Source organism: Amia ocellicauda, chromosome 12 (genome assembly GCF_036373705.1).
Source record: "Amia ocellicauda isolate fAmiCal2 chromosome 12, fAmiCal2.hap1, whole genome shotgun sequence".
Lineage (NCBI taxonomy): Eukaryota > Metazoa > Chordata > Actinopteri > Amiiformes > Amiidae > Amia > Amia ocellicauda.
In genome coordinates, this window is record NC_089861.1 from 26688422 (window position 1) to 26750000 (window position 61579).

At 39.3% G+C, this 61579-nt stretch overlaps 3 protein-coding genes across 4 annotated transcripts in view; 2 read left to right on the top strand and 1 right to left on the bottom strand.

The window, feature by feature from the left end:
- LOC136764796 (sialic acid-binding Ig-like lectin 5) overlaps positions 1-11549 on the top strand; it is a 14589-nt gene extending 3040 nt beyond the window's left edge. Inside the window, exons 1-9 of one of the 2 annotated variants that reach the window (XM_066719118.1) lie at positions 1400-1488; positions 2148-2278; positions 3159-3527; positions 3981-4286; positions 4423-4698; positions 5332-5616; positions 8082-8181; positions 9647-9728; positions 11054-11549. In XM_066719118.1, the coding sequence (XP_066575215.1) occupies positions 3200-3527; positions 3981-4286; positions 4423-4698; positions 5332-5616; positions 8082-8181; positions 9647-9728; positions 11054-11518 (1842 nt within the window). In that variant the 5' untranslated portion in view covers positions 1400-1488; positions 2148-2278; positions 3159-3199 and the 3' untranslated portion in view covers positions 11519-11549. Of the gene's footprint in view, positions 1-1399; positions 1489-2147; positions 2279-3158; positions 3528-3980; positions 4287-4422; positions 4699-5331; positions 5617-8081; positions 8182-9646; positions 9729-11053 lie in introns of those variants that run through there. The other variant, XM_066719117.1, reaches the window with a different exon arrangement.
- Positions 11550-18106: 6557 nt separating this feature from the next.
- On the bottom strand, positions 18107-53682 carry LOC136764795 (B-cell receptor CD22). Its single transcript, XM_066719116.1, has 19 exons — positions 53575-53682; positions 40442-40514; positions 39333-39704; positions 38006-38290; positions 36554-36817; positions 36104-36373; positions 35162-35422; positions 34631-34894; positions 33974-34246; positions 33479-33730; positions 32363-32629; positions 31863-32123; positions 25665-25749; positions 24686-24758; positions 24081-24220; positions 23196-23253; positions 22478-22593; positions 21709-21787; positions 18107-19499 (listed from the first exon to the last, which is right to left on the bottom strand). The coding sequence occupies exons 2-19, from the start codon at positions 40512-40514 to the stop codon at positions 19299-19301; spliced, it is 3594 nt and encodes a 1197-aa protein (XP_066575213.1). The 5' UTR covers positions 53575-53682; the 3' UTR covers positions 18107-19298.
- A 4637-nt stretch (positions 53683-58319) lies between these two features.
- LOC136764123 (zona pellucida sperm-binding protein 3) lies at positions 58320-60639 on the top strand. The gene is made up of 7 exons (XM_066717945.1): positions 58320-58829; positions 59077-59210; positions 59288-59462; positions 59544-59658; positions 59793-59890; positions 59962-60026; positions 60160-60639. The coding sequence occupies exons 3-7, from the start codon at positions 59338-59340 to the stop codon at positions 60384-60386; spliced, it is 630 nt and encodes a 209-aa protein (XP_066574042.1). The 5' UTR covers positions 58320-58829; positions 59077-59210; positions 59288-59337; the 3' UTR covers positions 60387-60639.
- The last annotated feature ends 940 nt before the right edge of the window (positions 60640-61579 follow it).

Genomic DNA, 61579 nt, shown 5'->3' on the forward strand with positions numbered 1-61579 from the left:
AACTGTTGTCACCTTCTCACCAAGCTGCTTGGTGATGGTCTTGTAGCTCATTCCAGCCTTGTGTAGGTCTACAATCTTGTCCCTGACATCCTTGGACAGCTCTTTGGTCTTGGCCATGGTGGAGAGTTTGGAATCTGATTGATTGATTGCTTCTGTGGACAGGTGTCTTTTATACAGGTAACGAGCTGAGATTAGGAGCACTCCCTTTAAGAGAGTGCTCCTAATCTCAGCTCGTTACCTGTATAAAAGACACCTGGGAGCCAGAAATCTTGCTGATTGATAGGGGATCAAATACTTATTTCCCTCATTAACATGCAAATCAATTTATAACTTTTTTGAAATGCGTTTTTCTGGATTTTTTTGCTGTTATTCTGTCTCTCACTGTTAAAATACACCTACCATTAAAATTATAGACTGATCATTTCTTTGTCAGTGGGCAAATGTACAAAATCAGCAGGGGATCAAATACTTTTTCCCCTCACTTTGTATATAAAGCTGCTCACCATTATAAAATACAAACAAATGAAGTATTTTACAATTAATTTACAGCAGATTGATCAACCAGTGAACAGGTTGCAGAATTGTATGTTTTTAATATCACAATATAATATTTAATTATAATATTATTGTAATTTTAAACGTACACTTTCTATGAAGTCTGTGAGTGGTTAACATAACAAACATCATCAAATCTAGAAATATAAATAAACATACCAAAACAAACCTTTTTTTCTATTCTTATAGAAAAGAATAGACTAGCTGATGAAATCTTCAGTCTAGATACCTATACAAATAAAATGACAGGGAGTTTCTTACACGGCTACTTTCTTGTGCAATTCAACCATGTTTTTTTAATTATGCTTTTTTTTCAATAACATGTCAAGTCTTAGCAAAAGTATTTCTGTCACATGGACGTTGCCCGATTAAAGAGTAGTGAAATTAATAAATTCTATTTCATCTGTACGTGTGACTCCTACTTTGGTGTTCAGTCATGGATCGTTTGGAAAGCAATAGTCACTGTTCATTTGGCCACTGCTGGCAAAGGTTTGGCAGCACCAAATACCCATTAGGACGACAGTGGTCTCCCTTGCTGGGAACCCCGAGTTAATGCCTAGACTGGGATTCCTGAAATCACAGCAAAGAGGAATTCAGTAAAGGGTAGCTCTGCTGTTTTTCAACGGTAAAAATTGAGCTACTGGGGTACTTTTGGTGCCAGAAAAAAAGTGAATGTAGCTATTGTCACAGAAGAAAAGTTAATTAATTGATTAAACTCTGTATTTTGTTAGTGTGACAGTTCTGTATAATTACTGGTACTCAATCTACATAAATAATAATATGTTAACTTAATGCATCTCTCCTCGGCTCTGCCCGCTTTTCTAATGGCAGTGTTCCTCTGCAGGTGAGCTCTTCTCAGTGCCTCTGCGCTTCAGCGACACCGGGACATGGCTGTGACACAGCGCTTCATTCTCATTGGCTGCCTGCTGCGAGGTGGGTGTCTGTCAGCGAGAACACAATGAGCTTATCTGTTAGGCACACAAGGAGTCTCTGAGATTATTGTATCAAATCAATTCATCCTCTCCGCCCATTATTGCTGGTGGAATTGAGTAAAGACACTATTAAGACACTATTAAATTCATGCTTTGCATGCTTCCATTAAACATCTCTCGTGGCTGCAACAGCTGAAGGTGAGAATTGGCTGATATGTCACTGATTTAAAGAATAAAGTCATCAATACATTAATAATAGATATTTATAGAACATGGCTAAAGACATTCAGGGGAAAATGTACAACAATCCCCATGTATTCTACAGTAACCATAACTGTAGTATTGTAAGCCTTGGTAACCATAACATAATATGGTGTGGAAGGTAAGTTTGAAATTTCTTTTTTCTCTCTTGTATAGTTAAGAAAGATAAGGTCAAGCTAGAAGGTCAGGCCAGAAGGTAGTTTGATTTCTGTTTGTTATTTATGATGAGAATCCTGGAGACAATGTCAAACAGTATGATTGAAGTGCCTGCTCCCTAATCCATGTGTTGATCTATGAACTCTGTCCTATAATGATATATATTCTGTTTAGCTAACTTTTAAGATAACATAGTAATGACTTTCTGAATATAACCAGATCTTTGATTTTTGTGTATAAAAGCCTCTGACTGTCAAAATGAAGGCAGAGCACTTTGGGATCTTCTTGATTCACTGTTCTCTCCACATCACGTGTAATAAAGGCATTGCAATGAACGTTCCAACCTGATTGAAGACTGAGTTTCTTCCACAATGGTAAATACTGTGGTAGTGTTGTATTTTACCTTTTTGGTAGATGAAATGGTGCAATACAATGTGCTGCTTTTAATATAGTTTATTATGGTAATGTGATCTACATAAAATGCTTATTCTCTTAAAATACAGACCATAATATACTACAGTGTTATTAGTCAGTTCTGAATCATTCATCCAGCAATTGTGTGTGCTATGGTGAATATCAGACTGTCAGTATTGTATGGCGTTGAATGATGTTTACAAAGTGTTTGCTACACAAATCTGTGCTAATTGAAACCTCAAATACCATTATACTCTTTTCCATTACAAAATGTTAATACCACTCTAGCACTGTAAATACATATCACTCATGGCAGAACTGTAGAAAATATAATGGCCTTTGAGGCATATTACATGACAACATGGTAATGCTTACAATAGAGATTAACTATGATGATTACCATAGTATACAATGTGATGTATAATACTGTCGTAAACTACAGTTTGTTGTGATGACCATACTAATCTATTATAATATTATGGTATACCCTCTTTTACTTCTCTAAATTCCATAATTTACTTAAATACTCGGATGTTTTATCACAGTATTTATCAGGGTATTTTTGTAACTTCATCTAATGAAACCCACATGTCTTGGATCGTTTGTTCAATTGTCCGCTGGCACATTCGAGTCTGATCCACTCCTAACCTGCGCTGTTCTGCTCTCCCCTGCAGTGCTGTCTTTACACAGGAGTAAGACTTGCAAACATACTGCAGGCTGTTTGTCTAATGGGCTTCAGATTTCCGATGCAGACACTGAAATGAAGTGTAGTGAAATCTTTGTCCTTCGTTAGTATTTATTTTCCAGTTTTATTTATGATCTGTTTGAATTTCATTTTAGGGGTTATTTGTAGTGAAGAATATACTGGATTTTCAATCTCAATGCCTCCCAGTATAGCCACCCTGCGTGGCTCCTGTGTGCTGATCCCCTGCCAGTTTGAGGTTGGTTATTACTACAGAAGCAAGGTGAAGAATCTGGAAACTGTATCCTGGATAAAGGGTTCACCAACACGATACACTGTGTTGGAATCCAATGGATATGAATCTGATGAATACAGTGTACGTGGGAATGTCACTGGGAACTTTAGAGTCCAGAATTGCACCACCATCCTGATGAATCTACAGAAAGATTATGAGGACAATTATCATTTCAGACTAGGTGCACCCATCCATTACACCTATAGAACACCAGTTAAAATCAGTGTTTCAGGTAAATATGTTTGGTTTCCTTATTAATTGTCATTCAAGAAATAGGATATTTAATATCACACTTTACAGGGCTTCTGATATACATTTAAAATTGAGTATGCTATTTGTGAATAAATGACCTGATCAGCTACAAACTGGAATCCAATGTAATGTGTCCCTGTGTGTGTCTGTACATGCCTGCCTGCCTGTACGCGTGCTTGGCCTGGCTCTGACACTGAGAAAAGTCCTGCTCCACTTTGATATGAGCCTGTGTATTCTGTCATTGCTAAAGGTATCTGGTATCTACATGTTGCCAGCATTGGTTTTTCTGTCTGTATATTCCTGATGGTCTGCGTCCCTCTCTGACGATGTGCTGCACTTTCAGATTCTGCACGGTTCTGACAAAGACATGAGAACAATGATTGAGTCTGCACATCTCTAATGTCTGTTCATTTCTGTGAACTGTGTCTCCTAGAAAGTCCCCCCAACCCCCAGGTAACCCCACCAGCAGCTGTGAAGGAGGGCAGCCCTGTGAGTTTCACCTGCTCTGCTGCAGCCCCCTGCCCCACACTCCCCCCAGCCCTGACATGGACTCAGGGGGTTAATGGGAGTGTGGATCAACAGGAGGTCGAGAATCAAGATAAAACCCAGTCTGTGTCTTCTGTGCTGACCTTCACGCCTTCTCATCTCCACCATGGGCACACGATCACCTGCACCGCGCTCTATTCACTGCAACCGCAGAACAAAATGGCCGAAGAGACCGCGACTCTTGATGTTCTGTGTAAGATATCTGGTCATATGATACTAATACACTCATTTTTATTATTGCATGTCAACTAAACTAAATACACAGTAGTCCAACAGATGTGAACATCTGTTTAAATCAAATAAATTAAATGTACAGTTTACTCTTTCAGATTCCCCTAAAAACACTTCAGCCTCAGTCAGTCCCTCTGGCTCAGTATTAGAAGGCAGTTCTGTGACTCTGACCTGCAGCAGTAATGCCAACCCACCAGTGAGCAACTACACCTGGTTTAAGGTGACTGGAGATCAGGCGACACAGAGAGGGTCTGGACAGAACCTCACCTTCAATGTAACTGAGCCCAGTGACAGTGGACAGTACTACTGTGAAGCGCAGAATGAACATGGGGCTGAGACCTCAACACAAGTGACTGTGACCGTGACCGTGAAATGTAAGTGAGAGTATTAGAAGGGACTGAAGGGACTGGAATTGTATGTGTCATATTTCTCAGTAGACACCCTTGTTCAGGACAACTTACAAAATCACATTATTTTTACTTACAATTACCCATTTATACAGCTGTTTTTACTGGAGTAATGTAATACAGAGCTAGTACAGTACTTTGCTCAAGGGTACAACAGCAGTGTCCCCCACCTGGGACTGAACCCACAACCCTCCACAAGGAGGTCCAGAGTCCTACAGATTAAAACAGCAGGTATATTTCAGTCATGTCAAATCAAAATTATGTTCACTCCAGTTCAGTAGTTAGAAGTTATCGAATAAGGGGCACAGGTGAGGAGGTAAATGTTCAATAAAATACAGTGTGCTTGTTTGGCAATATGCAAGCCTCTTGCATTTGCCATAAAAATATAATGTTGAGATTATAATTTTTTTAAACATTCTAATACTGTCAAACTGATTGTAATTATTATCACACAAGATTTGTTACCTCTACTATTAATTATGGTAAATTATTGTTGAGTAAAGAAACCTTTATTTTGATTTGCAAATCAAATAATCTTGTCTTTAAATGTGTTGTTGTTGATATGCTTTCCTAATGAGTTGAATATGTTCTTTGCTACAGACATGCCAAGGATATTGAACACTTTGAGGTGCATCAAGACTACAGCAGACATCACCTGCCAGTGTGAAGTCCAGGGAGATCCCTCACCCACCGTGGAGTGGCTGCTCTCTGGACAAAGACTGCGCAATGATTCTGTTGAGGGTGTCATTAAAGAAGAGCTTCTGGGAAACGGGGCCCTGAGGAGCAGCCTCACTCTGAGGATGCTGGGGGAGACGGACATTATTGAGTGCCTGAGCCAGAACTCAGCTGGATCTTCCAGAATCCTGTTTCATATTTTCTCTTCAGGTACACCAAAAAAATATTCCTCATTATTAATATTTTAATTTTCTATTTTTACAATCAAAATGTATTAATTACGTTTTAGAACAGTTCAACACATTTCTGTGTTGCTGTCTCATTTGCCTCGGGGGCTCGGGAACAGGGGACCCAAGTGCAGTGCTGGATCGCGGGATGTTCGGACAGGCGTGGGTTGGGTACTGGCAGACCAGGGCAATGGAGGCTAGACTGAGACGTGGTTGTGGTCTGTGGGGACTGACAAAACTTCACCCCAACTGAGGGAAGTGAGGGGATTATAAAGGGGAGCAGGAACCAGGCTTGGGAGGTGCAGGGCGAATGGAAACAGAGGGTGGAAGCAAGAGTGCACACGGTTGACCGGAATGTTAATAGACTGATTGATGAGAACAGGGAGAAGGCAGGGAAATGGTGGCCACTAGTGGGGATAGAAGGGGAGCGCTAGGGGACTATGACAGTTGCTCAAGTGTTGTGATTAAAACACCATTACAAAAACATTTAGAACAGAGCTGCAATAAACACATACACATAGACACAAAAGGATATAAAAGTCAAATAAATGTTCATATATTTGTGTAATAACCCCATATTTTATGTTTGATGTATGATTATATTTAAATATGAATTTCCAGGTTCGAAGTCTTACTACAGTAACATCATACAATACATATTTTCATTTAAGAATGATTCAAAGACTGGAAACCAAACTAATTGAACTGAAACTGCAAAAAACATTAGCTTTTTATATCTTGAGTTTAAAATAAAGTTGAGAGAAATATGTTTGATCGAAATGTGTGAGATCATTTTATTTTCTTGAGATGTCTGTCTTTTGACATGTTTTAATCTTAATTTATTTTAAACATAGTTTCATGTTGCAGTTGCATGCACTCATTTAGATCCTATAATTTAATATTTAAAATGTGCATATTACATTTTATTTATACACAACTTCACCACCATAATATTAAGCACTTTGGATTTTGGCTGTTACTTTTTTCACATTTCATTTTTTAACTGTTTGATCCCATTTCACGCTGGAAATTGAAACATCATTTAATCATACCTGTCAAATAATTTGTGTATCTAAAGAAAGTTAAATAAATTAAATAATAAAATAATAAAAACTTTTACCTTCCCACTAATCACAATGTACAAATCTGTACCGTATCATGGTTAAATCTGTGGTTGAAAGTCACTTTATTACTATTTATACAACTACTACAATACAACTATTTATACACTACTATTATTACAACTTCATAGTTTGCAATTCATGGGTGGGTCAAAGTTTTGATTTGATCTGGCTCATTGATTCATTATTGATGCAAAGTACCTTTTTATCCGCACAGTAATCTCTTGCAGTTTAAACTCTGATTAACGAGATGCCTTTGCCTTAATTTACTCATGTTAGCTGCATCTTATGAAAACACATTGAAATATCCCTTTTGGTGAAGGAATACAGCATTCCCAGGCCTTTGTTTCTTCAGTAATGCATAAGACTTACTCTTGCTAACAAGTAACATTTATAGAAAATTACCAACTGAAAGAATGAATTTCACATTTACATTATAATGCATAGCAAATAATAAACCTATTAGAGAACTGAACTAGTAATTTACCTTTCAAGTTGACAATACCACCCAAAGGGGGAGGGGTGCCTATGTCATTACTATTGAACTATTAGACGTTACTATTGGACAACACTGACCGTGGGCAGAACCACTGCTTCTGCATGCCACTGTTTGGTTCACCTCCGCGCCTACTCTGTCAGTACTGCAATTTATATATATACACTACCATTCAAGTTTGGGGTCACTTAGACTTGTCTTTGTTTTTGAAAGAAAAGCATTTTTTTTCCATTAAAATAACATCAAATTGATCAGAAATACAGTGTAGACATTGTTAATGTTTTAAATCACTATTGTAGCTGGAAACAGCTGATTTGTAATGGAATATCTACATAGGCGTACAGAGGCCCATTATCAGCAACCATCAGTCTTGTGTTCATAATTGATCATTGGAAAACCCTTTTATAGTTATGTTAGCACAGCTGAAAACTGTTGTGCTGAGTAAAGAAGCAATAAAACTGGCCTTCTTTAGACTACTTGAGTATCTGGAGCATCAGCAATTGTGGGTTAGATTACAGGCTCAAAATGGCCAGAAACAAAGAACTTTCTTCTGAAACTCATCTGTCTATTCTTGTTCTGAGAAATTAAGGCTATTCCATGCGAGAAATTGCCAAGATACTGAATGAATACTAAATGAATATTTCCAGAATATCGGTCCATCTCCTCTCTCAAATCCACATGCTTTTCCATGTCCATCCCAAGGCTACAACGCTCTTTCCGGCATTTCTATTTTATGTGTATCTCACACCACTTTGCAGGCAAGTCAGTGTGAATTCTGTCTGCTTTTTGCTGGTATGTTAGTGTAAAAGGGACTCTTGTGTTTGTCTATAGGTCCAAAGGATGCCTTCAGTACTATAGCACTGCTGATAGGAAGTGCAATTGGGGCCGTGCTGATGTCACTCCTGTGCTGCCTGATCCAGTTCATTAAAAAGTAAGTTATTCAAACCTTGACTGAGCATTTAGGATCTGATCAGGTGGCACTTGTTTTAAAATGGTTCTCCAGCCACTGAATCAGATCATGTCTGGAAGCTCACTCTTTCTTACTTACTTAATATTGCCGATACACTGAATCCAGGTTATCTTCTAGCAGCAATCAAAAATCAAACACTATCTATATAACATCAGCCAGGGAGAAACTATCCAATGGTAAATTAACTTGGTGTACATTTACATTTCATCAACAGCTTAGCTGTTCACATTGTAACTGTTCAGCCTGTGGCCTATATTAAATAAGATTAGTAACCTACCTATGAAATCACAAATTACACACTCCTATTCTGCTCCATTATTATTAATCAGAAAAACAACGTGGCTCCTGACAATAAATGAAACCACAACATGGTACAGGTTTGTAATATGTGATTCGGTGGATTTTATTGCACACACTGATCCCAAGAGTTCAACAACTTCACCATCAGGATCCCCAATATCCCAGCACTACCCCCAAACAACAAAACCAAGAAGTTAATTATTTAATACATTCTGAATAAAATAGTTTAAATCAGCGTGAAGAACCGATATAAGTGTTTTGTAGCAACTGTCTAATGTTTTATATTAATACTAGCATTAGAAATAATAGCATGTATACAGACTGCAAATTGGATCTATCAGGCTATCGAAAGTCTGTTAGAAATTTCTGTCTATGATAAAAGGATCACAGTGAATAGGTAGCCTGAAGCTGCTCACTTATTTAGAGTCTGTTTGTGGACTTAAGTGTCTTTCCAAAGGAGGCCAGAGAAGTCACATCATAATGATTGATTGACAGTTAATGATGACCATAGAACCGGACTTCTCAGAGTACATCAAAGGAAGCCACCTGGTTTCTGCATCCCACGCCTCCCCCCAGGAAGACAACTACAAACATTCCACCACGTCATGCTTTCTATCAATGCTGTTACATTTTGTTGTTCAGAGATACTCCGTTGAGGTTGGGGAGCTTCCATGTCAGGGAATTCCAGGAATAAATATATTATTCTCTGTACTTCAAGTGTGCTTTTTAAAAGAAGGGTTCAAAACAGCATTTTTATCAAGCCTCTATTTTACGGAGTTTTTTCTTTTAAGAATGCTTTTAGTTCTTTATTTATTTATTTTTTATCCTATGATGTGTCATTATTGTCTATGGTTTCTCGTGATATGTTATCAAAGTTCTTCTTCCCCTTTTTCAACTGAAAATCTGGAAAACCTACCATGAGTTTAGATTTTTAGAATGAATATCACTGATATCTGATTCATACACCTTTTGTATTCTGATATAATATCCATTTAATTAAATTATTTATTTATTCCATTTTTCCTTTGTTAATCCCATTGCATGTTCTCATCAGTGATACTAATTAAATAACATTTGCTCCTAGGAAACAAGGCTGTGACTGATGTTATTTTCCTTATTCCTCTAGCAGGCGAAAAAACAAACCATCAGTAGAGCGCACCAAGGAGGAGGACACAGCTGAACTGATGCAGATAAATGTGGAACAGCTGGTATGAGTCCAGTACACACTTGCATTAAACTCTTGTGTTTTTATTCTTCAGTGTGCAGGCAAAGTTAGTTGGCATAACATAGAGTTCTCTTTGGAGCAGTGTCATTTTCCACAATAAATGGGACCATTGGGAATGTACGTTCTGGTAATATATTGATCTCTTGAACACTAAGGTCACTTTCAGCTGTCCTTTTGTGTGTACGGTCACTGTCCATTGGGATGTGTTCTCCATGCTTCTGTTTGTATGTGGACCAATTTTCATTACTCTGGGGAGAATAGTTTTGATTCAACAGATTTATGAATATGCTAACTAACCCTGCATAACTCGCAGTGTGGTGACAAGTGTGGTGCTTGTATTTTATCTTTATTGTACAGTTTAATGCAGACTTGAGTACAGACGTTTGTATCTCTCTTGATTTCATAATAGACACACCATAGTTTGACCGACGAAACCCACACCTTACACAGTGTAATTATAGGGCAATAAGGAAGTTGCTTTCACAAGAAGGTGTTCAAATATATTCTTAAAGATGCATTAAGACATTGCTAGTGTACTGTTTATTCAGGCTTATAGACAGTTTTAATTAACCGACTTGCCTTGGATAATTGAAATCAACTTCCTGTGCTAATGTTAGTCAAACCTGTATCATATTGGTTTCTAGAGTGTGAAACAGCTTCTTTTTAAACCTTCCCCCGTTACCACATCGGGCTAATGGTCACCAGTCAAAGGAAACACTTGCATTTCTCCTGTTTCATTAAAAATAGGATATCCTGTGGCTTGGTTACTGCCAGCTATTTGTACAGATCTAACTGACTACACTTTAAGAGGTACGCCATCTTGAGCAGTTGAAAACAATTAACCCTATAGATCTCAGAGCACCTGTGCATAATCTAGCAGACCCAAAATTAATTTTACATTACAAATACATGTGATTGTTAGAACTGCATTGAACTTCTCCTGATTCACATTGTGAAAGAAAACTGTAATGGAATTACACACCAAATCAATGTCAGTACATTATTATATGTTACGAACAAGGTATTATATTATCGACGTAGTCATTGACCAGCTTTTTTGTTTTTTGTTCTGTTGTTATTTTTTTTTACAGCTGCCAAGATATATTATTATTTTGAGGAAATATGTATTTTTACACAATATTATGTATAATTAATATAAAATGCTGTAGCACAGATATTGTATGGTTAACCTTCAAATAACATTTGGAAAGTTGGGTAGGAGTCAGAGTCAGAAAATATAGTTACAACAGATTAATTGTTTATGGGGTATCCTCTGGTGTGTAACAACAATTTGTGTTGGTTATGCAGAGCCCCCTACAGGAAGAGGACATCTACGCCAACAATACCATGCTGTCGGAGAAGAGAAGGGAGGAGCCGAGGGAACTTCAATATGAACTTCACTATGCCTCCTTGGATTTCTCCAAACCGCAGCATGAAGAGGGCATGAGCGAGACCGAAGGCACAGCAATCCGGGGCTCCTCAGAAAACCACACGGATTACGCTGAGGTCAAATGTAAACCAAAAAATCAGGGGGAAGAGCCTGCCATCCCATCTCAGTCAGAGGAGGGTGAATACACAGTTGTCCACTGTCCCATAGCGAAGAGGCTGAATACAGACATAAGTCATTCTCCTAATGCCTCAAGTGAGGAAGACGGGCCAGATGGCAATGAACAGGAGCTCCCTCCTGAAGAAAATCAGTATGGGTCCATTAAACAGTTGTCAGCTGGGAAGAAGGAAATGGAGACTGCCCAATATTGTCAACCAGTGGAATAAAATACAGCCTTTTGGTATTTTATAAATGCGAGATCTTTCTGAATCAGTTTTACTACAATTTGAGTAGAACTAAAATGCCAGAATATAGTGCTGTTGTAGAGATTACACATACATCTGCCATCTGTGGTGACTGAGCCTTGCTTGACTCCAGCTGTGTTTCTGTATTTACTTAAAATCATGCATTTGTAAATACTGACAGCCTCTCTTTACTGATTACGGATCAGCTCATGACATTTGCAGTGCTTGATTTAAATTATTTTTGACTCCAAGCTTGTCGTGAGTATCCTGCTGTACCTCCTCTACTGAGGAGTCTTTGTGTCACCAGTATTATTATTTTTTTATTATTTTTATTTCTTGGCCCTTATCCAGGGCGACTTACAACATAAGTGAAAACAAAGTGCAAAAATACAGAAGTACAAGGCATCAATCAATACAAATTAAACTAGATAAAACATCGCAATTCAAGATAATACATTTTACAAATTCCAATTTATAATTTACACAAGTACAGTAAGAGACTTCCTACATCCTGGATGGTGAAAGCTAAGTGCTGTCAAGATGTAGGGTTACAGACGAGGGCTATGGTAAAGGGAGCAAAGGAAAACAATCAAGAATGTGAGAAGCATAATAAAGCTGAAGTGCTATCTAGCAGGGATAGAGGACTAATGTTACAAGTGCTGTTGGAAGAGATGTGTCTTGAGTAAGCGCCGGAATGAGGTCAAGGACTCTTGACTTTGGTAGGAAGGTCGTTCCACCACTTAGGGTTCAGGGATGAGAAGGAGCGGCTCTGGAGGAAGGAGAGTGGAGAGGAGGCAGAGTTAGTCTTCTGGCACTGGAGGAGCGCAGTGGTCTGGAGGGGATGTATGGAGAGACGAGTGTCTGAAGGTAGCTTGGTGCAGTGTGGTCAAGACAGCAGTAGGTGAGGGTCAAAGTCTTGAACTGGATGCATGCCGCTATCGGGAACAAGTGGAGGGAGCGGAGCAGTGGAGTAGCGTGTGCGAATCGGGGCAGAGAGAATACCAGATGAGACGCAGAGTTCTGGATGAGCTGGAGCGGCGGGTAGTAGATGCAGGCAGGCCGGCCAGGAGGGAGTTGCAGTAGTCCAGGCGGGAGAGGACCAGTGACTGGACGAGTAGCTGAGTTGAGTAGTCGGTGAGAAAGGGACGGATCTGGCGTATGTTGCTCAGGAAGAATCTGCAGGTGCGCGTCAGCGTGGTGATGTGCTGGGAGCAGGAGAGCGCAGGATCGAGGGTGACTCCTAGATTTTTAGTGGAAGAAGAAGGAGAGAGTGTGGTGGATTCCAAGGGGATCGAGATGGGGAGGTCAGCAGAAGGTGAGGAAGAGTGGGGGGAAAAAGAGGAGATCTGATTTGGAGAGGTTGAGCTTGAGGTGGTGCAAGTGCATCCAGGCGGAAATGGCAGACAAGCAGGAGGAGATGCGTGAGGGGATGAGATGGTCAGAAGAGGGAAAAGACAGGAAGATCTGGGAATCATCAGCATAGAAGTGGTAGGAAAAAACATAGGAAGCGATGAGGGGGCCCAGGGAGCGAGTTTAGAGAGAGAACAGGAGCGGGCCCAGGACGGAGCCTTGGGGAACGCCTGTGAGGAGAGGTTGGGGGGTGGATGAGGAGCCTCGCCATGTCACTTGGTAGGACTGGTCACTGAGGTAGGAGGAGAACCAGGTGAGAGCAGTCCCAGAGATTCCAACGTCAGCGAGGCAAGAGAGGAAGATGGAGTGATCAATGGTGTCAAATGCTGCAGAGAGGTCAAGGAGGATGAGGACTGAGGAGAGGGAGGCCGCCCGAGCACAGCTGAGGGAATCAGTGACTGCCAGAAGAGCTGTCTCAGTGGAGTGAGCTGTGCGGAAGCCGGATTGCAGAGGATCAAGGAGTGAGTGTTAGGACAGAAAGACCGAGAGCTGACGGTGGACCGCCCGCTCGAGAGTCTTGGAGAGGAAGGGAAGTAGGGAGACAGGGCAGTAGAGGAGAGGTGGCATCAAGGGTTGATTTCTTGAGCAGTGGAATTACAGCAGCTTGTTTAAATGCAGAGGGGAAACAGCCAGAGAGGAGTGAGGAGTTGAGGAGGGAGGAGATGAAGGGGAGAAGATCAGGAGCGGTTGCTTGGAAGAGACGAGAAGGGAGAGGGTCCAGCACAGTTGACAGATAGATTTGAAAAACAGTCAATGGAAGGCAAGAGAGTGAGGGCAGTGGAGGCAAGGGTGGAGGGGGAGACAGAGCAGAGATTACGACGTAAGGTGACAGAGGGAGTGGGAGGAGAGGGGAGGGAGGGGAGGGAAAGGGAGAAGGAAAGAAGTGGTGGTCTGAGATGTCCATAGCTGTCACAGAAAGTGTTGAAGAGGAGCAGCCTCGTGAGAAGATGAGGTCTAGCTGGTGGCCAGCCCTGTGAGTTGGGGGAGATGGGGAGAGAGAGAAGTTAAAGGAGTGAAGGAGAGGAAGAAAACCGGCAGAGTGGGAAGGGTTGGAGAGGTGGTAACAGTGAAGGACAGTCCTGCGTATACAAATCAACTCCATTTCCATAGTTACCCCAAGAGATTACTGTAGATCAAGACAGTGACATGGGTTATTTAATGTAACATATCTACAATGCATCTACAATGTATCTAATTAAGCTTTTAATTATGAAAAAGATGGTTAAAGAAAAGCCAATCCATGTACAGGGCTGCTGTCCCTGTAGGGGTCTGCCCCCCAGAGAGGCCAAGCTTTGTTACATTCTGCGCCGGGTGAAGCCACTTCTGTATTTTCATCACAGGAGCTCTTCATGGGCAGGTGAAATTGACTGCTAAATGTTTTTTTTTCCAAATGTTAGCCTTTTCGCATAAAATATACACTCACCTAAAGGATTATTAGGAACACCTGTTCAATTTCTCATTAATGCAATTATCTAACCAACCAATCACATGGCAGTTGCTTCAATGCATTTAGGGGTGTGGTCCTGGTCAAGACAATCTCCTGAACTCCAAACTGAATGTCTGAATGGGAAAGAAAGGTGATTTAAGCAATTTTGAGCGTGGCATGGTTGTTGGTGCCAGACGGGCCGGTCTGAGTATTTCACAATCTGCTCAGTTACTGGGATTTTCACGCACAACCATTTCTAGGGTGTGAAAAGGGAAAAACATCCAGTATGCGGCAGTCCTGTGGGCGAAAATGGCTTGTTGATGCTAGAGGTCAGAGGAGAATGGGCCGACTGATTCAAGCTGATAGAAGAGCAACTTTGACTGAAATAACCACTCGTTACAACCCAGGTATGCAGCAAAGCATTTGTGAAGCCACAACACGTACAACCTTGAAGCGGATGGGCTACAACAGCAGAAGACCCCACCAGGTACCACTCATCTCCACTACAAATAGGAAAAAGAGGCTACAATTTGCACAAGCTCACCAAAATTGGACAGTTGAAGACTGGAAAAATGTTGCCTGGTCTGATGAGTCTCGATTTCTGTTGAGACATTCAGATGGTAGAGTCAGAATTTGGCGTAAACAGAATGAGAACATGGATCCATCATGCCTTGTTACCACTGTGCAGGCTGGTGGTGGTGGTGTAATGGTGTGGGGGATGTTTTCTTGGCACACTTTAGGCCCCTTAGTGCCAATTGGGCATCGTTTAAATGCCATGGCCTACCTGAGCATTGTTTCTGACCATGTCCATCCCTTTATGACCACCATGTACCCATCCTCTGATGGCTACTTCCAGCAGGATAATGCACCATGTCACAAAGGTCGAGGGGGGTCAAACACAGTATTAGTATGGTGTTCCTAATAATCCTTTAGGTGAGTGTACATTACAAGTCTTCCTTGTTATTTTGTCTTATATTGATTATACATTAGTATTATAAAATTGTAGTAGTAGTGGTTATAGAGCTGTGTATATAAAATTATTGTAAACATAAGATGCAGCTATGCATATTATATTATTTTAAATGGTGCTGTAAAGGCACTTCCAATTGAAGAAGAACAAAGCTTCACCTTTGTTTAGGTTGAAGTCAGTCAAGACATTTTATTATTACAAGCATTTTTATGGAGAGAAATACTAAAGCAGTCCCACACTTTGTTAGTGCAGATAAAGGTTAATTTAATTTGCATGAACTGAGAGAATGAAAACTAAGACACTGAGGAAAAGTTTAATATTTTATAGGACTGTGGCTGAAAGAGGGCTGCCTATTGAAGTGAATGTAAAGATTCTTTACATTTAATTGCTCTATGAAGGATATTTTATACACCTTATTTTGAATTAGTTTTTTCTAGGGGAGGAAATTCAGGTTGAAAAACTGTATTTTGGTCCGGATTTTCTGTTCACATATTTTACATTAATATTCTGGTTATGAGCAAACACCCACCTCTGGTACTGGAGAGCCTCCGTCCAACTGATTTTAAGGTCACTCTAAAAACATCTTTAGTTTCTGGAACATGTTAGTCATTAATCGATTAAGCATGTACAGTCACATGTTAAATAAGGGAACTCAAGCACTGAAAGTTATTCAGGTGTTTGTTCAAAATGACCTCTAAATGAATGAATTTATCTAACCATCTGCTAAACAGAATAAGTTGTAGAAGTCTATATAATAATTGAAAGCTGGTCTATAAGCTTGTTGAACTGGGGCCAATGTGGGGCCAGATGCATTTGCAATGTTCTTCCAGTACTTTTAAGGTTGTGTCCGTCCGTCCATCCGCCCCTCTGTTCATCCAGATGAGTCTTTCTAATCACCACTCTGCCAATTCAGTCAGATCCTACTCCTTTTTTCTTGATCTTAACTCCCCATGAAGGAGACAGTTCTGAAGTGATTGAGAAGACCATGAAGAGGTGAATCTGAACTGAGTGAACAGATCTCACTTTGATGAAAATCATCTTAAAATAGTTTGAAAAGAATTTCAAATGCATTTGGCCCGAAGTCTGTTTGGGGTTCCCTGAGAGCAGGATTGGAAAGCATCACCAACAAACCAGTTTTTTGCATTTTTATTCCTTTAAGGTAAAGGCTACACACAACAGTGTCCGGTCCAAAATTAAGAAAAGCTTAAAATAAAAGCTGACAGACAGAATACATTCAAATGTCTCCTTTTGCTTTAAATAAAAACACTGCTCAACAAGGTTAATTTTCCATTAAAATCTCTAAATATCACCTTAGAAAGTGTACATAATTTTAAACTGTGACAGAACAAAATATGAAAAAAGTTTAAGGGGGTGTAGACTTTTTGTATATATACAGTTAGGTCCATAAATATTTGGACAGTGACACAATTGTCATAATTTTGTCTCTGTATGCCACCACAATGGATTTGAAAGGAAACAATCAAGATTTAACTGTAGTCTTTCATTTTTAAATTGAGCGTAGTTTGGGTGAATGGTGTAGGATTTAAACCCATTTTGATATGTTCCCCAATTTTAGGGGCTCAGAAGTATTTGGACAAACTAACATAATCATGAATTAAATTGTGAGTTTCAATACTTGGTTGCAAATCCTTTGCAGTCAATGACTGCCTGAAGTCTGGAATCCAGAGCCAAAATTATGACAATTGTGTCACTGTCCAAATATTTATGGACCTAACTGTATGAGAGAAAAAGAGAGCGTGGGTGTATGTTAAAATGGCAATGGGCTGAAACAGATCAAAGCTATTGAATAGATCCCAAGAGATGAAAAAAGACCAAGACAACCAGATAGAAGATGGGAGATTAAATAATAAACTTTCCAGATGTAACTGGGAATAGGAAGCTGTAGGAAACATGTCAGGGAGGCCAGAAGAAGATCATAATGGGCTGATGATGACAGTTATCCACTAATATATTCCCTGCAGTCCCACCTCACTGACTCTTTAGCTACTGCTGCTCCTAGGGATCCTACATTCAAATGCGTGTCATTGAAATGAGTGCCTTCGATTTTATAATACAATCAATGGAGATGCAAATGGAGATGCAAATGGAGATATGCATTTATATAAGTATGACAATTATTGTTGCATGCTGGGAAAAAGTCGTGACAGTAGAGATAGTGTCATTACATATTTTAAGGTGGTCCTACTAGATTACAGTTCTTGAATGTTTGGGTTAACACTGTATTAACTTAGCAATGCCTTCTTAGGACCCTTATGTTTTTTGTGTATATTGTATTTATTTATTTTCAAATATTAAAACTGTATTCAAAACTATTTTGAAACTGTACCCATAATCGCTATAAATATATTTGACATGACCACGAAGGTCATGATGTACCGACCAGCACAAGCTGTGCAAGCAGTCAGTAAAATTAACACAATGAGTTGAGTATGATAGGTGGTTACTTTTCAGCCCTTTGAAGGATGTTTTCAGTTAGATGTTGGCTGTCCTAATAGAAATGTACAAAAACAAAGACAAAAAATGTTTTATCTGTAACAGTACTATTTTCAAAAAGATCTGTTTTTATATTCCTGTGTGTTTTCAGCTGCATATTTCATAATTCGTTTCGAATTTTCTAATTAATCAAAGTTTTGATGTTGAATTCCTAAGTGTTTTTTTTTTTAATATAAGTTTGTCCTGATTGGCTACAGTGATGCCTGGAGGATAACAATTGGAATAGTTTACCAAACACAAGATGAGAAAAATGAAACCCTCTACCTAAAACATTGTAGGTGCATGATTTAATTAACTTTCAGAAAACATACAAAAACATTATGTAACAGTAATAGCAATTTGGCATTGATTTGGGTTCTGTATTAAAAAAGAAATAGAAAGCAATGAAAAAAATGAATTAAACATGATGTGTTCCTGAAATCTCAAATGTCAATCATAAGCAAACCTCCAGGTTGCATCTGTGAATGGCACTTAACTATGACATCATCTGAGCTGACTAATTCAGTAGAAAGACTATGACAGGTTCCTAAAGACATTTTCTCTCTGTTACATAGACTTGCACTTTGTATAGCCTGCCTTTAACAAATCTCTTAATGTAATCAGATTTAGGCCGGGGATCTTATGAAAAAGCTGACACAATGAATGCTTTGACATGATTGCATAACTAGTTCACATTTTGCTGCTATTAGAAACAAGCAAGATTCAGTTCCGAGCAATTTTATGAAATCATGTTTTACATAATGTGTTGGTAAGCTAAAGCCAAAAACAACTAAGCTGGACAATTGTTTTTTAGCTCTTAAACAGATTTGTAGAGGATAATGGGGCTGGAATGGACCAGCAGACACAGGGGCCTCTGGGACCATTGTTGGTACTACAATGTCACAAGGAATGGGACAACAAAGGTACAGACTCTGAGAAGGCTTATTTTTGGCACACTACTTCATTACTATATAACAATATCAAATTATTTAACTCTGTTTTAAAATCTTAGCCATCATAGCCATTTCCATAAAGATTTTAACAGCATACTTATGTTATGTTCAATGTACAAGTTGATAAAACTCTAATTTACTTAGATTAGCGGCCTCAAAGATTTATTCTACATTCCCCAGTCCTTTTTTAGTTACCCTGAATGATCAGGGTTTCATTGTAAATTCACAGAGTGATCGTCAGGGTTGATTATACTCGACAGCACAATCCTGCCCAAGATGGCCTACGCCCATCGCTCACCCTGGGGACACTCCAGCATGGTATGTCAAAGCACTTTACTCCCAATATCCCCCTTTTAGACTTGGGAATTGAGTTCCACATGTTCAGCGAGAGGAACAGATAGATAATTACAGAGGGTGAAATGAAAACCAGAGATCCTCTATGGCTGTAAAATAAAAATATATATAAAAAAGAGCAGAGCGACCCTGGCATGTCCAAACCTTGGGCCAAGCTTAGGTCTTGACTTTGGAGTATTGTGTGGTGTAGTCCTCCTCATCAGAGTCAGGCTCTGATTCCCACTCCAGACTGCTGCTGGGAAGAGTCTTGGGCAGGACAATGGAGGAGTAGTGGATCCCTTCAATCTCATCTTCCTCCTCTGACTCTTTCCTCTTGGCAACCTTACCACCTTGCATGTTTTCATAATCCCCTTTCCCCTGTTGCGCACACAAGAGAGAGAGAAGACAACCTTACTGTCAAAGTCCCTTATTTGGGAAGCATTCAGAATCGGTCACCCTAAATAAAGTCACCTGCATCACTGTTTTGTTGAACAAGAATGGGTGGCCATCAAAATGCATTACAATGTTGAGGAATGTATCGTAGGAGACTTTGAAAAGCAGCTACACAAGATCTTTAGATTCATAAATATCTACTGGGACCTGCTTATGATCTCACTCCACCACAAACACCACATTTTACCACATCAGATATCTGATCTCTTGTGCCTGTTCTTTCTCCTGCCTTGCCCCAAGGTGGTGGGATTAGCTCTCCACTCGTCCATCACCTCCTCAAAATGTCTTATTCTGACAGACCTCATCTCAGTGCACTGCTGTTCCTATCCCATTTCACTGCAGATGTATTTCACTCTCAGTTGACTGTATTGCTGCATTGTGGTATCTGTGTATCTTACCACACTGCTATTACAGGAACATTGCATTGCCTTGTTGTAATGCTTGTAGGACACTTGAGATAAACAAAATGTTCTAGGAAAACAAGAACATTACTGTTTGAGGAAGTTGTTTCTTGTCTGGTTTGTGGAAAGCCACTTAACATGTTTTTGGTTTAATTTAGTAAAAATCCTTTTAGTAAAATGAAATAAAATACATTTTAAATGTTGCCATTTTCCATTCTAATCTTGATGCAAGATTAAGATTCCCCAGAGTTTTGTAAAAGCCCCACTGTCACTTACTGACACATCTTGCAAAATTCAATTGGGAAGTTAACCAATAGCAAACTGTATCCTGTAACTTTTGTAAAGCTTATGTGAACTGTACGTCACTCTGGATAAGGGTGTCTGCCAATAAATAACTAAATAATAATAATAATAATAATAATAATAATAATAATAATAATAACAACAACAACAACAATAACAATAACAATAACAACACAGGAAATTAAATCAAGTTCTTCAGAGCTTCAGCTGGGTTTTGTACTGAATTGGATTAGAATAAGTTGTCCCACAGTTGTGCCGATGACACTAGGTCCACTGTGCCCAGTTCAATAATGAATTATTGGAAGTGTGTAATGGTGGGGATTGCTAATAGTTAAGTTCTCATCACAACATCTATTTCAGTAGTTTCACAACACCGATTTGCATTGGGTGATTTATTTGATTTTGGCTTATTCTTTTGGCTACTGGAATGACGGTCAGGAGCCGGTCAAACCCCCCTTACAAGGACTGAGCCAAGGAACTGCTGCAGAGGCAGTCGGTGACAGGGGAAATGGTGGTGAGGGGGTGTGTGTTGACGACGGGGTATTTGTACTCTTTGAGCGGAAGTGAGTGTGATGACATCGTAGTTGTTTACTCCTATGTTAATTTATAAATTCCACTTTTTGTAGTTTTTTTGTTGTTGCTTTTATTGCTAGGTAAGTGACTTTTGCATTTCCATATCTGTCATATCAGATATTATGTAAAAAAACAAAAAAACACGTACATTTTAAAACAAAATGTTCAATTACAGTGCTACAATTCATGTGGTTTTGGTGGCCTAGTGGATTAGATACTTGAAGCTACATCAAAGGAAGTGAGTAAGTGGCAAATTCTTACTTTAATCCACTGGATCAATCTAATTTCTCTTCTCCTTTTAAATGATTACTGAACCGTAGTTTAAACAACTTGCACCATACCTGAAAATCCAAGGCATGGATTTTGCAACTTGTTTTTTTCAGTTGTAATACACCACAATGATTGACATGTTGTTCCTCTTTTCCAGTTTAAAGTTTTCTGATTTGTGTTTTCCTGTTTGTCATTTTGTTTTCCTTTTTGTTATTCTGTTATCTTTGTTTTCATATTTGTAATTTTTCCTTTTTGTTATTTTGGTTTTCTTTTTGTACTTGTATCTTCTGATTTGTTGTTGTGTTTTGCATCACAGGGCCACTGTAATTTACATATTCTTACAAATAATATTGAATAAGACATATGAGTAATAAAGGGATGCATGTCCCTTTAAATGAATGTCTGTAGCTGCTGCCGCTTAATCAACGGGTCTATTCGACTTAATGCAGAAGACTAATTGAGATGATTATAGTAATTGTGAGATTATTAATCAATATGCAGTTTAATTAAGCAGACTACATGGCAGAATAACTATAGTACACTATAATTAAAACAAATCCAGCAAAGAAGAACAATCAAACTAATACCTGTTTTTTCTGACTAGTCCGGTTTACTTTAGCATATATAGCACCATCGCCTTCCCTCAAATTGAAGTTGTCTTCTTTCCTAAAAAAAACACACAAATATACAAAAATAACCAACAATATTAAAATTACTGGAATATTAGAAATCACGTGTATGTCACATACTTTGCCTTCTTATGTGCAGTGTGGTTGCTATCCAGAATATTGTGCAGTACTTTTAAAGATATTTACATATTTAGCTTAATGCTAATTTAATTTAGTGTTGAAAAAGACTGTCCCTATGTTGTGCATGTATGTCGATCAATAATACTTTGGTCTGTTTGTATCATTAAACATTTATATCTGTAACATTTCAATCAGGCATTTCACCACTACTAACTCAGTATCACATTTTTTGTTATCTATACTGTGTTTTCCATTATTACATCACATTAAGTTTATTAATACATTAAGTTAATCTCTTTCCTGTTTTCTGCACTAGGTAATTTGGCACCAAAATTATGTATAGGCTAATATTTCATTTACATGTTAACTGATTTCTGTTTAACTCCCTTCTTGTCTCGGAGTCCCCCAGTGACAGTCGAGTTATATTCAATTTACCACCTGCCTCACTAATCTCAGGATACCATCTGAATACTGTATTTGTCATCATATGGCACTGATGCGTATCCTTATAAAGTCAGGGAAACCAATGCTGAAATGTTCGTTATTAACTAGCATACTGTTTGTTTCAATTATTTGTATTTATTACATTAAATCTCACAGTACAAACCCGTTAGGTTGATGTTTTCCATGGAAATCGAGATAAGCGTAGTTCAGGGTCTCCTCACACCCAGTCTGACCAGCATCTCCGTTCAGACACTCCCTCTTCCCTCCCTCATCCAGGCCCTGCAGTACAGTTACTTGTAACAACAAGAGCGCTACTTCTAACCTAATGGCTGCAATTCATTTAATAAAGACAGGAATTACAACAGGATTTAAACAATAGGCACTTCCTGCGAGTTCTGAGGGTCACATTATTCTTTATTACTTTTAATTAATGTAGCCTAATGGTGTGTTTTTTTAAGTTTATTCAGTATTTTGTGTGATTTTCTGATGATCTTAAAACGTTGTTAATGGAAACTATAATTACTATAAAGGAGTAAGACCATGGTGCTATATCATGGTTGTCTTGATCATGATTGACTGGGGAAGTCAAATATGGGGCAGCACATTCTGATGAGTGTTTATGTCCTTAGGCCTTAAGTCATGGACCCCCAGAGATACATTTTGTCAGAACACTCTCATTTTGTAGGAGTTTTTGTTAATCTCTTTTCCTAATGGTTTACTTTTACATGTTATCACATGCAAAATACTAATACAATTTGATTGATTGATTACTATTTCTGATTATTTCTAAATATCCAAAAGCTGGTATGAGAAGGCTAGTCTTCATAGTATTTCAAATCGTTCAGTAAATGTTTCATGCAACACTTTTCTGTCTCACTTACCTTCTGTGCGACAGCTGTTTTCACTGTGCTGTAGATGGTAGTCACTTCAGAGCAACGTCTTCCGGTTAGCAAAGGTCATGAAACAAGCAGAAGCAAAATATGTTATATGTTTGTATGTGATTTGCAATGTCAGTAATAGTGTGAACATAAACCTGTTTTATACCCCGGATGAATTTAGTTATCTGTTCTTCCAAACTTCATTTTTCACAGTATATTAACTATTTTTTTTTTTTTACTATTTCGTATTTCTGGTCACGCCCTGGAGGCAGTTGGATAAGCTGGTTTAAAATAGTTGGGTACTAGAATCTTCTTTTCATTAGTTATGTAATAAAACATCTTATTTACAGGGAATTAGGAATGAGTGAACCTTTCAGACATCATGCGTACCTTTACGGCTACCATTACGGGTACCTGAAGACATCTAGCCCATTACGTTGGAGGGTGAAACTCAAGAAATAAGTCACAGAATTGTGTTACATCACCCAAACACATTCAAATAAATGAAGTGAAACAATTAAATATTCAAACATGCACAGTGAAATGCTGAAAATCAAGTTCATATTCTTAAAATGACAATGAAACAGACAGTACTTTATTGCAAATATATTATCATACTTTTTTTCATTCATTTCTTAAAATACAATTTAATTTAGTGTTTTCAATTTTGATTTTGTTTACCAAAACACTGATGTAATGGCAGTTCAGTCATATAAATGGATGTCTGGATGCCCATTCTCTTCCAAGGGCAAGAGATGGAGCTCCCGATCTCACCCCTTACTCAATGTCATCACATTGGAAAATAACCATGTGTTGACACCACGCTGCAGCGGAAATGTGTGTGCATTGGTGATCATTTCGGTGGACATGTTGCCGTCTGGCACTCACCCTGGTCGAGGTAAGTTAGGGACATGGCTGTGGAGGGCGAACTGAGGGTTGTGGATTCCTTCGGTCAGGTCTTCACGGCTCCTCTGAGATTCACTCATCCCCTCAAGCACGAGATTCTCTCGGGTATTGTTTCGGGCACCCTTGGCACCAACAAACAAAAACACATGGGATTCATTGACCATTTTCCTCAGTTTACTAAAACCAACTTTAAGTTTTAATGGACACCAAACAAGCACGATGGGTCAAATGGATCCTCTTGTTTGTAAACTTTCTTAAGTCTCCTAGCTAAAAGGCTGTAAATGTCAATGATTTTATAACCAATATATTATCTTGATGAATATGAATCTATTTAAATTCAGCAGCCATTTTAAAGAGTAGTCAGCTAACTCCCAATGTAGGGTGGGACCTGCTTAGTAAATTCAATTTCCCAGTAAACTACCTCAGCAGGTTATTCATGGTTCAGGTCAAGTGAAAAGTAAACCCTTTGGTTTCAGTAACAGTACAAGTACTGTGGAACATACTAAGACATTTAAGAAACTGAAAAAGTAAAAATACTAATACATCATAAAAATAGAAACCAAAGGGAATAAAAGAGAAAACCGTACCACATAGCCTAGTAATTTCAGGCACATGTCCTTGTCTCTGACACCTCCTTGTGTTGCTTTTCTCTTTCGTCTTCTGTGGAACAAAACAGCACATGTGTGAATCCTATGCTTGGTTTTACAATCAATAGGGTTCAGGGGAGCAGAGTACTGAAGAGATACTGATGGGGACTGAATTAATTCCTTTAGCTGCAGAGATGTTTAACTTGTGCTCAATGCTCCCCCTTGTGGAGAGGAACTGGGAGAAGCTGCACTGGTAAATAGATGAATAAAGTAATTGCTTCCCATAAACTAATACTTGTTTAGTGACTTAGGGAGGTAACAACCATTCTGGGTTGGGCTTTAAGATAGGTCTAAGAGTTTTTCAGGTAACACCTATTTATAATAATAATGGTCCATAAGCAAAATTAGAGCATAAATGAGGAGAAAAGCTTTACTTCAGATCATTTCCATCCCATTGCTGGAATAGTGTTAAAATATGTCATGTTCCTTGATCTTCATGGGACCTTGATCCCATGGAACCAACATTGGGATGAATAGGAACAGCTAATAAGGACGAGGCAGTTTTTAAACCAATACCATGACAGGATGGGGGTTCACAGATCCAAGGCATAGCCTGAGACTTTACAGGGAGACAACACAGTGAACAGCAGAGCAAATGCATCATTTGGAGGACTGAACTCACTTTGAGAAACCTGAAAGTTGCCAGGAGTCTGTGGAGAACTGTGGAGAGCTTGTAACCCACACAAACTAGGGAACAGTTTGCCATCAGTGAATCCAATTGGTGAATCCTGGTCACAAACTTAGAATTACAAGGCAAAGATCCAGATCATTCATCTCTGGACTCTAAACTTTAGAGAGGAGATATTTGATCCCCTTGTATCTTGTACCAGTGATTAATTCTGCATTCATTTTGAATACACAAAGCAGGGACTGCTGTTCTTGTCTTATATAGTTACACACAAGCAAAACAATGACTAACCTGTGGATGAGGCAGAAGGTCAAAAGAATGATAAGGATCAGAGACAAAATCACAAGCAAAATGATGTTCATCTGAGAAAGACCACCTGAAATTAGAGCACAAGAGACATACTTTATGATCTGAAAAGTGGAGGAGGGTTGATTCATATATTTGTGTATTGTCCATAAGTGACTAATAGCAGTAGCAGACTGGCCATCTGGAGCACTGAGTGAAATCCTAGAGGGCTGGTCGATATGTGGGCCGGGGGGGGCAATTTAATTTTTTTCTTTTCAAACAAAAAAAACATTTCCTGGCAGTCAAATGCTTCTTTTTTGTTAATTGGTGGGCCAGCCCACTCAATCAATATTACATTGGGCTGGCCCAGTACCGGTATTACCCCCGAGAGATCATCCGGGGCTTCAATTGGCTTATGTGAATTTCGGCAAAGTCAGTGCTGTGGTCGAAGCGTTGGCAATGTGGGGGCTGGGGCAGGGAGGGAGACAGATAACACATCATCAATATTGTGCTGCTAATAGGGATGTTACTAGTTTACATTTTAAACGTTAACAAAGTGATCAACATTTATTTTCTCTTCATTCTGATGTCGAATTGGGTGGATCCGCCCAAAATTGGGGCATCTATTACTAAGTGTTACAGGGTTCCCACGGAAATCAGATTTTTTTTCCATGATCATTTTCTGATTTTCCATGACTAAATTAGGTATTTGTTTACAACAAAAATGCTGGAAAGTTGGAAATGCACACATAAAATAATGAGGATATTGATAAATACAATAGGAAAGAACCACATAATCAGCTTTTGTCATGATGGCCTCCTCCTCCCCTTACAGCCATCCAATTCACCTACTTTAATAAAAGATGCTACCATCAACTAATAAAGAGTACACAAAGATGTAAATGCAAAATTAAACCTTGTACTGTCGGATCAATGTATACAGTGAGGGAAAATAGTTTTTGATCCCCTGCTGATTTTGTACGTTTGCCCACTGACAAAGAAATGATCAGTCTATAATTTTAATGGTAGGTGTATTTTAACAGTGAGAGACAGAATAACAACAAAAAAATCCAGAAAAACGCATTTCAAAAAAGTTATACATTGATTTTTATGTTAATGAGGGAAATAAGTATTTGATCCCCTATCAATCAGCAAGATTTCTGGCTCCCAGGTGTCTTTTATACAGGTAACGAACTGAGATTAGGAGCACTCCTAATCTCAGCTCATTACCTGTATAAAAGACACCGGGGAGCCAGAAGCAATCAATCAATCAGATTACAAACTCTCCACCATGGCCAAGACCAAAGAGCTGTCCAAGGATGTCAGGGACAAGATTGTAGACCTACACAAGGCTGGAATGGGCTACAAGACCATCGCCAAGCAGCTTGGTGAGAAGGTGACAACAGTTGGTGCGATTATTCGCAAATGGAAGGAACACAAAATAACTGTCAGTCTCCCTTGGTCTGGGGCTCCATGCAAGATCTCACCTCGTGGAGTTTCAATGATCATGAGAATGGTGAGGAATCAGCCCAGAACTACACGGGAGGATCTTGTTAATGATCTCAAGGCAGCTGGGACCATAGTCACCAAGAAAACAATTGGTAACACACTATGCCGTGAAGGACTGAAATCCTGCAGCGCCCGCAAGGCCCCCCTGCTCAAGAAAGCACATGTACAGACCCGTCTGAAGTTTGCCAACATCTGAATGATTCAGAGGAGAACTGGGTGAAAGTGCTGTGGTCATATGAGACCAAAATGGAGCTCTTTGGCATCAACTCAACTCGCCGTGTTTGGAGGAGGAGGAATGACCCCAAGAACACCATCCTCACTGTCAAACATGGAGGTGGAAACATTATGTTTTGGGGGTGTTTTTCTGCTAAGGGGACGGACAACTGCACCGCATCAAAGGGACGATGGACAGGGCCATGTACCGTCAAATCTTGGGTGAGAACCTCCTTCCCTCAGCCAGGACATTGAAAATGGGTCATGGATGGGTATTCCAGCATGACAATGACCCAAAACACACAGCCAAGGCAACAAAGGAGTGACTCAAGAAGAAGCACATTAAGGTCCTGGAGTGTCCTAGCCAGCCTCCAGACCTTAATCCCATAGAAAATCTGTGGAGGGAGCTGAAGGTTCGAGTTGCCAAACGTCAGCCTCGAAACCTTAATGACTTGGAGAGGATCTGCAAAGAGGAGTGGGACAAAATCCCTCCTGAGATGTGTGCAAACCTGGTGGCCAACTACAAGAAACGTCTGACCTCTGTGATTGCCAACAAGGGTTTTGCCACCAAGTACTAAGTCGAAGGGGTCAAATACTTATTTCCCCATTAACATGCAAATCAATTTATAACTTTTTTGAAATGCGTTTTTCTGGATTTTTTTGTTGTTATTCTGTCTCTCACTGCTAAAATACACCTACCATTAAAATTATAGACTGATCATTTCTTTGTCAGTGGGCAAATGTACAAAATCAGCAGGGGATCAAATACTTTTTTCCCTCACTGTATGTCTTATAAATGTTAATTACAGTAGAAACTATACAAAACCAAATTAACAATCTGTTTTTAATAGTTTTAGCAGTAATTCTGAATTGCATTGAATATAAACTACTATAAATCAGCTAAATTAATTAATAAAAACATACATTCAAACATTATGATATACAAATGGTCTGTTCAGTAGGGGCCTACAGTAATCCTTTCCCATATGCTGCTTTTAGATGACTGCTTTGTTTTAAACTTTAAGGCTTTTGATTATTTTTAATTTCTTTAAAAAATATATAAATTATGATTTTCAACAATAAATTACCAGATTTTTGTGTTTGAGGAGTTAGGATTTTACTGATTTATACCCATTTTAAAACACACTCAATATTATTTTCAGTTTCTCATCGGTAATTATTTTTTATGAAATACTACTTCACAAGCTTGTTTGATATTACAATATTATCTTGTCAACACTCTCATCGAAGCTGTTCACACAGATGCTTGCTGTTTAATATCGCGCACTATGATTGGCTCACATATGGAGGTTGGTCAGCATTGTGGCATTGAGGACAGTGCCCACGCTGACAGAATAAAGCAGCACGTAGAAAGCAAACGGCACAAGAAACTCAGCAAAAGTGAGCTTTGGGATAAACAGTGTATATTGATAACTTTTGTAGAACTTGTTTGTGGTTTTGAAATTCAATTTGTTGAATAGAACAATATGTAGTTATTATTTACTTGATTTTAAATAAATATGCATATCATACATTTGGCTACTTAATTTAAATGCAATGGACACTTCACAAAGTTTGAGCATTTAATGTAGGCAGGGGTTCTCAACACTGGTCCAATTTACACTTTAAACAGGATTTAATACAATTTTATTATGTGCCATGAAACTGTTACTTTGTATCAGAGTGTTCATTTTATCCCATGTACTGTATGTTGTAAATGGGTTTGACTGTGTATATGTGATTTTCCATGACTTTTCCATGACTTTTCATGACCATTTTTCTTCCCATGAATTTTCCAGGATTTTCCATGACCTTGGGAAACCTGGTATTAATTCATAAGGAAATTATTTGTGATGTTTTTGAACTGTGTATTTGAGATTTGGCTGAAAAGAACCACATGCGGTTTGTTTTGATTTTGTTGATGAGAGAGAGAGAGAGAGGATGGAGGATGGAGGCCTGTTTATATTTGGGGGCTGTGTAAGGTGAGAGGGGATATATATATATATATACATATACACTCACCTAAAGGATTATTAGGAACACCATACTAATACTGTGTTTGACCCCCTTTCGCCTTCAGAACTGCCTTAATTCTACGTGGCATTGATTCAACAAGGTGCTGAAAGCATTCTTTAGAAATGTTGGCCCATATTGATAGGATAGCATCTTGCAGTTGATGGAGATTTGTGGGATGCACATCCAGGGAACGAAGCTCCCGTTCCACCACATCCCAAAGATGCTCTATTGGGTTGAGATCTGGTGACTGTGGGGGCCAGTTTAGTACAGTGAACTCATTGTCATGTTCAAGAAACCAATTTGATTCAAATGATTCGACCTTTGTGACATGGTGCATTATCCTGCTGGAAGTAGCCATCAGAGGATGGGTACATGGTGGTCATAAAGGGATGGACATGGTCTGGCACCAACAACCATGCCACGCTCAAAATTGCTTAAATCACCTTTCTTTCCCATTCAGACATTCAGTTTGGAGTTCAGGAGATTGTCTTGACCAGGACCACACCCCTAAATGCATTGAAGCAACTGCCATGTGATTGGTTGGTTAGATAATTGCATTAATGAGAAATTGAACAAGTGTTCCTAATAATCCTTTAGGTGAGTGTGTGTATATATATATATATATATATATATATATATATATATATATATATATATATATTGAAGACTCTGTATAGGAAGTTGAAGAAAGTGTTTTGTGATAATTATTTAATGTTTTGTATTGGTACTAGCATTGGTACCAGATTCGATTTAGCAGGACAAGTAAAGGGTCAACAAGGTCGATTTGTTAGAAACTCCCGTCAGTAATGAAAGATTACACAGTGCCGAAATAGCCTACAGATGTCTGCTGTGAATTTGTTTATGGCTTAATCGTTTCTCCAGATTAGGCAGGAATGTTTCTGTTAATGAGCGATTGACACTAGGTAAATGACCACCGTGGGATCGCATCTTCCTAGTGCACATCAAAGACGGACATCTGCTTTTTGTATCCATCACCTCTTCGCGGGAGGACAGATCGTAAAACAGACCCGGACCTGTATCTTCTGATTGGATGAACGGCCATAAGATGTTATGTCATTTTCCCTATAAAAGTTGTACTCATGTCTGTAAACATTAAGCCTCACTGAAGGAATTATTTCTGACAGTGGAGCTTCCGAGCCGGCCCGATTAAAGTTCTGTTTGCTTTGTCTCCGTGACTTCTCCACTTATTTCCGAGACGGTTCTACATATACATATACAGTTAGGTCCAAAAACATTTGGACAGTGACACGATTGTCATCATTTTGGCTCTGTACGCCACAACAATGGATTTGAAAGGAAACAATGAAAGCAAAATGCCCCAAGAACAAGCAGGAACTAAAGACAGCTGCAGTACAGGCCTGGCAGAGCATCACCAGGGAAGAAACCCAGCATCTGGTGATGTCTATGGGTTCCAGACTTCAGGCAATCATTGACTGCAAAGGATTTGCAACCAAGTACTGAAACTCATAATTTAATTCAAGATTATGTTAGTTTGTCCAAATACTTTTGAGCCCCTAAAACTGGGGGGACAAACATATAAAAATGGGTGTAATTCCTACATCATTCACCCACTACACTTAAAGCACATCTTGATTGTTTCCTTTCAGATCCATTGTGGTGGCATACAGAGCCAAAATGATGACAAATGTGTTTTTATGGACCTAACTGTACATCACTATATTATATATATATATAAATACATTTCAGTGAAGATGAATTATTTTATTCAAACCTTAACCTTAAGAAAATAATTGTCCAGTCAAATGTTTGTCTGTTCTTGACTACAGCAACATTGATATCAATTCAGCAGAAAGGACTTTAAAACCCTTACAAGGAGTTTACCATACTACACTCAAATTAAAGATGAAAGTCTGTATTTAAAGCCCATCTTGATTGTTTCAGGAGACACTTCTTCACACAGAGAGTTGTCACAATCTGGAACAAACTCCCCAGCGATGTGGTAGAAGCTGAGAATTTGGGAACATTTAAAAATAGACTGGATAGGATCCTTGGATCACTCAGTTATTAATGGACACCAAACGAGCACGATCGGTCAAATGGCCTCCTCTTGTTTGTAAACTTTCCTATGTTCTTATGTTCTTATGTTTCCTTTCAAATCCATTGTGGTGGCGTACAGAGCCAAAATGATGACAATTGTGTCACTGTCCAAATGTCTATGGACCTAACTGTATATATATAGTATTATCTCTATTATTTATTATACAGTATTATACAACAGTAGAAGGCATTGCAGTACTCCGGGATGAGGCCTGAAATCCACTGATTTACCTTTAAAATGCAACTCATACACCTAGAACAAAGCCATCTAGAATATATCGTAAATAGACTCATTACTGACTTTTTAGCAGAAGAAAACACACTGGTTTTTGTTATGGTCTTTTGTGAAAGTCTCCTAAAGACTATGTGAATCACCCTTGAACTCACGTTTCATGGGTAATCGTATCCGAATGGACTCCTCCCTTGAGATCTCATTGCGGGCTGAACAATAGTACATGAATGGATCCGCTGAGTGCACAGTCAGATTCTGATTGCTTGAAATGTATGTCTCCTCAAATTGTTGGGATATGGTGTACCACGAGTACTCTATCACAGGGGGATAGCTCTCACAGCTGCACATCATCCATACGTTGCCATCCGTATATGGATTACTGTGATTGTGCACGATTTTGATGGATTTGGGAGCATCTGCAACAAGACCACAAAAGACAATTCACATTGGTTTTACTACATTAGTCCCTATTGTACAAGTAGGTCGGAGTCTACAGCAAGAACACGGCACTCATAGGAACTGTTTAATACATATGGACTTTTAAATCAGTATTTTATGTAAGAGTTGATGTATTTATTTTCATAATTAGTGAATTCATTAAGTGTTATAGAAGACTGAGATTAACAATATTGACAAACACCATGAAAACACTTACACTTCACGTTGAAAGTGGTGACTGTGGAGTTGCTTTCTCCAATGTCATTCTTTACACTGCAGTAGTAGCTGCCACTGTCAGTGTAAGAAACGTGGTTGAATTTCAACGGGTTCCCATTTCCCATTGTCTTGTCTTTGCCCTCTGTGACTTTGAACCATGAGTAATGGGTGATTGGTGGATAACCTTGGGAGTTGCATCGGAGATCCAAGTATTTATTTTCTCTGATGTCAGAGGTGGAGGCCACCACTGATGGGATTGTTGGTGGATCTGTATGTGAAGGGAGCCAAAACAGATCCATAAGACACAGCAACAAATCAATAAGCATGAATAACCAAAGAAGATGTTTCATCACGAGTTAACAATGCCAGGAGTCCTATTAGTGGCACACGGCTTCATTGCAATGTAACAATGTAAAACTTTTATTCTTTAAAACTGTATCCTTACACCTGTACTTTGCAAAAAAACAATGATGTGGTTTTATATTCTTTTTTCAGCCAACCAACAATTTATTATAATTCGTTGTCACATCCAAAGAGTTGAGAGATTATTTACATTGAAACCCATAGATCAAGCAGTCACCTTTCCCTCTTATCTGTGCATAAGACTTGTGTGGTTATTGTCAGACATGCATGGGAGCATTTCATAGAAGCTCTTTATAATATAGTGTCTAATCCGAGTTATTTTAGCATCATCCCACGCAAACCAGGGAGATCTAAACCATATCAATTCAGGCCGGGAAGAATCTACCAGGGAGACAGGTAAGCAAGAGATTATTGTAAGCCAACCAAGTGGAGTCTAAAGATGAACCAATCTGATTTAATCTCGAGAGTTATGGAATTGGACGAACAAGGGCAGAATGTATCTTCCTTCCCGTTTCTGCCTCAGTACCAGGGGCTGCCGGAGAGCAGATGTGAGGCAAAATATATTGAACTGTGCTTCAAAACCTGTGCGCGGGCACAAAAGCACACTTGTATCAGTGAATAAATTAGAAAACTGTTACTAGTAGCACCTTCATCATGTTTGTCAGGAGGATTTTGAAACACCATAATCTCTACTGAATTAATATACTTTTGTGTGTGTATGTGTGAGTGTGTGTGAGTGTGTGTTTGCTCTTACATTTCACAAGTAGCTTCTCTGTTCTCTCAGATGTGCCTTCAGTGTTCTTTGCAGTGCAAGTAACAGGTCCTGTGTCATTCACTTCTGCAATGAAGGTCACTTCGATGGAGTTTGTGGTCTTAATCACGCTATGCTTGATGGTTGTCAGCTTGAGCTCTGACACAGGGTGGCTCTGAACAGAGCAGACTATGGTTGTTCTGGATCCCTGGATCACGTCACTTGGAATGGTCAATGTGGGTTTAAAAGGAGGATCTGTTCAGAGGCACAGACACGAAAAGAGTCATTGCTTTGCAAGACATTTTTCAGTTGCTTTATATAGATCCTGGCATTACGCTCTCCAAAACGATACGCTACACTACTGCTAAGGCAATCTCACATTTACGTTAATAAAGCTCAAGACCCTCAGCCTATTTTAGGCCCAGGGAGAAATATTTCACTCCCTCAGGCCAGCCATAAGAATACCTGGATGGGAATCAAAAGGACATGTTTACTTACAAAGTACTTCTACTTCGATGCTGCTGGAGTTCTGTGCATTATATTCATTTTCTGCAGAACAGTGGTATTTCCCAGCATCCTTCACAGTTACCTTGACCAAATCCATTACCTGGCTCTTTGGTTCAAGTCTTACAGTGGACTTGGAGTCTTTCTTGTACCAGTAATAGTTTGGAGCTGGGTTGGCCTGTGTTTTGCAGGTGAACTTAATCCTGTATCCTACTTTAACCTTTCCATTTGAGGGATTCGTCTGGATTGTTGGTCTTAGTGGCCCATCTGAAAAATATAACAGCCTAGTTTCAATACACAAAATTGTTGGGGTAGACAGGATTGCATGTAGCACATATATCAGTGCAAACTTCTGTATTAGCAGTTTGCTACAATACAACTCCTTCCAGACAACAATTAAATCCTGCTCACTGCTGCACAATTCTACTGAATCAGGTAAAGCTCCCTTTTAGCAAGATTGGGAAGTTGAATGAGCTGCATATTGAATACAAGGATATGAGGAAGCTTTCTGCCGCTGGGGAAAGAAACCTGGCACTGTTTGATTTTCAGATTCAAACGGGAGGGACTGAAACCTTAATAGGTTTCTGCGGAGAGCAGAACCGAAATCCCTGATGCGTCCACAGTGAATGACAAATGAGAATGAGCACTTACATAACACATCGATCCGGATTTCTTCAGATTTCATAGAGCCCACTGAGTTGGACGCCTCACAGCAGTAAGAACCAGCGTCTGTGTAGCTTATGCTTTGAAAGTGTAAATCCTTTCCTTTTGTGGAAGTCTTCATTGAGTCTTTGTACCATGCAAAGCCAAATTCTGGGGGGTTACTGCCCTGTACGTTGCATTTGAAAGTAACATCTCTTCCTTCATGTATTGCCCCCTCAAAAGGCCTTTTTATAGTGACACCCTTTGGAGCATCTGAAAGAAAGGAAGATAAAAAACATATTAATTATAGGAAGTTTAGGCTGCCATTCTAACAGAGCATGTCTTCACACATCCTGAACTCAATTGGTCTTGCCCTTCCTTACATATACCTACACATTTACATGTAACAGGATGACAGTAAAAAAGTACCTACAAGACCATTTAGGACAAGTAGAGTGAAATGAAATCATAACCTGTTCAAGTTGTTATTTTGAAAGTGTTATGATTCTCTCTGTTTTTTAATCCAAAAAAGACACTTACATTTGACATCAATTACCACCTCGGTGGAGTTCACGGTGCCCAACTTGTTTGTTACTTGACAGCAGTACCTTCCTTTGTCCTCAATTGTGATTTGGGAAAATGAGTGTACAGCGCTGGATGTACTAAGGACACCTCCTCCGATTTTAAACCAGGTGTAAGAAGAAACGGGTGGATTTGCTTTGCTGGTACAAGTTAAGTTAATTATGTCTCCTTCTTTCACATTTTCAGGTTTCACAATAACAATGGTTTCTTTTGGAGGATCTGTGAAAGAAATGACAGAAGGTATTGAGAGTGAAATAGGTATTTATTTACTTAATATTTATATACTACATTTATGTATTTGTTTATATATTAAAAAGTGCTTTATGATTAGTAATTTATATGTTTTCCTTCTTGCTTTCCTCTATTACAACAGCTGCATTAATTCTTCATATAACACAGATCTATATCCATCAGTCACAACCTAGAAAACACAATTCAGGCAGTTATAATACTGTACACAGCACAAGCAAAAGAAAGCTATCAGCTTGCCTTCCAAGTGAATGTAATAACAAAGTCCATGTTTCTACTATTTAAAAGTAGAAAATGTGTTTAAATGTGGAACTGACTAGTGTTTTGTTCAGCAATTCCAATCTACTGTCAGTAGGATCTTGAAATCCACACATATATGACAACCCTAAAAAGCTTTTCTTTGTTTCCTGATGGGTATCTTTTCATACTAACATGTCTTATTGAATCACGTGTTTGATTGTTTACTAGCAGACACCTGTACCCAGGACAACAATTATAATAAGTAATTAGTTAAGTAATATTCAATTTGGACCCAGTGAAGCTGAGCAAGTACCAATAAAACATCGCACTAAATGTAGCGGATTATTTCAGCTGAATCAAAAGACAGTGACAATATTTAACAATGAGAAGGGAATACGGGAAGGGACTTACATTCCAATATTATAGTGATACCTTCCGATTTGTTGTTTCCAGCGTCGTTCTGAACCGCACACTTGTACATTTCCTGATCATTTTTAAAGGTGATATTTTTGACCGAGAGAGTTTGACCAGTTTCATTGAGGACTTCTTCATTTTTATACCAGGTGAAGGTGCTCAGTCTCGGGTTACCGGTTGTAAAGGTGCAGTTCATGTCCAGGTCGACACCTTCCACTAATGACTCGATAGGTTTTGAAAGATTAATTTTGGCATCTTCAGGTTTGTCTAACAGAAAGAGTTTTTTTTTGTATTGTTAAACTGACATAATGAAAGAAAAAGTGCAGCTCAATCAAAATGAACCTTGGAATAGTTTAGACTGTGGATTTTACACTGCAACCCTTTTACTGCCGTTTGCAACACATATAAGTGGCTCTGTCAAATGTCAAACTTAAATATGTTACTTACACAGCACATCCAGTTTAAAGGCATCTGAGGTCCCATTTCCCTGCTTATTTAATGCAACGCAGAGATACGTTCCAGAGTTTAGCCGGGTAACTTTCTCAAAATGAATAGAGATGTTTCTTTGGCTTAATACGCCATCTTTGTACCAGTAGTAATCTGTCACAGCAGGGTTGGCGGCCTCCACTGCACATAACAATTTCAGTTCTTTGTTTTCTAAAATCATTTTTTCTTCTGATTCAGATTTCACCTTTACATCTTTGGGGGCAACTGAAAGAATGAAAAGAGACAACCATCATTAGAGAATCCAGATATCTGTTCCTGATAGAGAAAAAAATAATAAAACATCTATCACAAGTATTCTGGCCCCAAATAGCTGTATCAAGACAATCTGAGGAAGTTATTAATTTAAAAAATATTTCACAGGTCTATAGATCTGTATATGTGTTGAAATATGTTGAAGTAGCTGAAATATTCTCATTTACGTTGATCATATTTTGTGGTTTAAGAGACTGTGTTTTATAGGACTGCAACCATATTGTCACTGACAAACTGTATCTGTGTGACAGAAATACTGATATTATGACAGGACAAATATTACTAAACCACCAGGAGATTCATCTGCCCATGACATACAACAACTGAAACAGTACCAATGAAACTGCCCTGATTTTGTGTTATAATTTACTGCCTTGTACAAATTGAGAAGCATGTAGTTTGGCAATCATGGCTCTATTGAATAAAAGCACATAATTATATAGAAGTATATACATTATTGTCTTTGTATTGGGACTTTGTGTGTAGTTTGTTTTTTGTGAACCAGCTGTAGCCATTAGTGGCCAGGAATTAATCCCATCAGATCACAGACCGGTGATTTGGGCAGGGAATTACACTCAGCTTCCACTGTTTTAATGGCAACTTAAGAGCTGTTGATACTTGTGTATAGGGCTTGAAAACACAACGCAAATGTATCTCTTGTGTTTCCAGTCTGTTGAATTTGGCACTATAGCTTGGGGTTTAATTGTGTTTGTCTATTTGAGTTTTGTTACATTTTACAAAGTGAATGCTCAATCTCTGATTTATCATTTGTTTTTTATAAGTGATTAATTAATTATGTAATTAAGTAAGTAAATAAGTAAGTGATTATTTATTGATTGATGTATTGATTGACTTATTGATTGATTAATTAGTTTGTTGGTCTGTTAATTAGCAATGCATCCTCACCCAAGGTAACTTATATACACAATATATATAATTCACTAAAACATTCTGCAATAAACAAAAACAAAACACAAAGTACTTATATTACAGTCCTAGTTGAAGTAATTGAAAGTGAAACTGCAGTGTAGTTGGAGTGCAATAGTGCAGTGTAATCCCTGTATTAAACACTAGAGGGATACAATCAAACTCTTGGTTTGTATTAATCATATGCTGAGCTGGATATAGTTTTGAACTCACATTGAATGTCCAATGTGATTGATCTGACTTCACACTCGTCTTTTTTATTGGGAGGTTCACATGAAAGGATTTTCTGGTGGTCCTTCCAGGAGGGGGTAAAGGCCAGCTCTGTAACCCTCCGTTCGTCTGTGTCTGTCTTATCTGATTGTTGTGAATTCTCCAGATCTTCAGTTGAAGTCCACATTGGGGTTTCGTCACACTTGGCTTTACTGGTACAAACCAAGCTGACATGTTTACCTTCAACAATGGTGGCGGTTTGTACAATGCTAATGCTGCAGGGGTTTTCTTCAAAAGACAAAAACAGAGAGTCAGTACATCAGATATGAGACTGGATTGCAGCTTCACTCAGCTCAGTTCAGAGTTAAGTCTTTAAGGGTGATGTCATACATTGAGGTCCAAATCATGAGAAACCTTAAGTATTTAAATGGGTGAGGCTGAATTACAACAGTGGTATTCCAGATCATCTGTATAATTGTCTTTCAGGTCACTGTCTGGGTCAGTCTGAACAGTTTCTACATATTTCCAATCATGAACTAAAAACATAGCAATAGTAATACATTATAATTTTTCTTAGGTTTCATTTCTTGTTCATATATGTATGTATTTAGTGCTGCTTTGTTTTATGTGGTTCATTAATACAAAAAGTATCACACCAAATTGAAACACTTTCTACAAGCAATCTGCAGCCCCAGAGCTCGGATAGCAACACACTCACTAATAATACCGCAAGCCCTTCTGGACAAAAATGAAAAGGACTTGTCTGTGTTGTTATTCAGCCTCACCCATTTCATTTTGTGGCTTAGCATAGCATTTGGCACAGCTGAAACTTGAAAGTAATCATAGCCAATGTGCTCAATTTTCAACCAGTGTTCCTGCCAGCTGCAACACAATGTTGAGCCAAGATCAAGGGAAGTGAAGTTCAAGCAGTGGGCCATTAATATACAGTTAATGGAGGTCTAACAAAATTAATGATTCAACATACACTTTAACTATAAGAGTTGCTTGTCACTTTATTTTCCCAAGGTTCAAGATGCACTTTTGCACTTCTCTATGAGTAAAGATGGCCTTAATCTGACATCACAGAGTGGATAGAGATTCTTCTAGAAACTAGATATCTCCCATCACTTCCATCTGGCAGTAACTACAAAGTGGTTCACAACTGTAAGCTGACATCGTCAAAGTAACTGTGTAAGACCTGGACATTTACAAGCTCATTGACTCATTGGATAATTACAGGTCCTTTGAAGAAACATGTGAGGATGCTGAACACTTTAGTTTTTGGATCCATAACATTTGCACCAGTTAAATAAAAAGGTACTGAAATTACCTTCAACTTGAAGAGATACATTCATGTGCAGCCATTTATCGCCCTTAGTGTAATAGCGAAACCCGTAGAATGCAGTATCGTTGAGCTGCAATTCATTAATCTTTAAACTGCAGTACTGAAAAGTTCCATTAGTTAATGTAGGTTTACCAACGTCCTCAAAGCGTCGGGTCACTTCAGGGCTTGTCTGTGAAAGATTTCTCTGGTAGACCACTGATCCCTCGTAATCTTTCTTATCTTGGCTATATACTGGGTTTTTTAACCAGATGATGCGTTCTACAATTCCTGATATTTGCTGCGTATTGAAGGTGCATTGAAATGTCACACAGGAGCCTTCTTCACTGGTTACCTTTTCCTCTTTCAAAGCCTTGCCATCTTGAAAATAAAAAAAATAAAACTAGTTAATTCTCAATGTAATTTTTTTTTCAGCTGATATGACAGAGGGGCAATGGGAAATTACCATCTGGATTCTGCACAAAATGAGAATTGAAGCCTTATGGTAGAGAACCAGTTGAACAGTCTTTCCTCATTGTGTTTTAGTGCCGTGAGGGCTTTAAATATCGTATTTAAATGGTACAGATAAATATGGCTAAACAACACTGGTAATATCTCCTATATGTTATTGTTATGTTATTGTTATTTCTATTACACTGGGGGGAAGAAACATTACAGGAATGTTACTTTGACTTTAAAGTGAAGTGTTAGTACTGTAGGCTATCCATTACATACCTATTAAATACTTATTAAATGTTATCAACATGTTTAAGTTTACTTATTTTATTACAATGTGATTTTTTTTTTAACTTAAAGACAAAGTTCAGAAAATATTACTTGTTTGTGTATTTTCTAACTGATTTCAGCACCCCTCTGGGTTTGGTCTCAAATCTATTTTACTATGAGTATTTTAGATCTTATCTAGCATGACTCTACCATATCTGATCTGTAAGATTAAGAATACAAAAATAGGCTGGCACTGGATTTTAATCTATATTTACATTTACACTCAACAAATACAGGTTTGTTTTTTAAATTACACATTTGCAGTATCAATTTACATTCCAAATTCACCACTTGCTCTGCTAATAAACAAATTGTTTCTTTCAGGCACTTACGATTAAACATAACCCAAATGACCAGCAAGAGCCACATCCTCTCTGTTTTCATCAGTTTCTCCATTCCAGGCATCTGAAAGACATTAAAGATGTAAAGGTTTGAGAAGGTAAAATGCGGTTTAAAGCAGACTTTCTCTATCAGTGTTTCAATCTTAAAGCTGTCAGTTGGCTACAAAGATTAACATTATCTCAGTTTAGGATGTTTAAATTCCAAAAAGCTCTTTATATTGAGTCAAGATACAACAGCTACATACAGGCAAACAAAGGAGCTAACAGTATGTACAACCCTATCAGTCTGAGAAAGTGGAACAGTGTTGTAGGCTGTTAGTATCTCACAGGGTACAACAGTTTAAGACATGTATATTTATTCCATCAAATAGATTATTGTTTTTTCCGTACCCAATCACACAATATCCACAAACAAAGCTGTGGACAGGTTGTGTTGATGGGGTGTTTTAATTTTGCCATTATGCAATATGCTATGACTGATTTATTCAGAATAAACCTGCTACACAGAATGACGTGACTATTACATGGGAGTCTCCATATCAGACACACAGGGCCCCTTTGAAAATCTTTCGATCCATCACCCATTTTGAGATCATTTGTCTGATGTTTAGGGATTGAAACCACTTAAACCAGGGGTTTCAGACTCCAGTCCTGGAGGGCTGCATCTGCTGGGTTTCATTCCAGCCTAGCTCTTGGATCCTTAATTGGTCTAATTAAACAATTATTAAACTGGATGAATTGAACACTCCTCTGCAGACTCTGAAATGTTCTATGGGTTCAATGTTTTGAGTAATAAACAAATTGTAAGGTTTCGGCTTTACAAATTAAATGTAAAAGTTTTAGATAAGCTGAAGTTAGTGAGTTATAACATTAACTACGTAATTGGGCACTCCTGTTGAACAAAAACCAGCAGACACTGCAGCCCTACAGGACTGGAGTCTGACAGCCCTGCCTTAGATCTTTTAATCTCAGTTGTGTTATTCATGGCCTGAAGAGGAAACAGGGAAGGGCCCAATGTCAGGGAAGGGAGCCAAGGACACCCCCAACCACTTACCCTTCAGAACGGCCCTGCATGCTATTGATGACTGCCTGCAAAATGTCAGTAGGAAGATACGAAATTATGGGCAACTGAAGATAAGCACTGATTAAAATTACTCACTCCACTGTATTGTAATAGTAATTATTATTTTTACTTTAGAGTTACCTGAATGGTATGTGGGTATCCATCAATTTACAAATGTTTGTTTTATATATATATAAAATATATATATTTTTAAGTATTTAGTGATACACTGCAGGCTGCTATATACAAAGAGACTGGTTTCCCCTGGTGGTGCAATCACATAGCCACAGGTCCTGATATCTGGACCTGTCCCATAACCACCTGTCAGCCCCGCTGGACCCACACACCTGCTGCCACTAGCAAAAGGCAACCAGAGGGGAAATACTAGAGGGCGATAGGAGAGCATTCAAACAAGAGGGAGAGTGTGGACTGCATGTTAATTTGGCTGTTTTGAGAACCTGTAACGTCCTCAAGGACTAAAGGAAAGGATCCAAGTGCAGGCTTAGGGTTGAAGCAGATAATCCGATAAGGGCAAACGATAGAGAGTAAACAGTAAACAATATAATTTTTCACATATAATGCTACCCCACCCCCTCTTTGATTTTGCCTGTCTCTCCTAAACTGTGTGTATCCTTTCAACTTGTATTCATTCCCATCATTTTCTGTAAGCCATGTTTCCGTCACACCTACAAAATCATAGTCACATGCCAGCACTGTGGCTTCTAGGTCTAACATCTTGTTATACTCCTCATACTCCTTATACTCCTCATTGATACATATATATATATATATATATATATATATATATATATATATATATATATATATATACACACTCACCTAAAGGATTATTAGGAACACCATACTAATACTGTGTTTGACCCCCTTTCGCATTCAGAACTGCCTTAATTCTACGTGGCATTGATTCAACAAGGTGCTGAAAGCATTCTTTAGAAATGTTGGCCCATATTGATAGGATAGCATCTTGCAGTTGATGGAGATTTGTGGGATGCACATCCAGGGCACGAAGCTCCCGTTCCACCACATCCCAAAGATGCTCTATTGGGTTGAGATCTGGTGACTGTGGGGGCCAGTTTAGTACAGTGAACTCATTGTCATGTTCAAGAAACCAATTTGAAATGATTCGACCTTTGTGACATGGTGCATTATCCTGCTGGAAGTAGCCATCAGAGGATGGGTACATGGTGGTCATAAAGGGATGGACATGGTCAGAAACAATGCTCAGGTAGGCCGTGGCATTTAAACGATGCCCAATTGGCACTAAGGGGCCTAAAGTGTGCCAAGAAAACATCCCCCACACCATTACACCACCACCACCAGCCTGCACAGTGGTAACAAGGCATAATGGATCCATGTTCTCATTCAGTTTACGCCAAATTCTGACTCTACCATCTGAATGTCTCAACAGAAATCGAGACTCATCAGACCAGGCAACATTTTTCCAGTCTTCAACTGTCCAATTTTGGTGAGCTTGTGCAAATTGTAGCCTCTTTTTCCTATTTCTAGTGGAGATGAGTGGTACCCGGTGGGGTCTTCTGCTGTTGTAGCCCATCTGCTTCAAGGTTGTACGTGTTGTGGCTTCACAAATGCTTTGCTGCATACCTTGGTTGTAACGAGTGGTTATTTCAGTCAAAGTTGCTCTTCTATCAGCTTGAATCAGTCGGCCCATTCTCCTCTGACCTCTAGCATCAACAAGGCATTTTCGCCCACAGGACTGCCGCATACTGGATGTTTTTCCCTTTTCACACCATTCTTTGTAAACCCTAGAAATGGTTGTGCGTGAAAATCCCAGTAACTGAGCAGATTGTGAAATACTCAGACCGGCCCGTCTGGCACCAACAACCATGCCACGCTCAAAATTGCTTAAATCACCTTTCTTTCCCATTCAGACATTCAGTTTGGAGTTCAGGAGATTGTCTTGACCAGGACCACACCCCTAAATGCATTGAAGCAACTGCCATGTGATTGGTTGGTTAGATAATTGCATTAATGAGAAATTGAACAGGTGTTCCTAATAATCCTTTAGGTGAGTGTATATATATATATATATATATATATATATATATATATATATATAATTTTTTTTTTTTCTACTCATATTTGTAACCACTACAAAGTACAAGTTTGTAGTTTTGTATCAGTGGGGAGAATAATGTTTGTATAATCTATTGTCAAGGTTCAAAGCAAAGTTAGTTATTCAAAAGAAATCCATCTCTCTCTCTCTCTCTCTCTCTCTCTCTCTTTACACACACTTCTCTCACACACCGTCCTCCAGGCCTGCCACTGGCTACCCAACCCAAGAGGCTGTGTACACTGCTCAGCTTTATGGAGATGGGGAGTCAGTAGCGGAGGGAACATCACAATATGCTTATCGGTGTATGCTATGCATTTGTATCACAAATTATTAATATTGACTTCACTTCTATATTGTTGTGGAAAGTACTCTTAACCCTTTGCAGCCGACACTTTCTAATAATATAATTTAAGAATACATGACAACAAGACTTGTATTTGGTGTCTGTTTAGCAGCAGAGTTCAATGGGTAATTAATATATTACCCATTTGAAATGTCTGTATCTTCGGTTCTACAAGTCTAAAAGTGCTGATATACAATTCACCTGAAAACCAAGAACATTTACTAGGACATCTATATTACATTAAATCACAATATAGGATATCATCATAGCATTATTTATCAATACTGAGATTTACAATCAGAAATGTGCATACCATACACACACTCACACACACACACACACACACACACACACACACACACACACACACACAAACACATAAATACAGTATATGGTCTCACTTTTATTAATGTAGTCTTGAGAGGGATTATTTACAGTGACTTCTTATTCTGTTAATACAGAATAATAATCAATTAATTTCTTATTCTTCAAGATACTTTGCTCATTAAACTTTCTACTAGAGAGAATACATAATCACAACTAAAGAAAACCAGATATAAGATTTACACAAAACACTGTTGGACAAGGTTGGACAAATACTAAAGATATGTGCTCACCTCTGGATGATTTGTGAGGATGAGGGTCTGTTGTTTTTCAGCTCTGTAAGCATATTGCTAATCATGAGTTTGACATGATTGTTAAAGCTGCTTTCCTGTATTGTGCGTGGGCTGTCATTTGCCTAATCAGAGATTTCCCCTGATTTTATAAACAAAGCAGATTTTAAGTGATACTTTTGCTTTGTTGAAGTCTCTTCCTGTTTTTATGCCAACAATAACCCCCTCAACCACTTCTTAGAACTCATACAGATTTACACTAGAACAAAATACTGCTTGAGCACAAAATTTGTGAGAATCAATTACTGTTGATGCACAATCAGAAATCACTTGCAATGCAAGAAGACGAGAACTAGTGACAAAACCCAGCAGACCTGGCTATAGATTTATATTTAACCTTTCCTTCTTACAGTGTAAAAATGCATTTAATTGGTATTTGTCAATTGCTTATGCACATTGTATGGGTTCCATAAGAGTTATATGGGTTACATATGCAAAAGCAACACAGTCGAGAGGAGCTGCCAACAGAGAGACACGAGTCATCCAAAATGAGCACTTCATCTTTTCACACTTCAGTCCTGAGCTGTGTTGCCCACAAAAGGACAGACGGACTGTTACCAATACAGCTCAACTTCGTAACCACACCAGCCAGACAGGTTCCATTATGCTTGATATCCACCACAGACGGACTGGCAATATGGCCAAACACAACACCCCCCCACCCAAAAAGTCAAACAATTAACATACATAAGCCATACAATTAGATTTAAACCTATGAAAAACACACACACTCCTCTCTAAAAAGATCCTTAATCAGATATTTAAAGTGACCAAATGCAACCAGAGAGTCTAACTTTTTTAAAAGTGTTCTGGCATGTGGACAGGCTCGCATTAAACCACATTGGGCCCCGGGCCTATGACGTCCCCCCCAGAACCCTGTCCAGTCCATTCACAAGCAGCGACACACAGACGTAAATTGTACAGTTTGAAGTGTCCATGCATAGCAGGCTGAAGATAATGCTTCCACATTTCAAAATATTATATTCTCACTATATACACTATCACTAAAAGCACAGAAAGAATTACAATTTACCATTCTAAAAGGTCACTAGACTGATTGAAATAAGCCAACTGAAAAAGTTAATTGGCGACAGCGGTCATATTCACTTCCAGTCCAGACTGACTAGAGAAACATCAACAGCACGTTTAGGCATTTCTGTGAAAACGATACCTGGATAACTTTTGCACTTTCAACCACAATGCATCACGGCTGTTTGTACCATGAAGCTCTGAGATGGAATAAATAAATAAATAAATATGCACTAATTATAGGCTACATAAACCAACATAACATAATAATAATAATAATAATAATAATAATAATAATAATAATATTTCTCCAAAACTGTAGCTTCTGTAATAGGGCAATTATTTCCTTATATATTAGGTCAGAAAATATTATATATTATGTTAGATAGGTAAGTAGCCTAATTACCATATACAGTGGGGGGAAAAAAGTATTTGATCCCCTTCTGATTTTGTACGTTTGCCCACTGACAAAGAAATGATCAGTCTATAATTTTAATGGTAGGTGTATTTTAACAGTGAGAGACAGAATAACAACAAAAAAATCCAGAAAAATGCATTTCAAAAAAGTTATAAATTGATTTGCATGTTAATGAGGGAAATAAGTATTTGACCCCTTCGACTTAGTACTTGGTGGCAAAACCCTTGTTGGCAATCACAGAGGTCAGACGTTTCTTGTAGTTGGCCACCAGGTTTGCACACATCTCAGGAGGGATTTTGTCCCACTCCTCTTTGCAGATCTCTCCAAGTCATTAAGGTTTCGAGGCTGACGTTTGGCAACTCGAACCTTCAGCTCCCTCCACAGATTTTCTATGGGATTAAGGTCTGGAGACTGGCTAGGCCACTCCAGGACCTTAATGTGCTTCTTCTTGAGCCACTCCTTTGTTGCCTTGGCTGTGTGTTTTGGGTCATTGTCATGCTGGAATACCCATCCACGACCCATTTTCAATGCCCTGGCTGAGGGAAGGAGGTTCTCACCCAATATTTGACGGTACATGGCCCCGTCCATCGTCCCTTTGATGCGGTGCAGTTGTCCTGTCCCCTTAGCAGAAAAACACCCCCAAGCCATAATGTTTCCACCTCCATGTTTGACGGTGGGGATGGTCTTCTTGGGGTCATTCCTCCTCCTCCAAACATGGCGAGTTGAGTTGATGCCAAAGAGCTTGATTTTGGTCTCATCTGACCACAACACTTTCACCCAGTTCTCCTCTGAATCATTCAGATGTTGGCAAACTTCAGACGGGCCTGTACATGTGCTTTCTGGAGCAGGGGGGCCTTGCGGGCGCTGCAGGATTTCAGTCCTTCACGGTGTAGTGTGTTACCAATTGTTTTCTTGGTGACTATGGTCCCTGCTGCCTTGAGATCATTAACAAGATCCTCCCGTGTAGTTCTGGGCTGATTCCTCACCGTTCTCATGATCATTGTAACTCCACGAGGTGAGATCTTGCATGGAGCCCCAGACCGAGGGAGACTGACAGTTATTTTGTGTTTCTTCCATTTGCGAATAATCGCACCAGCTGTTGTCACCTTCTCACAAGCTGCTTGGCGATGGCCTTGTAGCCCATTCCAGCCTTGTGTAGGTCTACAATCTTGTCCCTGACATCCTTGGACAGCTCTTTGGTCTTGGCGATGGTGGAGAGTTTGGAATCTGATTGATTGATTGCTTCTGTGGACAAGTGTCTTTTATACAGGTAACGAGCTGAGATTAGAAGCACTCCCTTTAAGAGAGTGCTCATAATCTCAGCTCGTTACCTGTATAAAAGACACCTGGGAGCCAGAAATCTTGCTGATTGATAGGGGATCAAATACTTATTTCCCTCATTAACATGCAAATCAATTTATAACTTTTTTGAAATGCATTTTTCTGGATTTGTTTGTTGTTATTCTGTCTCTCACTGTTACAATACACCTACCATTAAAATTAACTGATCATTTCTTTGTCAGTGGGCAAACGTACAAAATCAGCAGGGGATCAAATACTTTTTTCCCTCACTGTATATATATATATATATATATATACACACACACACACATATAGGCCTATAGCCTAATTTAATTATAATTATTAATAATTTTTATTTTCCATCTCCATTTCCCAAGTATAGTTAAGCCGTAACTGCATGTTTGCTGGATTGGAAAAAAACAAGCCTACCAACAAAGACACCTGATAAAATTTTATAGTGGATCTATACTGTGTCCCAGGGGTGTCGCTAGACACAATTTAGTGGGGCTTCAGCCTCTCTGTATTTTCTCTCAGCCCTCCTACAAATAATAGGATTATGAAGTAACGTCGCGTTCAAACAGTGTGACAAAACACTGTCATCCGCCCCTTGTATTTTCTCTCAGAGCCCCTAAAAATAATACAACAAAAGAATCCAAGAATAAAGAATTCACTCCGCAAAACACTGTCAGCAAATCCAAATTTGTGTTTAAAATTTTAACCTGTCACAATGTATCTGACGTCTGATTGGTTACATGCCTTTTGGAGGCAGGACATATATGACGCGCCTGATTGGGTAAGCACAATGACAGCGCAAGAAGCCTAATTAGGCAATGTGAAATGTACTTAACAAAAATAGAATGCATGTCATTATTAGGCACTGTACTGATATATATTATCACTTGTTGTCATTAATACATTACTTCTCTATTTTTAGGATCTTTCCTCACGAATTTCCATGTATAGCGCCAGTAACAGCCCAGGCCCGGTTGCCCTCCACTTCCTCTTCACAATCATAGATTTAATTTTAATTTTTTTAACCCTGGCCAGTAGGAAATCATGCTGCCCAGATCAAACATCTGCGTCTCTCTGTCCCTGCCCCTCCCCCAATGTATCGCAGGCTGGCAGGCGGCAAATCTGACCACAAGCAAAGACGACAGAGATACAGAATACTTTGTAACAAATATTCCCCAAGCCGCATAGCCCTGGTAAGCTGCATGAAGTAGGGCCTGCGTGTTGAGCATAAAAACTAAAGGTGGTGCAGTGGAAACAAGGAGTTTTCAGAATAAATAATCTCTGAGACCAAGTGCCATATTGTGTTATTTTGAATGTTAAGAGTGCTATAAGGTAGTAAGGTAATTTATACAACAGTGCTTTATAGAGAAATAAAAGGCGATGCTGCTCTGTCCTAACTGAGAGAGAAGGTCACCCTACTTTCTGATACAGTTCACAATTATGTGTTCCATATCTATCTCCAGCTATAAAACACGAGGCACCATGGTAAACTGCTTGTAAGGGTTTTAAAGTCCTTTCTGCTGAATTCAATGTTGCTGTAGTCAAGAGCAGACAAAAATTTGACTGGACAATTATTTTCTTAAGGTTAAGGTTTGAATTAAATAATTAATCTTCACTGAAATGTATTTATATATATAATATAGTGATGTACAGTTAGGTCCATAAAAACACATTTGTCATCATTTTGGCTCTGTATGCCACCACAATGGATCTGAAAGGAAACAATCAACATGTGCTTTAGTGTAGACTTTCATCTTTAATTTGAGGGTAGTTATATCCATATTGGGTGAACGGTGTAGAAATTACACCCATTTTTATATGTGCCCCCCCCAATTTTAGGGGCTCAAAAGTAATTGGACAAACTAACATAATCATGAATTAAATTGTGAGTTTCAATACTTGGTTGCAAATCCTTTGCAGGTCAATTACTGCCTGAAGTCTGGAACCCATAGACATCACCAGATGCTGGGTTTCTTCCCTGGTGATGCTCTACCAGGCCTGCACTGCAGCCGTCTTTAGTTCCTGCTTGTTCTTTGGGCGTTTTGGCTTCAGTTTTTCCTTCAGCAAGTGAAATGCTGCTCAATTGGATTCAGGTCAGGTGATTGACTTGGCCATTGGAGAACATTCCACTTCTTCACCTTAAAAAATCTTGGGTTGCTTTCGCATTATGCTTCGGGTCCATCTGCACTGTGAAGTGCCGTCCAATTACTTTTGAAACAATTTGGCTGAATCTGAGATGATAATATAGCCCTAAACAGTAGTGGCCATCTGGAGCACCAGGAGAAATCCTGATGGGCCAGTCGACATGTGGGCTCGGGGGGCGATTTTATTTCTGTATTTTTTAGGAAAACAAATAAAAAATCCCGGCAGTCCGTCGAGCCGGTAGATTGATTTTTTTTTTTTTTTTTTTTTTTTAATTGGTGCGCCGGCCCACTCAATCAATATTACATTGGACCGGACCAGTACCGGTATTACCTCTGAGAGATCATCCGGGGCGTCCATTGGCTCATAGCACAAGTCAGACATAGGACAGGCTGCAGCCGGAGCCCTGCCGCTCCCTTCAGACACACAGACAATGAGGCGGCAACTACATTTGTAAAACATCATGAAAAAAAAACTATAAAAAACATAAAGGGGGGCTGAAGATCTAAGGGAGAAAAAAGCAAAGTAGCTTGAGTAGGAAGTTAACCGACTTATTTGGTGGCGCTTCTGGTTCCAATGTGAAGAGGATGCTGCAGTCCCACAGGGTCAGATGGGAGCAGAAGGAGATGGCAAAGTCAGTGCTGTTGCCGAAGCGGTGGCATGGGGGGGCCGGGGCAGGGAGGGAAACAGATAACACTACATCAATATTTTGCTGCTAATAGGGATGTTACTAGTTTACATTTTAAACATTAACAAATTCTTAAACATTTATTTTCTCTTTATTCTGAAGTCGAATTGGGCAGATCTGCCCAAAATTGGGGCATCTATTTCTAAGTATTAATTCATAGGGAAATGATTTGTGATAGTCATGCTTTTTAGTTGCGTAGTTGAGATTTGGCTGAAAAGAACCACATGCGTTTTGTTTGCATCGTGTACTTCCTGGCATTTGCATTTCAATTGACCAATGCAAAGGATGTTACTGTGGGCATCGGCCATTGAGATCTGATATTTTTTACCCAATCACAAACCGTGACTCTACGAATGTCTAGCCAATCCAAAGACCAGCTCTCGGACTCAGCTGATAAGGCAGTGGGTGTCAGGTTACGCCCTGTAATGTATAAGACACATTTATATATAAGAAAATATATAAGACACATTTATTAATTAAATGCATGATGATTCATCCTGAGTATACACAATTGTTTCCACTATGTTGCTACATTTATAATCTGTCGCTAAAACAATTGCATTACAACTGACTTCTTGTGTTAAGATGCTTTTCTCCCGCCCCATTCATGCTATACAAATAAAGTTTTATTAGTATTATTATTATTCATTCATTCATTTGATCAAATTGAGGGGCTGCTGCTGTTCTAGCTATTATACCAGTTCTATTTTAATCTAGGTTTCAGATAAAGATGGGTTGTTGACAATTCAGTGTGTGTTGTGTATAACTCTTACAGCAGTACACAGAGTGTGTTGTGTAGCACTCTGACAATATCACTGCATACTGTACAGCAATAGCTGTGATGCAGCTCGGTAGTATTAGGGGCTGATGTGTGAACATGCACGTCTGCGGGGCCGGAGGAGAATCTGTGGGGCCATTTGTGGTGGGACGATCTGGATCAAAGTCCAGGGCCGTTTTTCAGTCCCACTCCGTCCCTGACCCTAAACACTCACATCATCAATAAATACAAGGGAACCAAATCCCTTGGCAGCCATACATGCCCATGCCATAACACTACCTCCACCATGCTTCACAGATGAGGTGCTTCGGATCATCAGCAGTTCCTTCCCTTCTCCATACTCTTCTCTTCCCATCATTCTGGTACAAGTTGATCTTTGTCTCATCTGTCCATAGGATGTTGTTCAAGAACTGTACAGGGTTCTTTAGATGTTTTTTGGCAAACTCTAATCTGGTCTTCCTGTTTTTGGGGCTTACCAATCTTGTGGTAAACTCTCTGTATTTACTCTGGTAAAGTCTTCTTTTGATTGTTGTCTTTGATACAGATACCTCCTGGACGGTGTTCTTGATCTGGCCAACTGTTGTGAAGGGGTTTTTCTCCAACAGGGAAAGAATTCTTCTGTCATCCACCACAGTTGTTTTCCATGGTCTTCCGGGCCTTTTGGTGTTCCTGAGCTCACCAGTGCTTTCTTTTTTTTAGAATGTACCAAATAGTTGATTTGGCCACACCTAATGTTTTTGCTCTCTCTCTGATTGGTTTGTTTTGATTTCTCAGCCTAATGATGGCTTGCTTCACTCACAGTGGCAGCTCTTTGCACTTCATATTGAGGGTTAACAGCAATAGATTCCAAATGCAAATGCCACACTTGAAATCAAATCTAGAACTTTTATCTGCTTACCTGTAATTAAAATAATGAAGGAGTAACACACACTTGGGCATGGAACAGCTGAGACAGCTGAGCAGCCAATTGTCCAATTACTTTTGAGCCCCTAAAAATGGGGGGACCACATATAAAAATGGGTGTAATTCCTACACCGTTCACCTAATTTGGATGTAACTACCCTTAAAGCACATTTTTAATGGTCCCATTTATTGTGGAAAATGGCATTGCTCCAAAGAGAACTCTAGGTTAGGCCAACTACATCATTAAAGATGAAAGTCTACATTTAAAGCACATCTTGATTGTTTCCTTTCAGATCCATTGTGGTGGCGTACAGAGCCAAAATGATGACAATTGTGTCACTGTCCAAATATTTATGGACTTAACTGTACATTTGTAATGTTGTGTTTATGTAAAACATTGTATGTTAGTGGTTATTAAAGTAGAATCACTTTGATTAAAGGCTTTGCTAAATGATAACACTCTGCATGCATTACACATACACACATCAGTGTCTCACTAGCATAATTCACATTATTTTTAATTACCTTATTTATAGATTTATACACTGTGATGGTTAACTGATTTCTTCTGAATTGCAACAGTTTTCTTTGAACAGCAAAGTCTCGGTCCACTGACTTTCTGTGAGTTAATGTCTTTTCTGGTTGCAAAACAGTTGTGTGTGACTCATATGCACCATGTACCTTGGAAACAGCTGTGACTGAGAATGAGTGACAGGAAGACGAGACATGCTAGAAAAGAACATTCTTTATGAAGGGCTTATTTTGGATGAAAAATATGCGTACAAGACTTACTTTTGTGCCAAAACTAGCCTTAATTGTATTATTTTAGTCACCCCACCAGTCAAAAAGTACAACCCCAGTGTACTCTGATGTGATTCCATCAGTCAGAAGAAATAAACCTTTGAACCTTTAAACTGCCCATCAGACAATGGATTTGGAATTTGCTTGCTTGTTGATGTTTTTATTAAATTTGGGTCTAAACTGAACGTAACATCCTAGTTCAACACAGTCAACATTATACCATTAACAAAGACCCAGTTACTGCATAATTTAAACTTATACTTGTTGCATATTTCAGTGAACAAAAAGCCAGCATGAAATCCCAGATTTATAATCTGGGCAAATCTGTGAGTTTTGCAGTTTTGATTTAATCCTGATCATCCAGCTATTTAAAAGCCTAAATAACTATGTATTTATAGACTTTCTGTAAACACCATGTACAATTGCAATGAGACAGCTTTTATTCCATGTGAAATATCAGATCTAAATTGAACATAAATCTAATCTTGCTGGTTAATCCCACAGAGTAAATAAATATAAAATATTATATCCTAAACATAAAAAATGTAATACATTTTCATGTATAAGACTGTACAAATACGTATTTCAGGCCAACACTGATGTTTTATATGCAAATGCAAACATGCTGTAAAATATGATTATACATAGCATTATTATCTGTCTTATTATAATTGCAACGTGTATTTCTATATGTTTTATGAATAGGGGCTACAGAATCCAGATGCAAGACACATGCAACTAAATGCAAGAGATGAGCTCATACTATACATACTATGCACCAGAACATGCTAAATTAAGTTTCCAGCAGCACGTTTGATGCAATTATATTGATTTACTTATTGTGGTGATTTGTTTTTATTTTTTAAAGAAACGTACCTCTCGCTCATCTTAGTTTCAGCTGACAGTTCTTACTTCATCCACATCTCCCACTGATGCTTGATTAAGAACACAGCTTGGCCCTTAACACAAGGAAAACCCTTTATTGTTTGGTTTGGTTTGGTTTGCAAACTGCAAGCTGCAGCACACACTTCCTCACGTACTTCACAGAAGACTAACCAAGACTTTCAATTCCTTATCTCAAGCTATTCATCAAATGGGCAGAACACAGCAGACATCTGGCCAAGTGTAAAATCATGATGCCCTAATGGTGGATTCTGGGTTTCAGTTAGATAAGTTTAATTTAGTGTACTGAACAATTTGTTTATTTACTATCGATACAGATAGGGTTCCCTGAAGCAATGTGGGTAATTGTGTTTATATTGAAATGCATCCATTGATGATTATCAAAGCATAACACAGATCTTATTAATCCAGGTAGACTTTTTCTAGTACTTGTATTACTCTAGTGATGTAAATGCAAAGACATACAGAAGCCTGTAAAACTCGGCAAATATATTTCTGTGAAGACTGTTAAATGTTTGTGACATACACATCACAATGGGTTATTAAACCAAATAGATTAGAAATTATGAGTTATGTCACCGTTCCTAATGAAAATGTGTTCTAATACACGATTTTGGATTAGGTGTGTATATGAAAAGGAATTTTTTTCAAATGCATCACTACACGATAGTTCTGTGCCACAGATCTTGTGAACTCTGGGACTGACCTGCAGAGACTTGCAATCAATTCAAATTTCTTACAAAAATCCCTAATAGTCACTACATACTGATTAAAGTAAATAAATGTAACAATAAAACCGAAGAACAGAAGGAAAGTTAAAACTGGTAGATGATTGTGTTGCCCATGTTGCTTGCATATTATATTTACATTTTTTCTGTGATTAATACAGGAATTCTTGATACTCATTTATTGTATGTGCACTTGCACAGTGTGTATGTCATTGACCCAACCACAAATTATAGTCATATATTCTAATGGAAAATAAACACATAAATAAATATTGGATATTTTTCAAATGTGCCATGAAGAGTGACGACAGAAAAACAGCTGAAATCACAGAGGGTAAAACATTATGCAAATGTGAAAAGGATGTGAATCATTTTGTTCTTGTCAGAACACGCAAAGTGTAGGGGTGTAACTTCAATAATCTTTATTTCATACATTTTGGGAAGAACAGTAATACATATAAGACATTTTCATGTCATTATCTGCTGTGAAATGGTCCCACTCACATGGCTGAAATTATAACAATTGTAAATCCATATCGAAAGACTTTTTCCAAAAATTAAATACAATAATTGAAAAAAGTAAAGAAAAAACATATCCTGTCAGAACTAGTTTGCTACATTAGCGCTGTTGGCACATTATACACAACATTTATAGATACCCCAATGTTTGGTTGAAAGGCACTGTTGCTGTTAATGATATGCAATACTATGGCTTGTTACAAGTTAGTGGACTATACATCTGATTCTAGTGCTTGTCAAAACTCGCAAGATACATATTTGCATACTACTTATTTTGTGATTCGATGGAGAGAAACCTTCATGGTATTTCTGCCTGTTGTGAATGTTGAATTATTATTATTTCTTAGCAGATGCCCTTATACAGAATTAACTATGCATCTGTAATATCATTTGTTTCCAATATTATTTGTTTTACTGAGCTCATAATGTATTTGGTTGGAGTTTTGCTTTTGTGCAGCCCTGGTTAGCCCACAACTGTATTTATCTTTAGTGGCTCGTTATTCAATCAAATATGAGAGCCCATCCACTACAACCTCGGGCATGTGAGGTTACATCAAACGTCATGCAGAAAAATGTTTTGGGGGACATTCAGAGAACAAATTGTAATTGTTACAAGCGGTTTGCATTGAATGCTTTTCAATACATCTATATAGTATCCTAAGTTATTTTAAATGTAAGTGCACTTTATTGTATTGTATTTATGTGTTTTTATTGTATTCTAGCCACTGATATTTCTGATAGCAGTTACTGTTAAAACATCTTCGATTGGTTCTAAAGTGTAATGAAAGGCATCTAACATCTCTCGACAATCAATCTTTTGGCATGATTAAACTAGTCTGTTTCCAATTATATATATTTTGAAAAGTCCTTAAAAATTGTGTGCATAATGCATTGTTCAAAATATAAGAACAATTAGTCTGTATACATAGGCTGTATCGATTAGTTTAGTTCCCAAAATTCGGGGTCAAAAAACTAACTATTCAAGGGTGAATCTCAAAGTTCTCCACTTGATTTCTGCCAGTTTCTTTTTTAATTCTGACTACAATGTTGAACTACATTACCTGACTTCTCACACTCGAAACATATGGGTAAAATCACTGCGCCCGCGCTCTAGCCAATCAGAGGGCTGTATTGATTGAGTTCTCATGTAGAGGGGCGCTATTGCCAGATTGGGGGGTTTTCCCCCAAATATGGGGGATGTTTAAGTGCCCAGTGTAAAATATGGGGGCAACATTTGTATGGGGGAAATCTTGGGTGTTTGAGAGAGAGAGAGATGGGGAGTAGGGTGTGTTTAAAATAGGGTTATAGCACAATTATTGACACATTATAGTTTAATGTGAAACACTATACTTTCTATTAAACTCAAAATTTGAAATACATATTTTACTTTTTTAAGACCGCAAGTACTGCAATAAAAATAATGCCATCAGGGAGGGGAGGTGCTCATGCCTAAAGGCAAAGGTTTCATGCTCTCCACTTTGTCACTGTGTGGATTGTGAAAATTGTGAAAATACTCCAGAGGAATTTTACATCGAATCTGATGATATGTTAACTGATGAAATAGTTGACTGTCAGTCTGACAAGTGAAAGTGACAATGATTTATGATTAGTGTTCATTGTAATGATCACTGACTCAACTGTAACCTTAATGATAATTTTACCCTTATAAATTGTTAAATCACATAACCTATACACTTACAAACTTGTAGAAACGTATTTGTATTAATATAATTAAATTGGTTTATTATACAATTGATAAGATAATTCTTTGTATTAAAATTTGGACTTGTTTTCAGCAAGTTCTGCTGTACACCTACAGTATATTACATTAGATCACAGAAGCCTAAATCTAGATTTTATTGAACTCATAGTTAAGATAACTGATAATTGATAGATTTCTAAAGATAAATAGTATGATTAATAGATGAACAGGCAGTTTATTACAAGCTTTACACACGTATAGATAGAAGAGGGTAAGGTATGATGAAGTTTAAGTTGTGCCTTTGAGATATAGCACTTATAGTGTACTTATAAGTTTTGACACTCTTAGAAGTAATGTGTTGAAATTCTACACAAAAAATGTGTTAATAGTACTGTGACACATTTTGTGTTGTTTTCTACACAATAGAAATTACATGTGCGCTTCCTCACATGCATGTATACATACATACACACATACATCTGAAACATCATGTATTGCTGTAAACATGTCCAACCAATTCCCCTACGAGCTCACGGACGGCTGGCGAGGGGCAGGTCAAGCACATGCGCATAACGACAGCGTGTCAGTAATTAGCGCCTATACAGCAATCTAGTTATAAAACAAGGCTTGATTGGATGGAATTCCTATTGCGAATTAATGACATTAAACTACAATTTATAAACTAGACGCCCTACACCAAAATGAAGTACAAACATGTACAGACCTAGTTGGCTATAGCTTAATGCATAATTTTAATTAATATTTAAAGAAATGCAACCATGCATTACACACACCACACAGGCAGCTTTCAATAGGGATGATGCCACTGACTCGGCTGTGTTAATTGACACTGAGTCGGGCGCAGGCGGGTGGGTGGCTTTAATTGCCAGTCCTATATAGCGCCAGCACACTGCGCAGGTCATTGTCGTTTTCTGGTTTTGTGAGTGGACGTGGGCTTAGTAAAGAGCAATACGGTGACTGTTTTTGCCCCTTTTCCATCGCACGGCTTGGTCTCTTGCCATGGCGCTGTGCAGGGTGGCACTGTGCCTCTGTGTGGCGGCATTATTGCCCGCACTGATCTCCGCCGGCCTGGACGACGCGCCTGCAAAGAACGACTCCCAGCAGCACCGCGCTGTCCCGATGTTCATCCGGGCGGCGGCTCCCCTGCTGGACCCCAAGAAGCTCCGGCCGGGCGTCGGCTCGGCGGGTTTTCCCCCCGCTGACCCGAGGCGCCTCCCGTTTCCCGGCGAGCAGCCCCGGAGGGTCCAGGACCGAGGCGTCGCGGTGTGGGGCGACTACAGTAAGACGTACGTGGCGGTGCTGAAGAACATCAACGGCTTCAGGTGCCGGCCTTCGGAGCTCCTTCTGCGCCGTCAGCCAGAGCACACCGCCCCACTACTACTTCATCTACGGGCTGCGGCAGTGCGGGAAGCAGCGCTCGGTCAGGAGGCCTGGACTTCCGTGTCCTAGCATGTTGCCAGAGCAGCATTTTAGCATAAGCGGCCGCTAGGTGGCCCTCGCAAAAATGATCGAAAATTTGAAAATCTAAATGTCCTAAATCTGAAATTCTCAATGTACAGATTGATAGTCGTGCCCAGGAGCATCATGGTTTCAATGCATGTGCTAGAAACCTGCCACGGATCTGTGGCTGCATATGTGTCCTAACAGTTTGGGTATGGGGGGTGCGAGAAGACCCGAGACCCTTCATAGTCGGGGCCCAAACTATTATATGTGGGGGGGGGGGGGGGGAGATGTATTGTAGCATTTGGTTATGTGAAGTTTTGTATTGCAGTACAGTAGCTTGCATACTGGCTAAATTAATGGTATTAATGAGGATGACTACACAGGTGCTAAACCAGATGGCTGGCTGTATTTTCTTGTAACTTTAACTGGACAGTCAAAGTTCCTTACCTTCCATCAAATAGCATTTTATAACATGGTGGTTGTGTATTTGCATCTATAGCTAGTTTTGTCAATCAAATCCTGTCCCTAGGGCCCCCACAAGGCTAGTGTTGCCAAATATACCTTCCTGGTAATGTGCCAAACCATGCCATGCAAGTTGGGCTCCCATGCTACATGTCTGGGAAGCATAATACTGTAGCTTTGATGCAGATGCCTGTCTTTGCATCAGCATCTCTTGCATGCTGTTGATTTTCAAACCTGTAGATTAACGGCCGACTGGTGTACTCCAACACTCTACGCTACTCCCCACCAACGTCTTCTGGCCCCGTTATCCGCGGTGTCTCCTTCACCGTGCCCATCAAACTTGTCTACAACCGGTAAGCATTTCCTCCTGAAACCCTACACGACATCTGACCCTAGAAAAGTCTTGGAAAAGTGATCAACCACACTACACACTGCTATGTATTAAAGAGCTGTTCTCTAAATTCAGCAGGCTTTCAGAACTTTTTTTTAAACTCCATGCTATTGCCTAGAAGGCCTCGCTGACCTGCACTGAAGTCCTTGAAGGTGAGCATCTGCCTCCTGCTTCATTCACTCCCACACCCCTCTGTCCTGCCCTTGCAGGTTCCACTATTCGTACCAGATTGGCTACCATCCCACATTCCCTCAGCATGGCAGCACCCTTCCAGGCATGGACAAGTTCGCCTTCTTCAGAGAGCTGAAAAACAGACACGGCTATGTCCTTATCACCACCAATGGTACAGTATCTGTAACTCTGCTGGCTGCTGGTGTGGGTGTGTCTGGATGGAGGCATAACCCTGCCCTGTTTCCACAGAGCACTGGGTCAGACTCTCTTCAAAGAACATCTAGTACCTGGGCCAGCCCATGTACTTCCAGGCCACGGGCTATCTTGCCACTAAAGGGCAGCGGCTGTTCATCCACTCCTGCTATGCCACAGCCACTCCGGACCAGCACTCCAAACCCGGGTTCACTGTGATTGACAACTTTGGGTAAGACTGTACTCCAGGTGGCATAACCAGCTTCCCCCCTAGGCCTGTGGTCAGGATGCCCAAGTCTCTGCTTCCCCACAGGTGCCTGGTGGACAGAAAAACTGATGGGTGCCAGTCCTGGTTTGTTCCATACACCAGGAAGGATGTTCTCCGCTTCACCATCGATGCCTTCCTGTTTCAGAAGACTCTGTCCAAGGTGACTAAAGCACACTGCTCCCATTCAGGCCCCTGCACTACTCTGCCACCCTGCCTGTGGTAATTTCAATAGGCAGTCTGTTCCTGAGGAATTGTCAGGAGACCATGCTTTGTCTGTCTTCTGTTCCCCTACAGCATGGGATGACTGAGCTGTATATGTACTGCACCATGGCTGTGGCAGAACATGTGACCCCAGGCACCAAATCCTGCACCTACAACAGAAAGGCTAAAAGGTACCTCTTTGCCCCCAGCCTGCTGCTCTGGCAGCCTGCAAGGCCACTCTGACCTCTCCTCTTCTGAACAGGTGGGAGGAGCTGTATGGCAACCATTCTGTGTGTGCGTGCTGTGACTCCAGGTGTGCTGGTGAAGGTGGGTGTACTTGTGACCTTATTGCAAGTGCTGGCTTATTTCTACATGTACTTGGTTTAGTATGTGTGCATGTTAATCCTTAGGGAGTCAATAGTCCTTTCTAATCTGATCTCTTGCTCTAAAATGCTACCAGGTGAGAGGAGGAGCCTAGTGACCAGTCACCTGCTGCCCTTGGAGGATAGCCGCACTAAAACTGACTTTTCTGGAGGAAGCAGTAGGTTGGGGGAAGAAGCAGTTTTGGGCTTGAGCTTCCATACAAACGATACTGAAGATGATGTGATCCCTGGACCAGACCGCAAGTCAGCAGTAGGAGATGATGACAGTGACGTGATGGAAACTGACTACTCTGACAGAGACTGAAGAGGAAAGCTGGGTGTCTGAAGGAGACCATGCAGCTGAGCTGCTTAAAGGTCGGGAGCCGTGGTTGGAGAGCAATCCTGATGAGGAAGATGGTGCTGTAAAGGACCGTGGAGAGGCTTCTGACTATGAGGACTACTCAGTCTAGGTAAAGGCTGATCTCCTTGAGCACAGCAGCCTGGGGAATCGGTTGCTCGGCACATCTGCCCCCTCTCTCCCCAGCTCCCTGAGGAACTCAGTGTCTGGCTGTTGCAATCTTGGGGAAAAATTAAAAGCTTAAAAACTCCTCTGGGTCTCCCTCTTGCTTTCCAATGTATCTACCAGTACTAACTGAAGACTGTCTGGCTGCACCACAAGTCACTCAGTTGGGCATTACATTATTTGTCATTTAGCAGACACTCTTATCCAGGGAGACTTCCACTTGTACCCATTTATACAGCTGGGCATTTTACTGGAGCAATCTAAGTGAAGTACCTTGAAATCCCACCCAGGATTTGAACCCACAACCTTCCAGTTGTGCCCTAACCACTACTCCACAGTGCTGCCTTACACTAGTGCAGGGGTACTCAATTAGAAACCTAAAAGGTCCACTCACCAAATTTTCCTTGTGTCCAGGGTCCGGAACAGTGATGGTCAAAATCCAAAAACAGAACTCCAACAAAAAAGGTGGTAAATCCCACAAAACGTTCAAACTATGTACAAAAGGTGATGTGGTCTGGCCTTATTAGTGTGAAAAGTGACACCTTTTTTGTGCCACCAGCTCTTTAAACTTGGGCATAAAAGGTGTGAGGGCCAGGCGGAGGCACTGATGTAAGTGTTCATTACTGAGGGTGCTCCTGTATTTGTTTTTCACCATATTCATGGTTGAAAAGGCAGACTCACAACAATATGTTGAGGGAAACATGGTGAGAATTTGAAGGGCCACCTTCTGCAAGGAAGGGACACCTGCTGCAGGGACCATCTTAGTCCAGAAGGTGGTAGGGTCACAGAGAGACTCCTGCAGTGCAAGGTTTTCCTGAAGCTCAATTAGCTCTGATTGAAGAGAAGCAGCACTAGCCCATGGGCAGATTTTCAGGGCTTCAGTTGAAAATTCTGCGATGTTTTTGACAAGGAATGGATTTTCCATGCATAGTAAGACTTGTTTTCCCAGAGGGAAATCTCCAAAGCGAGTTTGGAAAATTTTTATCAGCTTGTCC

What these genes read in the sequence shown, in the direction of transcription:
- LOC136764795 (XM_066719116.1), bottom strand. Translation starts at nt 40,514, where the DNA reads ATGCCTGGAATGGAGAAACTGATGAAAACAGAGAGGATGTGGCTCTTG. An exon ending in TGTATCTCTTCAAGTTGAAG is followed by an intron (nt 38,291 to 39,332) that starts GTAATTTCAGTA and finishes TGTCTTTTGAAG; the next exon opens with AAAACCCCTGCAGCATTAGC. An exon ending in GGTGGTAATTGATGTCAAAT is followed by an intron (nt 34,895 to 35,161) that starts GTAAGTGTCTTT and finishes CCTTTCTTTCAG; the next exon opens with ATGCTCCAAAGGGTGTCACT.
- LOC136764123 (XM_066717945.1), top strand. Translation starts at nt 59,338, where the DNA reads ATGTACTTCCAGGCCACGGGCTATCTTGCCACTAAAGGGCAGCGGCTG. An exon ending in TTCAGAAGACTCTGTCCAAG is followed by an intron (nt 59,659 to 59,792) that starts GTGACTAAAGCA and finishes GTTCCCCTACAG; the next exon opens with CATGGGATGACTGAGCTGTA. An exon ending in TACAACAGAAAGGCTAAAAG is followed by an intron (nt 59,891 to 59,961) that starts GTACCTCTTTGC and finishes TCTTCTGAACAG; the next exon opens with GTGGGAGGAGCTGTATGGCA.